Source organism: Puntigrus tetrazona, chromosome 19 (genome assembly GCF_018831695.1).
Source record: "Puntigrus tetrazona isolate hp1 chromosome 19, ASM1883169v1, whole genome shotgun sequence".
NCBI classification, from domain to species: domain Eukaryota; kingdom Metazoa; phylum Chordata; class Actinopteri; order Cypriniformes; family Cyprinidae; genus Puntigrus; species Puntigrus tetrazona.
In genome coordinates this window covers 834,965-895,912 of record NC_056717.1, presented here as the reverse complement: position 1 = coordinate 895,912, position 60,948 = coordinate 834,965, and the positions used below count along the sequence as shown (strand labels likewise).

At 36.8% G+C, this 60,948-nt stretch overlaps 1 long non-coding RNA gene across 1 annotated transcript; it reads left to right on the top strand.

Moving 5' to 3' along the window:
- The first annotated feature begins 1,014 nt into the window (after window positions 1-1,014).
- On the top strand, window positions 1,015-32,624 carry LOC122324168. The gene is made up of 3 exons (XR_006247109.1): window positions 1,015-1,056; window positions 6,005-6,226; window positions 32,435-32,624. It is a non-coding gene; the product is annotated as an uncharacterized LOC122324168 (long non-coding RNA).
- The last annotated feature ends 28,324 nt before the right edge of the window (window positions 32,625-60,948 follow it).

The window sequence follows — 60,948 nt, the reverse complement described above, 5'->3', positions numbered from 1 at the left end:
ACTTATAGATTGATTGATTTGTTAGCTAACGCCCTTAAAGTGTTAGTTCACCCAAAAATTTAATTTTTTCAGAGGAATCCAGTTGAAATTATTAAAAATTGTCCTGAGTATTCTAAGCATTATAATTGCAGTTGTTGGTTGTTTTTGTTCAACAAGTCCAAGTTCAATAAGTCAAACAAAGCGTGTGCATCAATAATAAAACATGCCTCACATGGCTCCAGGGTGTGAATAAAGGCCTCCTGTAGCGAATCAGTACATTTTTTTTTATAAGAAACATATCTAATATTTAAATTGTCAGATACACTTCTCTCCCAATTCATCTAAATGTGGATTAGTGATGAACAAAAGAAAATGCCGGCCATGAATTAGAAAAACAAACTGAGGATTTGTAAAGAAAAATGTAGGAGAATTTCGTGCGAGTGAAGAGGAGACTGGTTTTCCTTTGGTAAAGTAAGGAAACTTTGCTTCCTTTGCTCCTGTAAACAAACTTGTGGAACTAGGAACAGGAACGGTTTAGGACAGTCAGCAAAAATTACAGAAAAGTGTTTATTACATTTAAAATATAGACTTTTTTCTTACAAAAAGGCGTCGATTCACTACAGGATGCCTTTTTTCATGCCATGTGAGACACATTTTATTATGAATGTGCACGGTTTCACTTGACTTGTTTTGGACTGTTGAACAGAAACACGCACCCGCTGCAACGATTACGCTTGGAATAACCAGGATTTTTAATAAAACTCAGATCGAATTTGTCTGAAAGAAGGAAGTCTTATAAACCTAGGACACCTCCAGGGTAAACCGCAGGCTAATTTAAATTCGATTCAACTAACCCTTTACATTTATGTTCATAAATGTGGCTAAAGCTTTATGGCTGCGTTTATTTCTCGTGGTGCCATTTAACCAATCAGTGTTGTATTTTTCTTCCGCTCCACAGAAATGAATCGCATGGCATTCACGGTGGCCGTCTCAAACCAACCTGGCAGCAGAACTGAACGCCCATAAGCTTCAACCGGGGATCCTGCTCCAGCCAAGCAGCTGCCGTTGAGCTGAAAAGTAAATGCTAATTGCTGGCTTTCATCGGGTATCGTAGAACTCGTTGGTCTCTTCTAGCCCTATCTCTGTCTTTTTCACTGCCTCTCCGCCTGAATCACTACCTTCCCCACCCCCCGCCTTTCTCACTCTCTACAGCATCAGCGTGGTTTGACAAGGATGAAACGCTTGTCTGTCCTGTCAGGATTTGAGCTAAACTTAATGATCCAAGGCAAACATCTAATCCACTGTGCTGCGGAGTGGTACATGTGACAAATGCACCCGGTGGAGAAGACGAGCGGTGCCACAACTCACGCCACGCGTCTGATCCCTGCCCATGTCTCTCCAACACTAATGGCATTACACTGCCTGCTCCTTTAGCAGCGTTCATCCTTTGCCATTTATCTTTGCGTGATGCACGATGTACGTTAGTTGGCCTATTAATACTAAATGCCAGCTTGTCACGCACTTCAGGGAGAAAAGTTGACTCTCGAACTTTAAATAAGAAGTATTTTTTATTTATTTATTTATTTTTTATATCTCGAGGAAGACATTTTTTTGACTAGCTTTTTTAACTACTGGGAAATAAAGTTCTCCGACGGGAAAAAAAAAAAAGAATGTTATCAAATGTCAAGGAAGCTGGTGCATTAGAGCTTTTCAAAAGTATGCAGGTTGTTTTGATCCAATCGCCTCAGCTGTAAATGTGACTATTTATGCCCTCGTAGCAATGCTGATTGGCACTCGAAGAATGTGTTTCAAGAACTCAAAAAAGCAATAATTTGCAATTAACTGTTGTATTACGACGTTATTATATTTTATATAATTTGTATATTTAACACGCACACACATTACTTGCAGAATATGTATTATTACATTTATTTATTATATAAAAAGCCTCTGTTTATGTAATGAATAAGGTCATATATTGCTGATTTCCATACACATTTGAAAACGGAGCTACTGTTGCACCTGCTTTTATTTAGTTCCCTTTCCCTTTCTGTCTGCTTAACCCTACAATATGTGTTCAGATGTGATTTAATAAGTGGAGAGATCCCACGGGAGACCTCGCATTGAGTTTTCCTGTGGGTCCTTTCTGTGTGTATGACTCTGCAGTGGCAGGGGTGCTCCCTGGCCCAGATTAATTACCCCCCTCTAATTGGTTTAGTGTCTCACAGCTGGGCCATGCAGGCAGCACGCTGATACATCCAGTTAAATGACGCCCATCCGTCATCGCTGGCTATTAGAGCTGGGAACTGGGACCCAAGTGGTCCGTTTTCCTGCTGGAGTGAGTTTGTCTGTGTGTGTTTAAGAGAGAGAGAGAGAAAGGCAGTCATAAACACCTGTACGTTTGACTTTATCACACACCAGATAATTTGATCTCTTGATGTGCTGTGTGTCAGAGCAGAATGATTCATGGATTGATTGATGTTTGGAGGGAGTTTATTACAGAGCAAAAGTGATCTAGATGGTACTTGTAGATTCATTCGATTTTTTTTTTTTTTTCATTTTACTTATGTGTGTGTGTCTGTTTCTCAAATAAATGTAAAATAATTATATGAATTATTAGTTAAAATATTTTACAACCTGTCCTGAGCTAAGCTGAATGGATTTGATTTGGTGGGCAACCTTTCTTTTCTTTTCTTTTCTTTCAAATATATTAGTAAACAGTGCAGATCTTTTTAAAGTAGTAATAAGACTATGCCAAACTACTTAGTAAAGTTTTTTACCCTCTAATTATGATATCAGGAGAGTTATATCACTCTTTTTTTACTATCCTGGAAGAGATGTCATCAAATCTTTATTAATTGCATTTTCTGTGTACTTTTGGACAAGACTACTACATCTGTACAAAACCTGCATCATCCAATTTGTCCATCCATGCTTTACAGAAAAAAATGTAAACTCCCAAAATTGAGCAGCTATCATTAGAGGAATAGTACACCAAAAATATATAATTCTGTTAAAAGATGAAAAATTAAAATGTAAAAACTGTTGGTAACCAAGCAGCTACAGTTACCATTGACTTCCATTGTCTGCACAGCTAATGCAATGTGAAGCAGTTTGGTTTCTAGCATCGTTCAGAATGAACCCCTTTAGAAAATTAACCCCACATAGAAAAAGAAATGCATATGGGTTTGGAGTGACATTTTTGTGGACTGTCTCTTTAAGAATATGCAAAGGCACAAACTTCTTATATCCAAACTTCACCCGCAACTGTCCCCAAAACGAATCAGCAGAATGGGAAGACTTCCTGGCAGATTATGTAATAAATCCGAGATGTTGATTAAGCACGCAGATATTGTGCTGGTGTGAAGTTACGGAGCCAAATGCATAAATATAAGTGGGGGAATTGAATTGTGACAGACCTGATTCGAACGGATGTCATGTCAAATAAAACAAGTGAAGCGCATTATGAGGTGAGGAAATCTCCCTGTATCCCCCTGTTCTTGTGTCTGGAATAAAGGCCAAGAGATTGGACTGTGAAAAGACCGTAGAGCTGCTTATTAACTTGCAAATGCTCTATACGGTCCCACAGAGTAACAACTTATTAAAGTGCAAATATATGACGCACACTCATAGACTCATTTCCAGAGTGCGATGGAGTATTGTAGAGCTCACTGTGTCTCTTTTCTTCTCCTCTTTCCTCTTTTTTGTATCTCTTTGTCTTTCATTCCCTATATACCCCCTTCACTTTATCTAATCAATCTCGTTAAACACACATTGTCTTATGCCGGCTTCTAAATGACAAAGATCTTCTTGCTTAAATCTTCACTTTTTCAATGTCACTGACATTATGCATATTTATTCTAAGTGCACGTTTCCATGCCAATGTTCAGAAGATACTTCTGGTAGAATAAAATCATAAAAATGCAAATAAAAGGTTTTGTTGCTATCATTATCACTCCGGCGGCCCTCTGGTGGTCTAATCAATTATGCAGACAGAACGTAACCCCCGGGCACAGACCCCGACACCAGCAGCACAAACTTTCCAGTCACCAGGCGCTTTGTCTAATGACAGAAATTTCACAACATGAAGACGAGGCCCATCAGCGTCTCAACAACATTGTGGTTCCACATCATTAATTTCCAGGGTCCTCTGTAGTGGGAGAAAACAAAATCAAATTAATTAGGATGCTGAAAACGAACATGAGAAATTAATAAAATAAAATAAAATGAAATAAAGGAGAGAGGGGGGGAAAAAAGTGCATTTGTGCTAATGGACGTGAAACAAACGATGCCATCGTTTTTTTAGGGGAAGTAAGCCTAACTGTGTTGTTGGCAATTTCAGATTCAATTATAATGCAGGGACCTCAGCTCTACCTTTTCAAATGAGGTTTAGATGAAAAAATTTAATTAGAAATTATAACCCTTGAGGAACTTGCAGACTGCAAAAATTGTCCCTGCTTTTCTCTAGGTAGACGCAGTGTGATTTGTATGTTTGTGTAAGTGATGCTTGTGTGCTGTAATGTTGCCTTCAGGTGCACAGTGAACTCCTACTTGCCATTTGGGTAGTCGTTACTAACTCTTGTTTTTGTCAGAAATGGTGTGTGTGTGTATATATATATATATATATATATATATATATATATATATATATATATATATATATATACATATGTATATGTAAGTTTTTGTTTGTTTGGCAACCAAGGTTCTTTACTTTGTAAACAATGTAGAAATGCTACCAGAAGCATAGAAATAAAGCATATGACATCTAATAACTGTGCTCTGTCCCAATTTGCCTACTTATATTATGCCCTGGGGTGCATCATTATGAGTATGTAGCAAGTTTTTGGACATACTACCACAGTAATATCATAATTGCTGTTAAAAATATATGTGATTTGACATTATCGAGTAAATTATCGACATTATCGAGCAAAAACCAAACAAAAACAGGAAAACACTACATGATGGATTAGACTACAACACAAGCACATTTACAGATCACGCTTTGACTGCGTGGTTTGGTCTATTAGAATACATTTAGACCCTAGAATGGTCTATAGTAAATAAGCTGAAAAACCCAGGGACTACGTTTTTATAAACCATCAACCCAAAAAACAAGCGTTCAGGAAATAAAAAGTAGAGAGGAAAACGTAATCGGCAACATGAATTTATTACTTTTAAGCATTATTATTATTATTACATAAAGATTTTTTCAACAAGATGATTTTTTTGCGTTATTTAAGCCTCTATACTTAAGCATCAGTCTTGAACATCTGCTTTTGTCTTTTTTTCGCCTTTGCAGTTCTCAGCTCAATCCAAGTTACGATGGGTTGTGGGGAATATTAGCCGTTAGGGTCTGCATGATTCTGCACTGTCAGTTTCCACTGGGAAATTTCCATACTCATTTCAACAAATTTGGGATGCACTAACTCTAATTTTGAATACTTTTTAGGGTGTATAATATGCAAATTGGGATACAGCGCTGGAGTAAGATATCTTATAATTTCCATTTCTGCCGTTTTGTTGCTGCAGACATCCTTGGAAATATGTGATTTTACTCATAGCGCCAAACGTCCAGTAAATACAGTCTTAAATAAACAGTAGTCTTCAATGTGAATAATCTAAATAACATAACCTTTGAATATAGAAATTAGAATAGAAAATAATCTAAAAGGTTATCATTTCCTTTTGATATTTTGATATAACAGTAAGTAACTCAGATTCACTGAATATGTTAGATTAGCTTGCTAATTTATTAGCATGCCAAGAATGACAAAGTGTTAGCTTAGCAGGCCTATCAGTTAGCACCTTCCTGGAAGGGCTTTGAGCGCTAAGTTTTCAGCCTTTTCCTAACTCTCAGCCAAGACGTTGACTTTCAAAGACAGGCTCTTTCTTCTGTTTCTCTTCAACAAGTATGCCTTGTAAAATGTACTGTTGTTTTGAAAAAAACTTTGGTCAAACTGAATGTATATGATTGCCAACTTTACATTCAGTGCTGTTTCTTTCCTGACCTTTTTTACAGATATCATCTCAGAGTTTTATTTGGGGATCTGAGAAGCCCAGCTTGTCAAAACTGGTGTCTGGCCCGTGGGGAACGGATGGCTCATCTCCAGTATGTGCTCCCAGCTGAAAGCAGTCAACAAGCTCTGCTGTAACTGAGCCAATTTTTCAAAGCGTTCCGCTGATGTGATTGGTATCGTCCTCGGGCTGGATGGGTCCACTCTCAGCGACGGGGAAGGGGAAGGTTAGTCTGTCTTACCTGAGGATAGTGAGACCTTTCTGTAATCTACTCAGGGAGAAAATTATGGAGCTCAATTTAAGACTTACCCCATGAAATTAACACCCCCAGCTCTCTTTTCTGCTTCGAAGAGTGAATCTTTTTTTTTTTTTTTTTGATTGCCTCTTTGAAACTTCCAGAGTGAAAGAGGTTTTTGACTTTATTTTGGTTTTACCTTTAAAAGTCCATTCAAATGCCATTTGGAATTTTGCTGATGAGATGACCGGGATCTATAAATTGTTATGGAACACAATAACATTATTTAAAGCCATAAAATCAAAGCATTAACCTTTACCTATGTACACTGAAGCAAGTTACAGATTTATAGTTCACAGTAGTGATACATGTGGGTGCCACCATATTGTATTATGACTTTTTTTGGCTAGAGTCTTTTCACAACTCTTGGAGATGAGATATAGTTAGTAATATTTCAAATTACACAATCTGCACCAATTCGGACTTGGACCCACCTAGTTGTTTGTCAGTTGTAAGAAGTATTAGAAAAATATATTTTCATTTTTGACTGAGCAGAATTATTTTTATTAAATTTTTTGTTTATTCTACCTATGAATCATTTAATGATTCACCTGTAACATTTTGTAATATGTTGCCGGCGTGTGGTATGGTTAATCCTCTGCATGTATTAACATCTATGCCTGGCACAAATGATTTGTGCATTAATATAGTGATTTTAATATTAGATTTTAGGGAAGTTGGATTACAGTGAACTGAAATTCAGAAACGTATTGAAGGTTGGCTTGACAACGTTTTAAAGTGTCTCTATTATGGGTTATGAAAGGTTTGCATTTTGGTTTTGTGAGTCTCAAACAAGAAACACGTTCATTTTCAAATAATATTTATTTGTTTAAGGACTCCCAAACCATTCATGCAACTATTCTTGTTTCTAAACCCCTCCTGTGCTTGGTTGAGTTCATTTAAAGCAGCGTTTGTTAGATTTCAATGCTACAAAAGCGGCACCTGGTGGCAAAAAATTAATTTGCATTTTCAGTCAGACAAATGCGAAAAGAGCAACAAGTGGGCTGCGATATGCTAATATTTCATTTTGACATGAATAGGTTTGGGACTCATTTTTAAAAATTACTTGCTTCAGTGATTCAGAGTCGATTCTTTCTTCCTTATGTACAGTGCTCTTTCAGATTAAAAACTTAGCAGGATGTTTTCTTTCACCTAGAGCTGTGTTACACGCCGTATCAAGAGTTCATCATAGGGGCACTTGAAATAATAAAAAAGTTAAAACGCATAGAATGTTTGAAGATACATAATAGCACATAATATTACACGCCAGCCTCTCATCGTTAAAAACAAGATGAAGCTGGAATCTGCTGGAAACTAGAAGACACACAGCTCTTCATAAATTCAGTTTATATGGAGTAACAAGGAACACCCAATTAGCATGACAATGACATCATTAACAAACACTCAGTCCGTCTGATTATTTAATTAGGGCCAGAGGAAATGAGGATGGGAGTTAAATAAAGAAACCTGTTAGTCTCTCCCTCGCAACTGTTTTGTCAAAATAGTGCGCTTTGTGCTGTATCAATCAAGGGTTCATCACATCACGGGTTAAGATGGTGGCACGCGTACCACCAGCAGAGGCCAGATGACTGCTCATTATCCACACAGCTGTAAATTACGACCATTCTGGACAGAATATCAATTATGCACTTCTTAAAACAGTCGCTGGATTAAAGACTTCACAAAAGGGCACTTGCAGCAATCAGGCCAGCTGATTAGGTTTTCATATTGTGGATGAAAGACTCGCTGCCAAAAAAGGGCTGATCATTCAGTCATTCAGAGATGAGGCTCTTTTGTCAGTCTGGCCTCGGCTTATGCTGCCAAGTTCGTCCTCATTTGTCTTCCTGCATTAAAAAAAAAACAAAGTACAGGTTTTTTGTTGGTCTAAAAATAACCGAAGGCTCTGTTTGGCATCTTACGGTAAATCTGTATGCAGATCAAGTTGGTAAAGGCTTGTTTAAATTTGATATGCATGGCGGATCTCATGAGCAGACCCCCAAAGATGATGGCAAGTCATAAAATGTAATGTTCGGTTTATGACATGGCTAATTTAAAAAAAAAAAAAGAAAGAAAGTGGGCTTGGATTAACATGCCTGGCTAAGTTGGAGCACCTTGTTTTGCATAAAATAAGACTGGCGTTTATCTCTGCAGTAGATGCCGGTCACATGTATATTCAGAGTGTAAATATGCTATCGGTAATATTACATTTTCTTACTAAGGCTACATTTATTGATCAAAAATAATATTATTTTAGTATTCTGATTTAAAATATATATTTTTTTGATCCTATTGTAATTATGGAGAGCAGGGCAAAAGTAATATTTTTCCGAAAAACTTTCAGAAAATATTTAAAAAGATAATGTTTTGGACAGTGATCATTTATTTCTGGTAGTATTTTGTACAGATGTAGAACGAGGTCAGTATAATTTCACTTTGGATGTAAGTTATACATTGCTAATTTCAACCCCATCAATAGGGACGAAAGTAACAAATAGGTGGGTCAAAAGCAACAACAATACAAGCTCGATATTTTTAATTGCTCATAGTAAATTAAATACATTGGACTGCTGATATGTAACAGCAAACATATTTTGTTATTTATCTTTGCAAAACAAATCAATTACATTTTAAATGTCATTTTTAAAATGTCATTTCAAAATGTATCACATGTTTTAAAAAATGTTTTAAACTTAAATTGTATGGAATATATATTTTTATTTGCAACGTCAATCCATTTTATAAAACTTTATTTCAACAATAGGCTATAAACAATACACTGGCAGCGAACAAAAGTAACAAGTCTTACTTTCGTCCCCACAGGACCTCCTGATATAAAACTTTTATATACTGAAAAGCTGACAAGGCAAACTTCAGGATGCGTTACAGCACTAAATAACATGTTGATTAATCATTACACTATGACACATGAAATGAGAAACACTTAGCGCTTCAGTAATTTGCCTACAGTGCTGGAAAACATGTTTTCTGATGTAACTGTGGGAAACAAGAATGAAATCGTGTGAAATCCGGCAGCTCCGTTAAGGGTTGCGTGCTGAATGTGCTGTCATAGCTTGGAATGCAAATATAGTAAGGGCTCTGAGTAAATTGCTTTGTTACTTTCGTCCCACGTTACTTTTGCCCTGGTTCTCTGTTATATTTTAAAACCTAATTAATTCCTGTGATGGCAAAGCTGAATTTTCATTACTCCACTGTGCCAGTCTATAGTGTCACGTGATCCTTCAGAAATCACTATAATATGCTGCTCAAGAAGCATTTATTTCTTTTTTCTTGTTATTCAACCTTGTTATTGATTTTGAAACCTGAGATAATTTAATATCTTACTTATTTGCTTTTGTGCAATGCATACAGTTGTATTCAAATCTTCCTGTTCTAGGTTTTATTGGTTTGACTGAGAACTTGTAGAACGGGCACTGATTGTGTTTATTGCCATCTTATGATGAAGTGTTTGTTGCTTCCCTCTAAGGCGCTTTGGATGAAAGTGTCTGCCAAATAAAGAAAGTTTTATTTCTTTTAAACATCTCTTATTAGCATACACATGAGCAGTAGTGTAGCAAATCAGCTCATTAGGGGAATTGTATATAAATTAATTATGATTAATAGTAGTAATAGTAGTAACTGCAGCAGAAATACATTGCCATCAATGAATCTGTTCAGCGAGCATTCATCGTAAGTTCATATAAACTCTAAGAAAGGATGTTTTCATGGCCACAGAAAATACCTTCTTACAGTATCAATACATTAGAGCATGTAGCAAGGGTTGAAATCATAAAGGAGCACAAAGGTTTTATTAACTAAACGGCAACACACAAGCATTAATACACTCATACATAGGGAAAGTGTCAAGAAGGCTTGATTGTAAACCTTTAGGAAAATCAGAGAATGAAGCTTTTCTTCGGTTTGGTTTAGTTAAATGTAGGATACTTACATTGCCTCGTTGGTGATGCAGTCTCAAATGAAAGTCTTGACGGTTTTGCAATGGTTTTGCAATCACGTTCTTCTAGCATTGAAGAGTGATGAATTCCAAAGATGTCCTGACTCTGATGATTTTGAGTTTCTTCCCAGGTAGAAGGTGAACAGAGCTAAGAGAGAGAAATCTACTGATATCCAAGGACCTTTGGTTGAATGGAAAGTCAAGGCCGCAATGCCTGGCACAAAAACTTAAGGGTTGCAGAGGTGCTCAAATTCTCATGTTCTCAGTGTCCAACAGAACAGCAGCTGGGGCTGTCCTTTGGCCTACCAGGGGTGAGGGTGCCAGTTTCAGAAGATGAGAAGCAGTGAGACTTGGAAGAGATCAGAAAAAAAGAAGATTGATGCGGGTGCGAGGTTTTTTGAACTATGTGGAGGTCACCCCTAATGGGTGTTTAAAAGCCAGTGATGTCTTGAACTTTTGGAGGGACCGTTTTATGGCCCTTTGTCTCTAAGCATGGTGATTTGCATATGCACTGGATTTGAGGTTGATATACAAATTAGTAAATATTATTAGAACACTGATATGTTGCAGAGGTATCAACATATAATTTACACTTTCAAACTAATTGATCGACACCAAACACTGCACAATTGAGGTGATATTAACTAGCACATATCATAGACATCAGTTGGTTGCCATGGATCCAGAGGCCTGTTCTGCCTTTATGAGATGTTAGCTGCATTTCAGGGCAAGGGTTCCCAGATCCTCAGTTACACTTTTAGTGTAACTTTTAGTGTTTGGGTGAAAGGGGTCTTAAAGATTAATTGTTAAATGTAACAAATGGGTGAGTGTCTAATTGGTTCAACTGCTACAGTGGTATATAGTTGTGCCTGATTGCCTTGTGTCTATGTTATGACCTCAAAGTCCAAGGTGTTTTTTTTAGTCAGGTTACAGAGGACTGTTGGCAGATGCCCTTTGTCTTGCAGGCAGCCCATGCAGAGCAGCAAATAAATTCACTGGCATGAATAAGGGTTACAGCATGAATAAGGGTTACAGGAAATGGAGAGTCTGTCCACTCTGTTTGTATTTGCCCTGTTCCAGCTCCCTTTATCAGCGATATAGTAAAGGTCAGGTGGAGTTTAACAACACTTTGTGTGGCCCCTTCAGGGCGGTACCCTAATTATTTCCAAATATACAGGAATGTATCGGAGATGAGATTCAGACCAACTCCCATTACATTAGGGTGATCAGTTTTCTCTTATGGCATGATATAAAAGAAAACTTTTGTGTAGGAAACATATTAATCTTTCAACATTACAGAGTAGAAAGTTTAAAATGGCTTATACTGTAAATCTTGGAATGTGAATTTGACCTTCGAAAATGGAGATGCTCAGTAGGAATAGCTGACTAATGTGTTGATTTCACAGGTCAAAATGTAACATGCTTGGTGGAGCAGTGTCTGACCTGTGCTTTGGAAGAGCAGTCACTCTGTGCTGATCTCCTCGCATATATACTCACATTTTCATCCCATTGTTAGCAGGTGGGTTGGACCTGATAACAGGAGGTCTTTACCTGTCTTACAGCTTAGGAGAGAATAATACATCAAAACTCTCATTCTCTCTCTCTCTCTCTCTCTCTCTCTCTCTCTCTCTCTCTCTCAATGGCTTTTCATTTAAGATGGCGGATACTTGTAATATCCTTGATGTTATCAGAGGGTCTCTCAGGGCTATTTCCACTACTGGATAAAAACGTCAAAAAACAATGTTTTTAAACAATTGGGTTTTTACAGTGTAAGCATGGATTGTTTGGTATTGGTATTTGGTAAGACTTGAATTCTTTAGGAATATTTAATCTTTAGTAAGCTTTAATACACATTATTAAATTATTTGATATAGCTCTTAACAGATCAACTACTGTAAGTCTTATTTTTAATTATAATATATTGTCGAATTCATAATCATTTTTTTTTTACCTTGTATTCCTTGTTCATTAGGAATCCTGAAAAATATGCATCGGTTTTCACAAAAAATAAAATAAGTAAAAAATAGCACCACATACGCATATTGCAATAATTTATAAAGGTGACAGGTGTAATGATGCTGAAAATTCAGCTTTGCCATTACAGGATCAAATTACATTTAAAAATACATTTAAACAGTTATTTAAAACTGTATTAATATTTTACAATATTACCTTATTTTTACTATATTTGTTAGCAAATAAATGCATCCTTGGTAGCATAAAAGATATTCCAAAACATTTCATTTTCATAAAAAAATTGCACAGACCCAACAATTAAAAGGTTGTGTTTGTGCAGAGTAAGAAATTAACTTTTCTGTTAATGGGCCTTTTTACTTTTATGATATATAATATAAAATTCTGTAGGTTTTAAATTTGTCACTGACCTACTGCAGGATCTTAATAAACATGTGATATCTCATGTGATATCATTTGTGACTCATGTGTCATTTAGTATTGTGAACAAACCTTACTGTCTTGTTCTCTTCTACTTTTTCATTGATTCACTAATTATTTCTATTTTTCATCTGTATGTCACCTTGCTTTGTCTCTCTCTCCAGTTTTCCCCACTGATGAATATGTGTCGCTTCTCTATGACGGGCCAAAAGCTCAGCTGAGAGCATTATAATAGGGCTTTCCCTCCTTATTAATAAAAGGAAGGCCTTTTCAGGCCTGCTCATCTTGAAGAGGGCGTTCAAATAGCGTTTGGCAGTGGCCTGGTGTTTGTTCTCCTCTAGCGTCTGTCTCTTCCAGGACATCCAGAGAGATTTACTCCGGCTTATCTCCAAAGGACCAGGATGTGCCTCCACGGCTGAGCAAAACAATTACTCACAGTGGCTTTCTATCTGTCCTACAGTGAGCGTTTCCACTTTACACACACACATACACACAGAGGCACACTCGCATGGCTCAAACACACTTTGACTCACACAGAGAAAAACAACTCAAGTTATTCAATTTGGAATTTTCTTTGTCATGTCAGAACATCAGGAAAAAACAATTTGTCACTTTGTGTTCAAAGGCAGCATGCTATGAAGCTGCAATAAAGAGCAACGGAGGGCTAAGACACCCGCTCTGCCTCTTCATGTTCAGTTACATGCTATAACATTCCTGTTTTGTAGTAAGAAACAACCTACCTTGCTTGTATTGGATCATTTAGTGGTAACCATTGAAGATTTTTGGTTCTTGATAATGTATCAAATTTCTCCATTGCAATAATTTGTAGAGTGCTTGTGAATAGTGTAGCACTTGGACCAATCAGACACACAATTATTTATTATATTTAACAAATAAACCCAACCAAAGGGCCATTAAAATTGCAACACCTAGCCGAGTCTGATTGCCGAGGGTGTTGCAGGATACTTGATCATGGTTCGCCACACAGGAAACTTGAATGGGAGAGAAGAGGTGGAGGTTCCAGAGATCCGGACACAGGTGCCAAATGTTGCCTAACCTCTGAGAAAGGAGGTCCTTCCTCAGAGGTAGTCACCAAGGAGGGGCTGTCACAAGGAGGATGAGTTTAGGGAACCAGGTCCGGATTGGCCAGTATGACGCAACCAGCAGGATCTGTTACTTGTCCTCCCTGACCTTGCACTGTGTCTGTGTGAGAAGGATCACTAGGGGAAAAGCATATTGGTGTAGACCCCGAGGCCAGCTGTGTGCCATTGCATCCTTGCCGAGGGGCCCCTTTGTCATGGAATAGAACAACTGGCATGAGAAGCAAATAGATCTACCTGGGTTTCCCCAAATTCTGAGTCTGAGGATGGATTCACCATTCTTGTGGAACATGAGTTGTTGTGAGAGCACGTCGGCTGCATGATTGAGCTCTCCCAGAATATGGACAACACACAATGATTTGAACCCAGAGGAGGAGATTGCGGATTAACTGAGACATACAACGTGCTTGTAGATCTCCCTGGTAGTTGATGTTTGAAACAGTCACAGTGTTGTCTGTGCGGACCAACACGTGCTTGCCCTGCAGCAGTTCCACAAGGCTAGATGCGCTTCCAACAGCTCTAGGCAATTAATGTGCCAAAACAGTGGCGCCGCTGCTCCGAAGAGGAGGAATCTGCCATGACAACAATATGTCAGGACACTTGTTCCAAGGGCACACCAGCCATAGAAAAGTAAGCTCTGACCAAGGACTGAAGGTGTGGTGACAGACCAGCGTGATGGTATGCACATCTCGGGACTCGGGAGTGAAGCCTGTGCTGAAGCGGTCTCATATGAAGCAATCTGAGCAGCATGTCTGCAGCTGCGGTTGCCATATGGCCAAGGAGCCTCTGAAAATGTTTCAGTGGAACCACTGTTCTGCCTCTGGAAGAACTTGTACAGTTAAGCACCGACTGGATGTACTCATCCGAGAAACTGGTTGTCAAATTGAGAGAAGATTCTCTTCATGCCAAAGGTCTGAATGGTCTGAGCGGCCTGGCCCAGCAGAAATGCTCTCTCTGAAACCCTCAGATCAGCCACAGCACTAGCCGATGGTCTTCTGCTCATAGCAGAAAAGCCTGCACAGGTGAGGAGAGAGAGGCGCAATCACTGTTCTGCCATGGTTACATGCTCACAACAAGCGCATAAACCATCCCGAACTCAGCTTCAGTGTGCTGGATGAAAGTCATTAACTTCCCCTCCAAAAGTGAAAGTCACTATTGGCTCTCTGACCCTCAAGAGGTTTGACCTCCACAGAGTTCAAAAGGCCTCACTTCAGTGCCCTGCAAGCTTTTTAATCTGGACACTGCTCACTTATGACCTTCTTGTGTTCTGGTGATAAAGTCCTATAGCTGGCGCAACCGTGCCTGATGGAGCTCAACACCTAGCAGCCTGCAGTTATTTGAGACACTGAGAAGATGAGGATGGTAACTCTTTGGCAACCATGAAGTTTTTTGTGCCAGGCCTTGTGGCCTTGACTTTCCATTCAACCAAAGATCCTCAGATCTCAGCAGATATCTCTTTTAGCTCTTTTAACTTTCTACCTGGGAAGAAACTCCCAAATATCAGAATCAGGACATCATTCGAATTAATATCTCCTAAAATGTGGAATGTGATTGAGTACAAAACCTTGAAACCATCAAGACTTTCATCCAAGACTGTATACGCACACTTTTCAATGACTAAGGAAATGCAAGTATCAAATGCAGGTTTAGCGGTAGACCCCACTGGAAAACAGCGCTGATGGTTTACTCAGGTGGTTTGGATTGGCGGTATGGTTCTGGTCTGGGTAATGTCTCCCGGCACATTTATGCAGCTTAGCATGGATGAGAGCAGGGAGAGATGCATTAAAATGTAGAATTTTTGTACATGTTTGAATTAGTTTGATTCAAGAAGAACCAGAAGGCTGGATCCTGAATGACAGAGGAGGACGCATTGGGATTGGAGGAGGGTAATTAGCTATTGAGCGATGTGAAAACTATTGCTAATAATGACAGACCTTATATATGGATGCTTAGATAAGTGTCATATTCCTATAGGTAGATAATTACCTTAATAATGTAAGTAGTAAAAATTTATTCAACATGATGCATCATGCACAAAAAGACGAAACACCATCAGTTTAACACATACAGCACTAAAATAATGCAAAAATTACTAAATAAACTAAATTACTAAATAAAAGAGAATGTTACACATAATACTAATATACATTGCTTAGAACAAAATGAGAAGAAACTACGTAGAATATCACATGTGATCTGCCAAACTGAAATGTCTGTAAATGCCCTTACTATTCTTGTTGCTTTTGAAAAATTATTACATGACATGAATACGTTGCACAAGTCATATGTCTTTTTAAGGTACTTTTTGTCCTTTTGAGAGAACCCAAACCGGCATTCATTTTCAGGATGTGAACTTAGTTCAAGATGCCCTTAACTTGAGTTTCCATCTTTTAGTGCTGCATTTAGGTTCCTACTGAGAGCTAAGAGGTTCATAGCAAGAGATTTTTTTAGACCTTGACTTAAAAGTAAGCGAGTCTGTTTTTTCCTCCCTCTCTCTCTCTCTCTCTCTCTCTCTCTCTCTCTCTCTCTGCTTCTCTCTCTCTTTCTCTCTCTCTCTCTCTCTCTCTCTCTCTCTCTCTCTCTCTCTGCCTCTCTCTCTTTCTCTCTCTCTCTCTCTCTCTCTCTCTCTCTCTCTCTCTCTCTCTCTCTCTCTCTCTCTCTCTCTCTCTCTTTCTCTGTCTCTCTCTCTCGTTCTCTAAGAGTATGATCTGATTAGGTAGAACTCCCCAGGGCTCATGAGAAACTGTGCTGAGTCACAGAATGCCCTCTTCAGACAGGACAATGTCTTTTTCTGAAGCCCATAGCCTTCCTGTATTGCCTAGTTGTGATGTATGCTTGGGATTTTTGCTTTGCTTTGCATACCTTTAAAGATTCCAACAGTTGTATTCCAACAAGTCTGATAATTATTAATTTTCACCCTGCACAAGTAATATTTAATTTATGTTAGTGTTTCTTTATAAAGCATCGTATTGGTGTTGTCAGGTATTGGTGTTATGTATAAATTCCTATTTTGTTTTATTTGACATGTTTCTGACTCACATTTGGCCATGAGCTTTGGTTCCTTGGAGTGTGGCAAATGTTGGAAATCGATAAGAACAGTTAATGCTATTATAATCTGTTAAATCTCTCATATAATTGAACAGATGGAGGGAGGTGTTTACTGTCCCGCCCCAATGAGAAGTGAAAAATTCTCAATGGCCCAACAGAGAGATATTTTTAAAACTGCACAGGAGCTGGACGGGAGGAGGCTGGATCACAGTGGAGATGACATCACACTCACCAGACTGTCAAATATATTGCCTGTGCCATCCCCTTTTTCTCCCTTCTTTTTTCCCTTTTTTACTACTAAATTGCAGATCTACTTCACTATTTTGCACTGCAATATGAACAAAAAATAGTTTTTCCATTCCCCAATGGAAGTATTAGTGCTGGTGCTATCCCAGGAAAAAAACCAATTACATTTCCATAATGTACTTAAAGTGCTCTATTTTCACGCATTAATTTTGTGCTTAATATACTAAAAATTATTCTTAAGATAAACTTAAGACCATCCAAGTGTACTTAACTGTGCTATTTTGAGAAACCATGAAAACTAAAATGCACTTTTAACATATTACCTTTGTATTTAAAAAATGTATTTAGTTATCGCTTATATTACACTTGAGTGTACTATTGTATAAAAATGGTTTTAAGTGTGCCACAAGTGGTAGCTAGATAAAAAAAACCCAAGAAAAAATTGTATGTTAAAAGTGCATTTTGGTTTGTATTCATGGTGTCTCAAAATAGCACAGTTGAGTACACTTAATGACTTAATGACTTAATCACTTGATGATTTTAAGTATATCTTAAGAATTACTAAAGATTAATTTTTAGTACGGTATATTAACTACAAAATTGGTGCACGAAAATAGAGCACATTAAATATATTATGAAAGTGTACTTGTTTTTTACATGGGAAAATCTTACTACAATTTTAGATCACTTTGCAATCTGATCACAATTAATTGTGCTAATTCATGTGCAAATGCTAACAAGGAATTATTGCTGTCAGTGTATTTTATGTACATTTACAAAGCAAAGATGAAAGTTTTCAGTTTTACACAATCCTCTAGCTAGCTGCTCAAGAAACTTAAAATCAATATTAAAAATCACGATAAAGGCAGGGATACATACATCTGGAAGCCAATGTTGATATTTGAAATCACCAAAACAAACACGCCCCTACTTCAAAAGTCTTGCCCCTTTTTTGATAGCTCCGCCCCACACATACGTAGCCTACGCAACCCAGGCAACGATTAGTTCTGTGAAACAAAGCAGAGCCAATGTTACACTGTCTACACAAAACTTGTGCGGCACGACAAAATAGTCATTTTAATCAGTGATGCTATCTACACTCGAGCGGCATCACAAATCTCTGACAGAAAACTGCTGCCACGTTCTATTTATGACTTTCTGACACAAATTTCGAATGATTTTCAATGATCGCTTTATCTCTTCCAGTGTAGGCAGACTTTAGCTGGCGTGGCACAGTGTCTGGTGTAGACACACTGTTGCTCAATCACCTATCACGAAGAACTACAGCCATCATCTTTTTGAGGTTTTTGAAAAATCGTTTACTCTGCCTTTAACTGTATACACTACTATTAAAGGTTTGGTGCATGTATGATTAAAACAAATACTTTTATTAACAAAGGATGCATTAAATTGATCTAAAGTCACAGTAAAGATATACACACACACATTATTTATATATATATATATATATATATATATATATATATATATATATATATATATATATATATATACACATAGTATAAACCCTTATATTGTGTAAAGAAAAGCTTTGGATGCGATTAATTGTGATATTAATCTTTATATTTAAATTTTTTATATTATATATTAATCTTTATATCTCTATATATATATATATATATATATATATATATATATATATATATATAGTGACACTAAAGATTAAAGCTGAAAAATCAGGTTTGTATTCACAGAAATAAATGCCATTTTAACATATAATGGAAAGCAGATTTTAAATTGTAATATTTCATACTATTACTGAATTGTGAATTTTTAATTAAATACACTACATGAATGAATCTAAATGATTCCAAACTGCAGGTTATTGGAGTTACCGAAGAAAGTCATTGTTTAATTCTTTTGGTTTTGGATTTGGGGTGAACCTTGACAACAACATTTGAATAATTTCTCAGAATATTTTAACAGGGGATTTGCATTACCAATACAATTTCAGCTTTTAAATGTATTTTTAGGTATCAAGCACATGACATAGTAGAATCACCCAGGCTTTGGCATTACAGGCTCAATCACACTAGTTTTCCAACAGAATCTCATAAATCTGATGGCGGAGCCCTGAAAGACAGGAATGGAGTTGTGTCTGAAAACACATTTTGATGAGCGCTCAGAGTGCTGGCACGTAAATGAAGCCTTTGAACCTCTCCAGAGAGAGCAGGCTGAATGCCTAATCAACGGCGGGCCTCTAAAACACGCAACAGGCCCGGGATTAGAGATAAACACTTGCAAGCCCGTGGCCATCGTCAACACCAGCTTTCACACGAAGACAATGGCCCTCTGATCAGAACAATGATTGCGCCTGCCCGGTTCTCTCTCTCCACTGGCAGCTGAAGCTTCCCACTCCTATCATTTTAATTAATCCAGTAATATTTCCAAAGCCTGCACTGTATAGGCCTCTAATGAGAAATCTCATCAGAAGTCGGCAGAAGCAGGCAATTTGAGCTGGAACCGGCGTGATGTTCTACCTTTCTCCATCTCTTTTCAGCAGGCATCCTTTCAGAGCATATCTTCATTTCCAGCGTCACGTGATCTGGCCCTCCGTTAGTGTACCGTGTCGCTCATTTAAGCATCGGGAATGTTTTTTGCATATGTGTTTTCAGACACCTCTTTCGACTTGTTGGCCGTTGTGTACTGATAGCTATCTCATTGACTATAATCAGCCATCCGTCAATGTGACAGTGCTGTAAGAATAAAGGTTTTGAGGCGCAAGTTAATTAATCTGCCTGCTCCTGTCGGCTGGCACTGCTCATTCATGGAGCAAATAAAGGCAGTCATGAATGTAATTGTTTGTTTTCTGTGCAGTTTTGGGAAAATACGAGTCATTTTTGTGGCTCTGATATCTGCAGAGGTTGCCCTTTGCTTGCACTCACCCAGGATACTTTTTGGCGATAAATGATGCGTGATCCAACAAATTATTTTTTAATCATAATTTTTCATGAGCTCATCTGATACATGAAATTACGGCCCACTGATTTGGTGGGATTCATATAAGCGTACACAGAAGTGTCAGGATTATTGTTGATGTGAACAAGTACAGTATGTATTAGTGTCTTGTGAACTTTTGTTTTAGTTTAAAATTAGTAAGCATTTTGTCTAACATTTAATAATAACGGCAGGTATTATTATTTGTATTAGTAGTAATTGTAGTAGCATAGTAATATTATACATATAATTTGTGTATGTATTTATTTTTCAAGGGTTTTGTTAACTCTAGAATTATCATTGAACTCCCAAATTGACTCATTGTTAAAAAAATATAGATACATTTATATATGTATTTATATATAAATATATATATATATATATATATATATATATATATATATGTGTGTATGTATGTATGTATGTATATATATGTATGTATTTGTGTGTGTTTAAGAAATGCACAGAAAAAATGATATGATTTGCAAATGTATTGCGTTTCTCCAAGAAATGTTGTGTTTTCTTGCAAAAGCAAATCCTACATTTGCTCACAAAATTGTGTTAAATATAAAATTATAATCACAATTCCCCTGATAAACACACAAAGTACTAAAATAATCTCCCATACAAATAACTCCCACCTCATAAGTTTTGTGAGCAAAAATGTCTCGAAGGGGAGCACAGCATTTTTGGTTTGTTTGTTTGTTTTTAATTTTCACCACATTTTGTTTTGGGGCTCCATAAATGAGAAATATCATGTCCACTTGGATTTTAAAGATATTCTTTCCTATTAACTTCCAGGACGTTGACAAAAAACAAAACAAAAAACAAGCTTTCCTTATTTGAATCTATATCTTCATATTTTTCAGATCGCTTAATCTCTTTGTTCATTTCTTTTCAAAGTCGGTCCCTCTGGTTTTTATTTCATTAATTAATTTTTTTTTGTCTTTTTTTGATTCCAGCTTGTCTCTCAGAAAGTAGTTCCATATGAATCCTTTATCAATAAACTTTGTACCTGACTTTCTTGCGGTTGTAGGTTGGACACTAATTTATTTTGCAGTCAGGGTAATGTAATGGTTGGCATAGTAATCTTGTTCTTGGCGGCTGAGGACAGCGCTCCAGGGCATTGTCTGCACACTGAGGCACATGGCAGCTCTGGCTTTAAGGTGATAAGGGGCTGACTCAAGCCAAGTTCAAAGCTCAACATAACTGGAAAAGAGGAAAGTCATTTCAGGCAATCAAACAAAATTCAACATACTGGACCCCCGCACAAATGTTTTATATTGAAATTTGGAAGCACATCCAACAAAAAGGAAGCTGATTTCTTGACTTTTATTTTGGCGTGACTAAAATACACATATCCTTATGGCTCATTCAAGTCAAGAAGTTGCGTTGGAATATTTGCGAGTTACAGCTTTTTCAGCCTGTCTTTCCAAGTTGGAGGGGTGTCAAAGTTAGTCAAAGAATCAAAGGCGCGAGCAGTTTTGTTTGTGTTTTATGTAATGATTATAGAAATGACGATTTAGCTGGTTTCTGAATAAACAGACCAAACATGGCGTCGTAATTAAGATGGTCATAGGATAGTCATAGGAACACTCCAAGGAGGACTTAAAGTTGAGGCTGAATTTATTTGATTAAAAATACTGTGAAAATTGTATTACTGTAATTTTTCAACATAAAATAACAGTTTTTAGTTTTATTCCAGGTAATCAGCCATTACCTCTATCTTCAGTGTAACACGATCCTTCAGGAATCATTCTAATATGCTGAATTGCAGTTTAAGAAATTTGTGACCATTTTAAAAAGTTTTATTGTTTCTGTAATTTACATTTCTGTAAAAACTGTACATTTCTGGATTCTTTGCAACATTATAAATGTCTTTACTGTCGCTCTTGATCAGTTCTTAGCTGATAAATGTGTTTAACCACCAAGGCCCCTCCCAAAAAAGAAAATGTAAAAAATACAACATAATTATAAGATTCATGAAAGGAATGTGTAACGTTAAAAATAAAGCCTAAAACCAATGCATTCTGCCGCTCATATAATCCTCAAATACGTTTACTCACAATCTTGCATATGACGTTAGGATAAGTATAGCGGTTGTGATTACATCCTCAATTTAACTCTTGTATATGTAGACTTTGTGTTATTGTAATTTCAAAATGGACCCTCAGAAGAGCTTATTGCACCCCTGCATTTAACATGCTCACAAGTTCGCTCGTTGTTTCTTAACATTGTCACACATTTGGTAATGATCGGATGATCTGTGCTATGCAATTTGATTTAAGATACCCTATTTGATTCATGCTCAGCACAAACACTAATGTGAAGTAATCGTGTGCTATGTGTGGGTGCAAAGAAATTGCCTCTGCGGATTTATGAACATGTAATCATGACATTTCATCATAATTAGTTCTTATTTCCATGCCATGGGTATTACTCAGATCCATTTAAGACTCCTTCAATGCATTTTGTGTAACAACATGTGTTTCCTAAAGACAAATGTGCTATTTATGTGCTGAATTAAATGCGTCATGGATTACTCTGAATTGAAACGTGTAAACAAATAGGACGTTTCTCATTGCCCGCGGTACGAGGAAATGTTCATTGTGCGAGCGCAACGCAATGAACCAGAAATACTGAAGTTGAGGGTAGAAGCTAAATAAATATCACATGGTGTGTGCATTTTTGGCTGGTGAATGTGGTGAAATGTTGTAAATCATTCAGTTGGCTGAAACAAACTGATTCGATTATCAGATTATTTTTGTGTAGACTATTCAATGGTAGGAGATCAAAAGAATCACTTTTCACCAACCACTTTACAGCAACCGCGTCCCGTGGTCCTCCATCATCCTCTGCAAATTTGGTTCCGTCTCTCTGTTGAATGATTTAGTGAACGGCTGAATTGTGTAATATTCAATTAATTATTAATCAGCAAATTTCAGTAATTTAAACAGATTAACCAATTTGCCTATTTGCTTTTACTTTAAGCTGTGGACCATTACTGCTTTAATTAAAGTTCATTCAGAGATTACCGCTTTTAATATGCACGCTCACCAGCACGGAGTTCAAAATTAACTTAACACACTGAATTATTATATTCAGAATATTTCCTAAACCCTTTCTTACATTCGTAATGGAGTTTTTGCCACTGCTCACATCTTCTATGGGTTCCTTCAGACGTTATTGTCAGTGATGGACAGGGAACCGTTAGGTTAAACGCTGGTTTGTTCCTGTAAAGTTTGATTTCACAGCTTGAATTGACTTTTTATGAATTTAGGAATTGTTTTCTGCGATCGTTGTTTTATTACTGCATAATAACTTGAAAATAAAAGAAACAGAAAAGTCACCTGTTAAAATCGCAGTACCATCGAATTCAACGTTATTTTGATTCAAATGTATAATAATTGTAATATGTAATAATTATATTTTAAGTGTTTATCTGAAGTCAATTTTATTTCCTTCATGCATTTAGATTTTTCTAACACCATTATAAAAACCCACCAGGGCATCAGCTTTTTGTACGTAAGGTTTTGTTCTTTTTAATCACTGCAGTATTAGACTTTATAGGTGCAAATATAATGATGCATTCAATCTAGAGAACATCAGCGTCTGTTTTATTAAGCCCTGCAGTACAAGCCATTAGAGATGGTCAGCATAATCACTGGGCTACCAGCGTTATGGGTGCACTGTAAAATAAAATGTTTATTGCTACTAAAAATGCTATTATACTAAAAAGGCGCTTTTATATGAAGAGCCTTACACATGAAAAGAGCTTGCATGGGGAGAATGCATAATTCATTGTCTGTTTAAAAAACAAAAAGGTTTTCTGCGAAGAACTTCTTGACCCTTCATAGCTCAGTCACCTCCGTGCATCTCGCAGATTCTGCCACATACGTAATGTAGCTTAGAAAATGAGCTAATGTGCTCAGGCCCGCTTTGTGTGATCGCTTTTGATTATGAAGCGGCATTGTCCAGCCGTGGTGTGCTATATCTCAGGCTATCTCTCGCAGCATCTGCAGCCAGGCAGGAAATTGAAGCTAGGTAAGAGGTAAAGGCCACCACAATGACGGTGGATGAGCTGCCTGCAGTAATTATTTGAAGTGCTGTTCAAATAGAAGCACACGGGATTATAGACACTTAAGAATACTCACGCTCGCTGATTCACTTTTGATGTCCATCAGAATTGTTCCTTACCGATAGCTGATGTCTGATCTTTTCAGATATGCAGCATGGGGTACTTCACGGTGCTTGCATTTCCGATGAGAGCTTGCTGCCCACGCTTGCTCTTTAAGGTTAGGGCTGTCTGGAAGGTTTTTTTTTTTTTTAGGAGTTGTTCTGAAAGTGCTATTACATGGGTCACTTTTTTTGGTTTGCGTTGCTGGGTAACATTTCAAAAAACAACAAAAAAGAAAACATCAGAGGAGAGTCAAGTGTAAAAATGTTGTCAGCTTGTATAGCAGTTATTACCCAAAATCATGAATGCGTATACAATTAAATTGTGGATTCAAATAAAATGAAACGCCAAATTAAAACGAAAACGTGCGGGACAGATACTCAAAAATGGACTTTGCCGTGTTTATGCTACGTGTTGTGGGGTAGATGGAAACTGCGTATTAAATGCGCATTAAACATATGCGTGTCATATATGCAACAAAATCCATTTTTTTGCATTTCAATATCACAAGTTATAGTTTTTGGTGTACTATTTTTATGCATTTTCATGAAACCAGGATGGTAGTTAATAACTGTAGTTTGGCTATTGTTAAGTTGAACGTTTTAATTAGACAGTTGCGTAAGATAATATTTGTAATAATCTTGTGCAGTTTAGCTGTTTATAAAAGAATACACTTTGACAGAGTTTCAAGGTTAGGTGATGAAAGTATGAAAGTAAAGGATTATATAATATGGTCTGGAATAATGGTTGTTAAAAAAATTCAGCTTTGCTGTTAGAGGAATGAATTACATTTTAAAATAAATTCAAATAGAAAACAGTTTATTTAAATTGTAAAAATGTTTCACTATAAGTCTTCTTTTCTCTGTGTTTTTGGATCAGACAAATGCAGCCTGTCAGTGAGCATAAGAGACTTCATTCAATACATAAAAAAATCACACTGACCTGAAAATTTATTTAAAAAAAAAAGAAAAAAAAAAGAATAAATAATTAAATAAATATAAATTATGGGGAAAATATAAAATTACAAATTCAATTTAAACATAATACATAATTTATGTATTTGCTTATGGAAGGGTTTTTTTAATTTAAATAATGCTCTTGTGGGTCATAGCCTACTAATATTAATTTCTGTTTTAAAACTGAAGTATGTAATTTTTGGACCATTAGTGTTACCAAACTTAATATTGCTGTGTGGTTTGTGGTCACTGAATGCCTCAAAACACGAATCAAAATCATGAAACACATGGTTTCTCACTCTCTCAGTCTTTTTGATTCTATCCACTGCTTGTTTTCTGCAGGATGTAAAAATGAGAAATACCTGTGACATCCCCTGTCACTCCAGGGGAAGATGTATCTACAGAGTGTTCCTCAAGGTCAGTGTAGCCACTCAAAAAAGTCACATAGATCTCTCACAAACTGTGATAAATCGTACCTCCATGATTCGAGTCTGTGTGTATTTCAGATGCGTTCTGACGATAAACGCAGTCACCTAGCTGCGGTGGGTGATTAAAGCACTTTGTCTTGAGTCATATCCTGCTCTCCTGATTCCCTTCGCTGATTTCTGCCCCCTTCCTTTCTCTCACCTCTCCTCATAACACACCTCCTTCTTACTCGTTCGCAAACAAAAAGGGAATCCAATTCGGACTGCTTTGTCAGAGCAATGCGGCAAACAAATAGAAGCCGATAAAACGCCAGTCTTTATTTTTTTAACTGTCTGTCTGTATATTGATTGCCACCTGAAATCTAAAGCCGTCCCAAATTTTGGTTGTGATTTTTTTCCTGAGAAGCAGACCTGAAATCTGTGATGACATTTCCATTTAATTACCGATGCATCACTTGGGCTGAATATCAACATGTCCTGTGTGAAAGTTGTAAACAAGTGAATGAAATCAATTCTGTATGAGTGCATAAGGGTGTTTATTTTTTGGTTCAGTGTGTGGAGTCAATATAGCAAGCTTTTGGTTTAAAATATAAATAGCCGGATATTAGCATTCCGTTATCATTTACTCACCCTTGTGTTGTTTTGAAACCTGTATGATTGCCATTCTTCTGTTAAACATTTCTGGAGGAATTCTGAAGAATGTCCTGGTCTCTTTTATCTGTGCAATTGCAAAGAACGGATACTGAAAACTTCAACCCCCAAAAAGGATGCAAAATCACCATAAATGTATGATGAAAGTGGCTCATATGCTGCTATATTTCAAATGTTGCATCTCACCTTAAAGGGTCACTCCACCCCAAAATGAAAATATTGTCATTAATAACTTACCACCATGTCATTGCAAACACATAAAAGCTTTGTTCGTCCTTGGAACACAATATTTTGGATGAAAACTGGGAGGCTTGTGAATGTTCCATTGAGTAATAAACACCGTAAAGGCCCAGAAAAGTATGAAAGACATCATCAAAATAGTCTAGCTGCCATCAGGGGTTCATTCTGTATTTTATGAAGCAAACTGATTACTTTTTGTGCATAATGAAAATAACAATAACGACTTTATTGAAAAATGTGTCTCCTCTGTGTCTCTGGAGACAGCGGAGTAGCCATTTAACTCAACAACTAGAATAAGGATGAACATTATGAGCGTGAGCACATGATGTTGAACTATTCCTTTAGGATAATAAGGGAAGTCAGTTTTTTTTGTTGTTCATTGCTCTTCGTAACGCTCATAACTTCATAACCGTGTTCATATTTTGACTATGAAAGATAAATCATAGCATATCTGACTTCGCATTTGAAAAATGGATCTCCAGGAACCTTCCAGAAAGCATAGAATATGAAATACCTCAAAGAGAGAAACAAAACATTGTAGGATTTTGATCTGGCCCCAGGAGAGTTGCTCCGTCTCCGAGTTCAAAGTTTCGTGTACTTGTGCTAGAGTTTGAGGTGTGAGCATCACAGCAGCCCCCCAGAGTCTAGACTGAGCAAGCCCTCAAAGACCAGAGACAAGAAGAACATCGATACAAACACTGCTTCAAAAAGACACCCATTCATAAAAAAAAGAAAATCTGATACAAGCAGAATAGGATCAAGAATATCTTCCCTAACCTGTTTTCTTTGATCACAAAATAAATTACAAATTTATGTCATGTATATCAAGACCACATGCATTTAGAACTTGAAAATAATGATGACTTCAGACTCGAAATTGGCGTGAGTAAATGATTCCAAAAAAGACGTTTTGACAAGTTTTAAGGTGCATGAGTTTTTCAGTATATTTTTTATTAAATCCTTGATTGCAATTCAGTAAATTAGAATGATTTCAGAAGGGTCATGTGAGGTGGTTATGCACCAGCAAAGAGTGATGGAAATGCATTTTGTACATAAATTCCTCTGTGTTCGTCCAAAAAGTCAAGGGACTTTGTCCAGTCTCGCTGCACAGCATCTGAAATTTTATTTTTAAATGTTGGAGCAACTGAAATATTATTTAGCAAATTCATCCAATAGGAAATCATTAACTTACCATGTCATGTCACTAGAAATCCTTTGCTACAATTGATACCTTTTAGTGTTTTTGAGTTGTTCATTACGAGCAATTCAGTGAAACTAAATTGCCAGAACATGCATTAAGTGTGTGTCTCTCAATATGCCCAGCTGTCTCTGTTGTTATGGCGAACACTGAAACGAGCAATAAAATGGGTCGCCTGAAGGCAAAGCGGCCAGGTTTGGGCTGGGCGGCACTCCAAATGGACTGTGTTTGTAAATGCAGGTCTTTTTTGTCTCAGCATGTTCTAGCTCAGTGGAAGTTCATGTGGGGATCACTTCATTGAGGAGCAGTGTGAAGTCCTCGCTCCTGTGTGTTCTGCAGCAGTGGGGCGTGCAGGAGTGACTGATCTGGCACTCTCCCACACCATCTGGACGTAGTATAGTGTTCAAACACGCTCAAGCTCATGCCTGCCTCTAAACACTCGACTGTTCACTTTGAATGACTGGTACACCTGTGCAGGGCTGCTCTTGTGGATTGTCAGTAACGATGACCATCAGGACCGGCTCTAAAGACTGTTTCATAAAGTACCGTATAGATAACTTACAGAAACATGGTGTATATAGACCACAAGTGAGCTTTAATTAAGTTATCCTCTATAAGTCTGATTCATGAAAGATGACATGCTGATTTTATCCATAAATGATGTTTAGTCTCACAGAGCCAGACTTTGATTATAGTTACATAATGTCTGGATCGTACAATCCACTTAGACAAGAGGGCGCCGAATGACACAGGTAATTTCCACAGGTAATTTTGTTATTTTTTTGTTTATTTGGCATGTAGGGATAAATCTGAAGTCACCAAAGAAAGTAAGATGTGCATGACCATTGGGTCGTTCATGTAATTATAGCAATCTCGAGTACAGACGGCATATAGACAAAATTTTATCATATTAGGCAGTATGAATAAATGTAATGTCACTGAATAAACATCTCGAGTCAAAACTTACTCGTTCATTGAAGCTAGCAAGTGCAAACTTAGAAAGGTTTTAAAAAGTTAAAAATTTGTGTGTTTTTGATTCACTAAAAGAAACCTGTTTATTCGTTACTACAGTGTCTCTGCTGTGTGTTTTTGAATCATCAGAAAGAACTCATTCATAAGAGTCATTCATGCATAGAATTATCTCACACTGTTTTTGATTTATTTAATTTATCGGACTATTGTGGCCATTCTATATGTTTTTGAAACATTGAAGATGTGCTTGATTAGTGTGATCTAAACTAAAAAGAACAAGCTAATGAGTCATTCATTTATGAATCGGAATATAGTGGTCATGCTTTACAGTACATTTTTGATTCACTAAAAAGAATATGTTCAAGAGTCATTTATTAAGTTGTGAATCAGACTATAGTGGCCGCTCTATCTTTTTGATTTACTAAAACGACTGAGTTCCTAAGAGTCATTCATTCATGAATCACACTACAGTATAATCGTCATGCTGTATGCTCATAAGAGTCATTCATACTTTTGTAAATCAGACTACTGGTCACACTATGTTTTTGATTTATTAAAAATAATGTCTAACTGTTTGAATCTGTGTTTTTCAGAGTATGTAGTAATTGGCATCAATATTTAAGATCAGTGTGTGTTGCTTCTTAGACTAACTGAATTGACTGTCAGTAAAGCGCATACTAACTAGATCAACCAATTCAAGATTGAACCCACTGTCTGGTTTTGAGTCCATTTTAGTCATATCCACCAAAGGCCATGGTGTCTTTCCCAGTCTCAGTTGTCTTGTCTGCTGCACAGGTGCCTGTGGAGTTGAATTAAACAGCGCAGGTAAAGTGGGCTCTGTTTGCCGGATGAGACAGACTGTCTCCTTGAATCTTCTGCACCTGGTCTCCCTCTGTCTTCACTGAAGGGCTTTGGCCCCACTGCAATGAGCCTTAATCTGGGAGATCACTCTTTATCCTGCAGGTTCCAGGGGCAATGTGGAGGAACATATCAAGCCATCTCTATGGATTAGGCCATGTGCTCTCTTGTGAGGACAAGTGAAGGGAGGGAAGTCAATCTCCAGGGGATTGTGGCTTTACTCTTTCACCTTCTCACTTTCTCTGTGTCTTTTTTTCTTGATCTCACTGTCGGCTAGAGTGTTTTGTTATTGTTACTTCAGAGTATTGCTTCAGCGGTTGTGTTACAGTCTGGTGGCAGTCTGGTTTCATCTGAATGCTTGATACCTTGATCATATAATAATTATTGAAGAAACCAAATCCACTTATGTTGGTTTTACTCCCAGTTTCATAGAGAGGGCTCAAGCCTATTTGTAAGTCTTGAGTTCTTTCAACTGTAAGAAACTTGTATTGACTGATCTTATTAATATATTATTTTGTCTCAAGATGCACATCGGTGATGGTTTTTTTTCTCTCTCTTTCTTCTCTAAGGCACGTTTAGAAAATTACTTAAAATCCTGATTTAGTCTAAACCCTGTCTGTGAAACCTGGGGCCAATACCATGATGGTGGAACAAACTCAGAGTTACAGGATTAGTTTTGAGTTGACAAAACCAAACCAGTCCAATCCAGGTTTGATGGTACCATGAAGCTGATAATCAGCTTTCTTTGTCTTTTTTTTGCTTGATCCTAAGTTAATGGAGTATGGAGTGAAGAATGTGTGACATCAGTAATGAGCAGTCAATCACATTAAAGGTTAAAACACTGAAGATTAAAAGAATGAACAATATGAAGGTTTTAAACACATTTACACAGCAAGATGAAATCAGATATGTGTTACTTTTCACAACTTCAGTTTGAGATCTCTAAACCAGAACATAACCTGTCTCGGAGCCTGTTAGCTGTGGAGCGTAAGTTACTATGGTGATAAACACTGCTGAAAGCCAAACCAGTTTCATGGTACCTAAAACTAAACTGAAACTTACCTGGCTAGCCAGCTAAACTGGCTTCATTGTACAGCAATGTTTGTGGAGATATGAATGGATTACACAGTTTGAAATGTATAATTTAATTAATTTAGAATGTACTTTTGTGAACTTGAATGGATGATAGATTTAGTTTTAGAGATTATTGGTTGTAACAAAGTCACTTTGGATTCAAAACAACCTCTACTAATAGTCTGATTCTGTCTGTTGTACAGCTGGCCATCAGTGCTTCATTCTTTGCAATAAATAACATTAGCATCCCATGGTCACACTGAGAAAAGGTAAGGTCTGGATAGTCCTGTGCTATCCTCAGCATAAAACAACCTGCCAGACGTCATCTGATACACACATTTACAGAGATATCCATATAGCATTTCTGCGCTTATGGTTGTGTACGAAAAAAAGGGAGCATGTTAAAGAAAATAGTGTCTGTCTGTGTATACGTCTTTGACAGTGTCCTATGCTAGATTCACTCTAGTGGAGCGCTACTGCAGGCATCGATGGAGGCGAGGTAAAGAAGAGCCGGCGCGCTGATTTCTCCTCCACCAGTGACAGCACAGAGTAATGACTAGTAATGCTTCAGTGTGATTACTGCACGTCATTTTTCTTTTTTCTCTCGTGTTCACTCTCCAAGAGAATGTTTTATCTGTGAAAGCGTGTGTACTCATGTGTGCGTGATTTGGGGTGTGTGTGTGTGTGTGTGTGTGTGTACACGAGAGAGAGAGAGAGAGAGAGAGAGAGAGAGACAATGTTGCAGTGCACAACGCAGAGTAACGATAAATGGCAAAAAAGCAAACGAAGAAAACAAACAGCATTTGAGAGACGGCAAAACAAAGATTTCATGAAAAGAAACATTTGATGTGATGCTCTCCCCAAGAAATCCAATGTCTTGCTTTACTGTGGCCAAAAATAATGACACACAACGAATAAATGTATCATTTGTAATGTGTCGGTTTGACCAGAGCTGCAGTCCGAAATCATCAATGGCTGAAATCAAACACATTTCCCTGCAGAGATGCCAACATTCATAGTGCATTTATGGTGAAATGGCTCTTTCAAAAGCATGCTGGTTTCTAGGAGGTAGTCTTGTGATATACAGCAATGCACATTAATTTTTTCTGTCTCTATACAGTCTATCAACGACGGGGGAGAGAATTGCCGTTTTATTCCTTGCCCGAAGTTATTACATCACTTCATGAATATCATCAAAATGTTTTTTGCATGAATTTGTCATTACCAGGGCTGCACAGAATCTGTACCCGACTGTCATTTATAATCTTCTAGCACCATGTGTGTTCACCTATTAATTATTCATTAATAACTTGTTTTTTTGTTTTTGGGGTTGTGTTTTATTTAAAACATTTACCATGTTTATTCAGAATGCCCAAAAATTAGGGCAAAAATGGTTTAGATACATACCTTCATTCCATCTTACTGTGAATATAATGAATTACATAAAAATCTGATTAAATTAAGCCAACAAAAAGACCATTGGGAATTTCAGAGATTGCTGGATCATTCCTTCATAAAAGGAGTGGTGGAACCTCTCTCACATTTGATTCCAGCTCTCATATTAGTTTGGCACTTGTGTTGTTTTCATGATAGATAGATAGAAGCCCTTGTTAAATCTCATTGTAAATATAATAAATCAAATTGAAGTTAACTTAAGCCAATAAAAAAAAAGAGAGCAATGGGAGTTTATACAGTAGATTGCAAGATCTTTCCTCCACACAATGACCAGAATTTCTCTCACGTTTAATTCCAGCTCTCGTATTAGTCTGGCGCTTTGTTTTGCATCATTTATGAAAAGTCAACTTTGCTTGACATCTCTGATTTGTAATAACTTCTGTGCTGTCAGGAACAGGCCTGTAAACTCCCTTCTGTCACTATTCCAACTTGCAGGAAAGACCTCCAGCCCTGAGATCCATCTTGCAGGCTGCTCTGGGCTGACTGCCTGGCCGTCCTGCCCGCCTGCCCAGGCCAGATGCAGCGAGGCCAGATGGAGGAGCTAATCACTGGAGCAGCAGGCAGTGCGGCCGCTCCTGATCGGAACGTGTTTAGGTAGCCCACGGGATGGGGTTCAGTATGTTCATTCGCCCACCAGCTCCCACATCATCTTGTGGCTGTCTCAGTCTGTCTGTCTCTTTCTGAATAGTTGTTCATGTTAAGCATTTTGGTGTAACTTGGTTCATTTCATTGCACTTACAAAAGTATGATAGTAATTCACTCTTGAATATATATATATATATATATATATATATATATATATATATATATATATATATATATATATATATAAGTAACAGGGTATTAACATCACATGCTACTGCCATTATTGGTATATATAATAAACAATATATTATTATACATAACGTAATTAAAATTTATATAAAAGCTTTTGTTTACATAATGTGTGTGTTCCATATATTTCTCATATACATACATATGCGTTTATACTGTTTTTTTAAGAATGTTCTATGATTATATATAACATATTTTTATATATAATATCAATTATGTGAATATTAATATATACGTGTAAGTGCATGCAATTATTTTCAAATATATACTGTGTGTATTCATATTTACATAATAAATATACACAGTACAAACCAAAAATATGATTATTTTGGATGGGATTAATTGTGATTCATCGTTTAACAGCACTAATTTATTTTTCTATAAATGCAATATTAGGCTTATGAAATAATCAAATCTTACAGAAAATCTATAAAGCTATAGTACATTTGGCTTTTCGTTCTGTTTTGTGCCACTGTTTCTGTTGGAGTAATAATAATTTTATTATTACTTATTTTTATAATAAGACAGTGTTTGTTTTTGAGACACAAAGGCAAAAGCTTCAATAAAATGAACCTAAATTCATTATAACCTTTTTAATATTAAGCCTATATTTTCTTTGCACTTTGTGTTGCAGAAATTACATTATGAACGTTTTTAATTAGGGAAATAGCTTAAAACAAAATCAAATGGTAATTATAATGCTTTACAGGAGCAATAATGAAGGGATAGTTCAGTTTCATTATTTTCTCAAAACCTGTGATTTATTCCAGTTTTCTTTCTATGGAACACCAAAGAAAATTGATGAGGGAAGAGGGATTAGAGGTCTTCAAAAAAGGAAAACACCGTAACATTATATTGTATTTTCAGAGTCTTTCAAAGCCGCACAATAGCTCTATGTGAGACAGAGGCCGAAATGTAAGCTGTTACATTCACTAAAAAAAATAAAACCTCGCATATGGTGTGAAAACATGTTTATCTCAGAACAGATGCTTTCCATATGTTTCAGGAGAAGAACACTAAGTGTTCTCACAAACCTTTTTAATGATGTCTAGACATCATAAGTAGCCGTGCAGAGAGCAGGAGCCCTGTAGCTGCTGTTGGAGTGAGATGACATGGCTCACTGCTGTTCCTTACGGCCCCCTGCTGAATGAAGGCTGCATTGCTGAATTGAGCAGCGCTCCTCCAATGCGGTCTACTTTACGCCCTCTTTATAAAGACTGACACGCCAGTTCTTTAGGGGGAAGACAATTATACAGTCTGCATGGCACTATGATGAACTGTGGGGCTCCAGGAACAGACTCCGGGGTCTTGCTTGTCAGTCATGTCATTATGAATTACCCCCTTCCGACCCACCCTTACCCTCGACCCTGTCTGAAGACATGAGGTCACCAGAAGCCGACAAGGTAAAAAGGAAGTGCCGCCTAATTCAGCATTTGCATTTGGGCTGCTGTTGCATCTTTTCCTCAGCGATTCCTTTCTAGCCTTCTGCGGTGCTTTATCAGAGGAGGCAGCACTGAGCCTGTGATTGGCTGACCGATGCCCCTCTATCATATTGACACGACTTGAGTAGGTTACTTGACACATTCAATTATCTGTAGTATGTTCATTTGTACAGTAGTAAGCGAGCTATTGGTTTTTGCTTAAGTATAATGTACACAATACAATGTAAAAACAATTATGACCACATAATTACATGCCTTTTTCTATAATTGAAATGTTTTAGTAGTATACAGAAATAACTGTACAGAAAATATAAATATTATTAAAGAGAATTCAGGTTAATTTGGTTTAATTTCAGTCATTTATTTCAGATGTGCCTGATGGCTCATTTAAGGCTGAAAAAATGATATTGTAGTTAAAATATGGAACATTGTGAAATATTATTACACAAACATGTACATTTTTCTAAAATGCATACATGTATGAGAATGTATAAATATACACAACACACAAACATATTTTGTTATCACAAACATTTATTTTGGATGCAGTTTATCGTCATTAATCGAGTTCACAGCAGTATAGAATAACTTCTATATGAATATGTAATTCATTGCTGTAATTAATTCCTTTATGACGGATAATGTGACACTCCTGACACTCAGTTGTGCCATCACAGTAATAAATGATTCTTTTGAAAATAATTATTTTATAATTTAATTCCCCAGTATAGTCTAATGTAATAACTGCGGTCTCGGTAAGCATGAGACTTCTTTCAGTCACAATAAAAAGTTAACTTTTGACCAGCAGTTTATTTATAAACTCAGACCCAGAGAGGGAACCTGGCCTAATATTAGAAGTTCACAATAATGCTAGACTTGGCAAAAAATGTTCTCTCTCAGACTTTTTAACCTCCTGGGGCATAATTTTAGACGTTGTTGGCCCATGTTTAGTGCACAGCTTCAATGTCCAAAGTGGACAGATAGTAGACAGGGGGTTTAACATCATGGGTTTGTGTGTTCTGAGTTGCCCACTCTCTCCACGGGAAACATGGGAGTTATTTTAATAGTTCTGTGAGACCTGACGACAGGTTAATTTGCCTTTTAGAATGCAGTCTTTGCCCCCGCTGGCTTCCTCTGTGGCTTCCTCTGTGTGGTGACAGCTTACTCATTGATCCAGAATGATCATGACAACGGCACATATCATATTTCATTGTGAGAAATGACAGCAAAAAGTGACTTCTAAGTGCAAGTCCCGCTGGGACAACTGATATTTCAGTACGACTGTGGAAACCGCAACGTATGCACGAAGTATTATACCGTAGGAGTTTGTTCTCTTTCATAAGCGGGTTTAACCTTGAATAAACCAAATCCCTGTGTATACCTCATTCTGAGCTGCAATTTTCATTGTACCCTCAATGTTGAATTGGGTTCCTTGGCGCTGGAGAGCAGGATGGGTTTTGACAGGGCGACCCCTTCTGCACTCCTTTGGAGCGGTGCACTTGACAGAAACTCATTAATTATCTTGGGCGGGGTAGGATCTCGCGAAGCCTTCACGAAAGGATGCCAGTCACCTGCCCACTTGTGCTGAAAAATCGTTAGAGACTCTTAACATTCTTGCCTACGTGTTCATCTCGTCAGTGGGAGAATACTGCCTGCTGTCCGACACTGTCAGACTCTATTGTACTGGAGCCCAACACAGAGGCCCGGTTTGAAACTGAAATGGAGAAGACAGGTAAGGGAATGAACGAGGATGGTGTGAATGAGGGAGCATAGCTCTATGGGGCTTTTTGGTAGGTGTGGGGTTCCTACTGTACGTGTTCTGGGACTACAACTAGAATTTAAAGACACTAAAATAAAATTTAGACACTATAAACCAGTAGGAATCTGACAAATGACAAATTTTGGATTGTTGATAGTCCCGTTGTTATGCTCGTGTGATGTTAGTGTTTTGTGTCATCATAAAATGTTGCATTGTTGAGCCTTGACAGTTTTTAAACCTAATTCCCATTTTAGCGAGTATTTTCACAGTTGGTTATGTCATGTATGTAAACAGCTGGGGGAAAATCGCATTTCTGTATCGGCATATTAGGTCTATGCATTAGGTCTTAAAGTGACAGCAGCCGTAATATCAAAATCACTTATTTTTGTAGCTTAAGTCCATGAATATGTCGTTTGTACAGTGCACGTTATGCAGTCTTTGTTTTAGTTTGTTTATTTGTTTCACATTTAAGTATTTTGTAGTTTTATGTTCTATGAAATAATCCTACTTGAAAAGCTTGAAGTGATGTTTATTTCATTTGTATCTGTTTTCTGTTGTTGTTGTTTTTTTTTAGTAATCCAGTAAATTCTATTTGATTACTGACTATTTACTAGGAGGTTTATAAGTTCGTTAAAACCTCACATTAGTTAGGTTAGTAGTATTTTATGTTCAGCAACAATAACCATATCATGATCACTTTGTTGATTTTTTTTTTTTTAATTTAGTAATATTTAAAGTCGTATCACCTACCGTTTCATGCAACACTAAACAAAGAAAGTGAATGATAAATCTTCCTTCTCATTGTGTCAAACAAATCAATATCAGTCTGATTTGAGAATGAATCATTCTGAATGTTTTTGGGAATGAGATCAACAGATTTATTGAGACTATTTGATGCAAAAGAATGAGTCATTTATAAATCAATTGTTGCCTTTCTTGTAAATGCAGTAGATTGATAAATGGTGGGAGTCAAGATTTACAGTAAACAGCGGTTTAAATTTGGTGCTTTTGTGAAGTTATAGAACATGTCCTAAGAAAGAGACCATTTTTTACATGACCATATTCTACATCCCTAAACCTACCCAATTTTACAACTACCTTACTAACTATAGTAAGCAGCAAACTATATAGATGTTAATTTAGGCAAACGTCATGTTAATAGCAAGAAAAGTGATCAAATAATTGTACCTTTTTTTGTTTTTTTTCCCAGGAAGAAGGTCACATATGTTTGTTACGACATGCAAGTGATTTTTACATCTTACTTTGGCATTAATACTGACACGGTGTGTCAAATTTAATTCAGTGGTGTACCGCAGGTTCAGCTGAGAGAAATATCCACCAAGTCAAGCAGAAAGGTCAAATAAAGGACATTTAGGTCTTTGAGCTTGCTTGTGTTTTCGGGACAGTGAGGTGGGTTTAGACTGAAAAGGGTAGAATGGTATTTTCAACTATGCCTTGACCTGGTTTTCCCAGTGTAATGGCATTGTATTACAGCCAGTTCCAGCTTAGTGAGTCTTAAGATTGAGCCCTTTTGCAGTTCAAACTGCTGTGACATTCTGCTGGGCCGCTTTGCTTTGTCCTTGGGTGCAAATCGCATCAGATCTCTCATCAGAAGTCTTTGCGTGCTGGGCTGACATTGGCAGCGAGAGACGTATCTGATTGGTCTATCAAGGTTAAATCAAATTAATCATTCACTTACAAATCATTCACAGAGTTGACTTTTATGGTGCCACGAGGGGATGCTTTGAAAAATGACACATTTTGAATTGGTTGTATTTGTTTTATTATTCAAGTTTGAAAAATAGCCCTTTCCGATAAATTGTTTTTATTTATTTATTTATTTATTTTTTTTACTGATGTTCACCAGAGGGCCCGATTTCATCAGCAAAATGCTTTGCTGTGTAACTCCTGGAGGTATTTCCGACGAGCTGCCCGTAAAACCATATGAATGCTTTGACCTTAAAACAATACAGTATATTTACTTAACATGATGGATGTGGAGGACAGGTCTTTAAGTGGCAGTGCGTCTGAGGGGATACGAAACCCTTGAGTCTTAGCAATACAAATTTAATTTCAAAGCGCCGGTTTCCCGTTGAATATCAGTTTGCCGACACCCCAGCGAGCGCGGCAAACAGAGAGAGATGTTGTTTTTTGACACTCTCATTGTTCATCTCTACATACGTACGCCCCGCTAGGTTCTGTGTGATGAAGCAATTGAAATTGATCTTGTGTCTAATCGAAACAAAATTGGTTGGAGTGGACCATTTCTCACATGACACATCAATCTCTTTTGCTCTGCTGTCTCCCCAGGGGTACATTTTACAGTTCCCAAAAGCTATCCCGTGCAGCGGGGTTCATTAAGAGACTCGCTGTGATAAAGGTGATTTACATATATTTCATGCAGAGGCCGGAAATCCCTGTAGCTGATGGGTAGCTTAAAATAAAACCTAGTATTACTCTCTCAAAAGCATTTAGCTTTGATAATTTGAGCAGACAAGAAAGTTTGTTTTGTTGTACAGCATGAAGACATGTTTTCTCATTATCCACAAATCCACAAAGGTTCTGACTTCCTTAAAGTGCACTAAACTTTTACAGCATCTTATTTACTTACCACCCACAAATCAGTTTAGCAAGATGTTTTGTTCATTTTGAATTCATCATGGTAGCAGTTGTCTACCGAATGGAGAAGAACATTTTAACCTGCCATACTTTATTTTCCACCAAATTATAATTCAAATTCGGTCAGTAACAAAAATGAGCAACTATGCATACATCTGATTTTAATAATTCTTGGGTTTGGATGAACTGGTGAACTGGAGTCATTAGTTTTACATTTATGTAAAATTCTTTTATCATTTTATATTTCTTTCTTAAAAGTAATCTTGGGAACAATTAAGGGCATAAATTTTAAATTCTGTTATTTACTTGCCCTAATGAATTATTTCTTCTGTGAAACCTAAAGGAAGACATTATGAGTATTACTGTGAACTTGCAGCCAGCAAGAGGCCATTGAAGAACCATTAATATATATATATATATATATATATATATATATATATATATATATATATATATATATATATATATATATATATATATATACACACACACACACACACACACATATATATATATATACATACACATATATATGCATACACACAGGGGTTGGACAATGAAACTGAAAGACATGGTTTTAGACCACAATAATTCATTAGTATGGTGTAGGGCCTCCTTCTGCGGCCAGTACAGCATCAATTCATCTTGGGAATGACAGATACAAGTCCTGCACAGTGACCAAAGGGGTTTCGAGACATTCTTCTCGCAGAATAGCGGCCAGGACACCACGTGATGCTGGTGGAGGAAAACGTTTCCTGACTCGCTACTCCAAAACACCCCAAAGTGACTCAATAATATTTAGATCTGGTGACTGTGCAGGCCATGGAAGATGTTCAACTTCACTTTCATGTTCATCAAACCACTCTGTCACCAGTCTTTCTGTGTGTATTGGTGCATTATCATCCTGATACATGGCACCGCCTTCAGGATACAATGTTTGAACCATTGGTCCTCCAGAATGGTTTGGTAGTTCTTGGCAGTGACGCAGCCCTCTAGTACAAGTACTGGACCTAGGGAATGCCATGATATTGCAGCCTAAACCATCATTGATCCACCCCCATGCTTTACTCTGGGCATCCACACTGCAACTATCCCGAATGTGGGAAAGACAGTGAAGGTAGACTCATCAGAGAGCAATACATGTTTTACATTGTCCACAGCCCAAGATTTTCGCTGCTGGCACCATTGAAACTGACGTTTGGCATTGGCACGAGTGACCAAAGGTTTGGCTATAGCAGCCCGGCCATGTATACTGACTCTGTGGAGCTACCGACGGACAGTTGAGGTGCACATTTAATTCTGCAGTGAGTCGGGCAGCTGTGATTTTATGTTTTTTTGGATATAATTCGGGTTAGCACCCGGGCATCTCTTTCAGACAGCTTCCTTTCTGCGTCCACAGTTACTCCTCTTGGTGGTATGCTGTCATTACCCTGGATACCGTGGCTCTTAATACATACAGATTTGCTGTCTGGGTCACAGATGGACCAGCAAGACGCGCACCAACAATTTATCCTCTTTTGAACTCTGATATGTCACCCATAAAAAGTAAAGTGAAAAGTCCAATAATCTTGAAAAGAAATACTACAAAAATCATTATTGGAGATAAAAAAATAAAAATCATACAAGAATTCAAAGAGAAATAAGAATAATTCTTTACTATTCACATTTCATATTGCAGACATTTCATGCATTACATCACTAGCCATAATTCATCCTCCAATTCCTTTTGTATATGTTTTATCTTTTTGTTGTCAGGATGTGTTTTTCATGTCTAGGATTTTCATAAGAATCTTTTCTCTCAGTATAACAGGGTTGTGAAAACGGATTGGTCTTAGATTGCTTATGTTTCTCGTGGCTTAAGCACACGGTCTGATTGTTATTGTCTGTCATCATGGCTGGCACGCTCAGCAGTGGTCACTGATCAGTTGGGCATTGTAGATGTGCGGTCATTTTCCTTTTCTCTCTCGCTGAAGTGATAATACCACAGCCTCTGTGCAGCTCTGATTGTTTTCGTGCCACAGCTTATGCTGGTAATCTGAAAGCCCATCTTCTTCTGCCTCAAATGAGACGGACTGATCATTTCAAATCTGTGATTGCGTTCAAAGCAGATTTCTTTATTCTGGACGCTTACTGTGGAAACACGGTTATGAGAAAGTTTTAATGCTGTGGCCCAATAGGCTGAAAACGAGACATTAATAAACAACCCAGAATATTTGCTGCAATTAAACTAAGGGGGCATTAAAAAGTCAATTTTGGAGCGTGTGGAAAATGATGCCGACCACCACTGATCTCTTTCAATTAAATAGCGAATTACTCATCACCTGGTTCAGGATCACCTCATCAATCAGGAGTCCATAAACTGCATTTTCCAGGCATCCTAGGGCTTGTCACCTGCTGCTTCTGCCTTCACTCTGCCAGCTCTCCTCGTCTCCCGCCTCTAATGTCTTTCCTCACTAATGACATTAGAATGTTCTGGGGGAAGAAGCGGCTGCTATCAGTGCAATTAAAGCACGGAGACTATTTTCATTTGGGACTTTAGCCAAATGACTGGTAGCACTGCTTCCAGAACGACTTTTTCTCTCTCTGGAAGAACTTTTAGGGTCGTGCCTTCCTCACACGTCTTAAAAGAAAACATGCCAACAAATATGTTGTGTATAGAAGACAAAAGTTTCTCACACAAAATCATATGTTGCGTAAAGTGTGCAGACTGTACAAATTACGACTTTTGATCACTTTCATAAAATCCATTTTCTGTGTTTATGGGCATTATTTGGAAAAATTGCAGTCTGAATCGTAATACTATTTATATACTACACTTTATAGCAAATTAGTACATTTAAATATTAATACAGTGTGTAGCAATGTTGTTATTATGGATGAGGGCTTTTTTTAAGATCTGTTCACACCAAGATTGATAACTGTAAAGATAACATCCACACCAACACATGTCGACATTCTTCAACATGTTATGCCATCTAAAATGCTCAAGCTCTGTAAACCAGAGCTGTCAATGTTTTTATCGTTCACAAGCTTGGAAAATTGTTCTGAAAGTGATTTCAGTGATATCGCTCTACTGTGCCTTTATCGTTATAGTAATCTAAGGCACATGGAAGATATGTGCACTTAAAATATTCTCAGATGACGTAAATGATTGCTTATAAATAATAAATATTAAGGTTTCACTTTATTTTGATGGTCACGTTCTGTTGACAATAAGTAACTTTGCGCTTACGTCAACTAACTTTAGTAGAGTATTAGTAAACTGGTAGGGTTAGGGTTAAAATAAGTTGACAAGTTCTTGAAAAGTTACCTATAGTCAGTAAACATTAAGTGCAAATAGCTTTTATATTTAGGCATACACCATATTAAAATAGCAGGTTTGTTTCTATTTATACTACTTATTGCAAACAGCGGAAATTATTGTATCTGTACCTCAGTATTGTAGTACATTATTAAACAATATGCAATAATAATGTATTGAGTGTAAATTATTAATTTAGTTTAAATTATTAAATGGATGCTACCTTATTGGGACAATAAAGCCCTCCATACACCTACCCTAACCCTACCTGATATGTTATTTTCAACTTTTTGGTTATTTTTATGGAAAATAAATGTCTTTCCATTGTGATATTAGATTAAAAAGAGAATAAAACTCAGGTTGGTCAAAAAACTGTGACAAGCACTTTACAACCTTCGTCAATTATAGAGCTGTTGGTTCATCTTTTGTTGGATCATCATTGCAGATGATCCAAACAATTCTATACATTACTGTGCATGAAATATGAAGTAAAAAAAAAAGAAGGTAAACTAACTTTTAGTCCACAAGTCAAAACAAATGTCTGTGGTGTTTATTTTTTGAGTATAGTGCAAAATGATGCATTCAGAGGTGAATGTAGTTCAAATTCTTGATTTAGTCAGTATTCAGAACAACAACAAAGTACGTAAAGCCATTTGCTGAGGGCATTGAGTCAGTATCTGTATGGTGAATGGTATGGGCAGAATCCATTGAGGTGAGGTGATGTGCGTGTCCTTCTGTGGTGTTTTATTCATGGCAGTATCTATGGGTGCATTCTCACTTCAGAGGCCAGTGCAATGCTCTGTCTGTTTATCAGGAGCTGATAGGGGAGGTGTAACTCATCATGGGATAAGGGCACTCATTGCAACCAGTGAACATGAAAATTGGATTCAGATAGATAAGTCAATCTGTGGGCCGGATCATTTTATGAGGCAGACTTAGAGCGAAGAAACACTGATACATTCTTCCATACATATATTAATAGCAAAAGGAAAGCTTTTACGGCGAACTGCCTGCATTATTAAATCTGTTTGCTTTTCTCATTTCACACGTAGGCCTGTGTCGCGGCTCTGCTAAAATTTGATTTGCCGTGTAGGGCAAATAGAGCAAGGAGTATTGATTTGAACTGAATTATGTCATTTTACTAAAAAGTGTGTATATGCATTCAACCAGTATTTAAATTCCATTTGTGTAGATAAAGAATAAGGTTACAACCTTTTAAATGCATGTTTAGATTTTAGTTTACAATGCTGTGGGACAATTCACCATTCTGTGAACCGCACAGAACAAAATGAACATCTTCCAGGGAGTCTATAAGTTCTTTTTCCATTTTCCTTTTTTCACTTTCTTTCTTTTTAAAAAACTCCTATAAGGTAATTGCAATGGCAAACTCAATGGAGTGTGTTTATCTTGCCTCTCCACCCTGGGATTTGTGGGAAAATTCACCTAGTGCTTAATCTCGTGTGCAATGGTGCATAGACGAATGGGGGGAAAAGTATTAGAAGGCAATATTTGAATACATTTCTAATCAAAAGGGAAGCAGATATGGATGCTATGGAGGAGAAAGCCCCCTCTTTCTCTTCTACTGTAAATAAAGAGTAGGAACGATGCAGGGGAGTGAAGAGTACAAAAATGACACTTATATACCCATTTGTTATCCATCAAAAGCTAACCAACTACAAAAGCTTGAATATTACTTTATAAAAATACAATATATCTTCAGGCCTATCGATGTGCATGTATTAGAGAGCAAAACAATCAATTTCTTTCTTTAGTAGCTCTATAGTATCCAAAAAGATCTATATAGAAAGTTATAGCTATTAACATGCATCTATATTAAAAAAAGGCTTTTGAAGTCTGCTGTAACATTCATTTTTATTTTGCTATAATTTAATTAAATCATTTATTTAATTTAATCATATATATGCCAACATTTTACAGTAAAGTTCAGATTAATAGATTAAATGTCATAAATAAATATGATCTAGCATTAGGTTACATCAACTATGAACAACAATTTTTACTGCATTTTTTTTACTATAGGTTAGTGTTAGTAAAAATGCTATTGTTAATAGTTTAATCATGATTTCTTTAGATTAACTAATCTTAATTTCTAGAATTTCTTTTATTTTTTAAAATAATGAATTATTTTTACTGCCAGTAAGTGCTAACTGGTCATGTTAACCATTGCCCCTTTGGTAATATCTGACATACAGGATCATTCAGTTAAACAAGTAGTTCATATTTGCTTCACTGACAGATTATGTTAACATTCCAATAAACAATTATAAATACGACCACATTTACTGTAGTTTTGTGTGCATTGATTCAGGTTCAAGTTCTCCAGCTGTTTGCTTTGTATTGCATGAAAAGGCATCGATTAAAAGATTATTTCATTTTACAGAAAACCAGATGTGACATTTAGCGCATGCACAGCAATTACATATCCAATAGATTCAACATGTCCAGGATGAATAAGCTAATAGCTTCACTGCGAATAATTCACTATTGATCGGGAGGCTTGCATAATTCACGCTCTCGCTCGATAACCGTAGTCGTGGTCATTCAAGGATATATTTTGAACAAGGCTGGAAAGAATTAAATCACTGTTTGAGCTATCAGCACTAAAATAGGCCGTTCTCTTTGTTGTAGAGGACATGGTATCCTCTGCGCGTTTTGTTTGTGTGTTTGTTTTTCAGGATAATCCTATGTTAATCAATGTTGCTCGCTGATAAAGTTTTTTTTCTTCTTTTTTTTTTTCCATGCATGCTCAAAATGGATTTTTTTTCCCATAGAGGTAATTGTAATTTCATGTAGCTACCCAAAGGTCTTAACGGTCGGTGTTGCATCATGGAAACATGGTTTATCGGGCCGTGTTTGGCGGGGGTTTGGGGGTGGCATTGCTGTAGCATGCGCAGGCTGGATTAAGGACTGGGAGAGATGGGTAGTCTCTCAGGGAAAGGCTCCTGCTTTTGTTTATTGCAGGCATGAGTCTGCACATTCCTTATCAGCTGTATGCACCGAGGCCTAAACAAACACACTTTCTCTCTCCTGTTCGCTCTCCCCAGCTCTCTCTCTCCTGCTTACCTTACCGCATCAGAACGCCACTACCAAAATATATATTACATGTTTATATAGTGTTTCAATGATAATTAAAATTTGACAGAGGTTTGAGTTTTTAGCATACAGCGTGCAGGTAAAGAACGACAGGAATGGAGGTGAATGATGGGTTAGTCCGCTTTTGGTTTGCTTTCTACTAACTATAAGTAACTAATTCTCATTCATTTGCAACTATATATCTACTAACTCTCAGGGTAGACTGTTAGGGTAGGTTTGGAGTTAGTATAATAAGTTGACATATGCTGCGGACCTATCAAAATAAAGTGTTAGAAAATATTAAGCAGTCTACTATGGCTGCTAGTTGACATGCAGTTGTGTTACTTACCGTTAGTAGAATGTCTGGATTATTGAATTAACTATTGAGTGGACTATTGAAATAAAGTGTTCTTTAATGATTTAAAATTTTACACAGCCAACCATTTAATATGCGTTCCTCTCAAGACATTTCTGCAACTGCATTCTGTTATTACATACCTTACTGCACGTTTCACGGCAGTTTCAAAAACCGGGTTCAATACATTACCCTGGCACATTTTGTTAAGTTGGTTACAGGCATGTGTTGTGTAGGGAATAATTGACGATGGGCTGTTGAATTATTAGAAAAATAATACACTCCCATTCGCTTCATGACTTATGTAATGGTCGCCACGCTTCAGGACATCGATCAGATGATACATTTCAAGGCACTTGTGAATAGAGTTATTCCGCATCCAATTTCTCCGTTGTTAATTCCAAAATGCCATTTTAGACCGTTGATAGCAGACTAACGCAGTTAGGGTGTGTGTGTGTGAGAGTGAGAGAGATGTGAATACCTCAGAGTCTGTGCATCTCTCAAAAGTGTTCGGCTAATCGTAAAACTTTAAATTAAATTTCTTTACTAACAGTACTGTTGTTACGTCGCTTGTGAGAAGTCAATTAGTTTTTAAGTTTAAGAGTAACTTAAGCGCAAACGACATCAGAGTGTATGTTAATGTGTGTTCCCTGAAAATAATTGCGCACCTTAGAACGTTCGTCAGCCAATCAGATTCAAGCATTCAATGGCCCCCCATTATATTACGTTTTATTACGTTGCTTCAGGTATGTATTGCATTGACTTGTGATTCAAATATCGTAGGAGTGTCACTAAACATTAATACTCTATCATGTTAAACCAGTCTGATAGTGTTAAATGCAAGTGATATTAAAACACATTTTTAACGCAGCTGTACTGTTTTAACTTCTTTATGAGGATTTAAAAAAAATTCGTCGAGACATAGTTTTATGAGGTTCGTACTGGGGTTTGTAATTTTGTTTCATAACATTCACAACATGTTTCAAGTAATAAAAAAAATGGCTTTATTAATCTATGCTATGGACCTGCAAATCATACTTTGTGTGAAAAGGAACAAAAATAGTTTTACTGTATACATTTTGTTACATTACACATGTTTATTCTGTGCATTTTAAGCACTTTTTGTGTGAACTCATGTTTATGTTGTCTCAGTGAAAGCGTGCTTTAATTGAGCGTGAGCACCACAGCAAAAATAGACTTGGTGCCAAAATCACTGCTTCACTGCTGTTCACACCTTGCTCCTGCTCCCAGTGTAAATGCACTTGTTTGTTGTTGATGCATGCAGAAAAAATGTGTGCAGTTCACGCTTGCTGCGTGAAACCGACCTAACGCTGATATATGTAAATGCATGCTGCTTTATTGTTTACATTGATGCAAAAATGTGATTGAACAATCTATGCTATCACCCAGCTCTGATCTGCTCCTAAATTTCTGTAAAGCTACTTGGAAATATACACATGTATATTTCTCTAACAATTTTCCAAAGTCCAGGGACAGATTATGATGCAGCAGTGCCCTGGGTGCTGACTGATAAAAGCCCCACCCCCAGGCTGAAATTGCGACCAATAAAAAAAAAAACTATTTTACTTGGGCAGTAGGGTTAATCTACGTGTGACAACTACCGTGCTGAGAATTGCGGGCCAAAAACTGCCCGATAGTGGAAAAGCGGCTATAGTTTTAGAAATAGTTTTACATTTATATAGCATTAGCATTTATTCGATTTTTTGTCTTTGTAGATGTAGGGTTTCTTTTGTGCTTCGTGAGGACCCTTATAATAACTGAAGTCATTTGGGGAAGTGAAATGGACATTAAGCAGACCGGCCTGGAACTATACTTCAGCCTTCATCAGCCCCGTAGTGTAAATATATTATATAAAACAATACTTTTGTTGCCGGGGTTAATGCAGGTTACAGAGCATGTTTACTGTGTTTTTTTTCTTCTTCTTTATTTCATCGGTATAGGGAGTGTTTGGAATTTGTAATTAGTTCTGTTTCATTTTGATAAGGGGAATTCGTCCTTACAAGTGTTTATAGTCTTTTAAAATGCAACGAAGAAAAATAATGAAAAAAATAAGTTGGGTCACGGTTTAGGTTAATCAAAGGTCTGACTCGTCAGCAGGGAACAAAGTAGCAACCAGTGACCACAGGCTCACACAACACGTAATTACCATTAAGACTGGTAAAAAAAAAAAAATGCTGACCCGGGTCTTGTGCAATCAGCAACAATGTAAATGGCAAAAACTTTGAAATTACCAGCACACGGCTTTGGGATAAATGAGTCATTCATGAGTTAAACACATTAATTAATCTGTCTCTTTGTCTTTGTATAAGATAAATGATTAGGAAAGTAATCAATTCTCTTTTACTGGAACTATGTATTTATTCAGCCGGACCTCCTCCTCCTCCTGATCATTGTATCCTGAACATGGAACATTTAAATCAGATTAACGTGTAATTTGTGTGTGCTTTATGACAGACCTAAAGCGATAGTTCAACCCAAAATAAAAAATATGTAATTATTTAAACACACTTCAGTCTATCATTTCAAACTCATATAATGCTATGCTGAGAGTTTTAGGATGTTATTCCCAGGAAGTATCGGCATTTTTATTAGCTATCTAACAAAGATACTAGAAAACCTGGATCGGTAATTTATTTTGTTTTATTTGATCATTTTTCCTTCCCTAATCTATTCCTTTAAAATGCATTATAAATATTTACCATTTCTGCATCTGTCTGCTGTGTTCTACAGTCACGCAAACATTATGCAGCTTAGTTAACACAATGAAATGTTGAATCATGGTTCAGCATATTATAAGTGGTTGGTCTTTTGAAATGGATTTTGATTGTTTTGTCTGAACACCCAAGCGGAGGGAAAATCTAGAGATGGGCTTATCGCTCCTCGCAAGACATAAAGGTGCACATTTAGCATATTGACCGATTTCTTTCAAATTATGACCTTCCAGGATGCATAGATAGGAAATGTCAGCAATGGTTGAGTAAAACTGGTCGCATTTGCAATTCCCAGTCCCTCTTTGCACAAACAAAAACCAGGGGCTGAAAATGACAGGCAGACTGGAGCGAGGCAGCCTTTTTACCAGTCTTGTACACACCTTAAGTAGTGAGTGTGAGAGCGAAAGTGTGTGTAAGCATATGTATGTGTGTATGTACATACGTCCATAATAACAGGCATTGAGCTCTGCACAGAAGTACAAGCTGTGGATGAAAATAGCTGCCAGACCTCTAATTGGGAATGTTTGCTTCCTTTCCCAGAGAGCGTGTGCAGCTGAGGCAGTTTGAAATTCGCATGAGCTCTGACCCATTCTTACTACATCACGCACATTTTATTATTATATATATATATATATATATATATATATATATATATATATATATATATATATATATATATTACATGATTACATGATTTTTTTCTGCAAAAAAGCTACATTTTAAGTGATGCTGCAAATAAATAAATACATAAAACTTGAACTAAAATTAAAAAATGTAACGTTTTATTATTATATTACTTTTTATTTTATTTATTTTTATTTTTTATTTTAAAGATGCATTTTTGGTGAATAAATACATGACATTTTCGGATTATTTCCAGAGTACGAATGAATGGTTGAATAAAAGAATCTTACATTCACAATAAATAATTTAAAAGTTCAGGGTAGTTCAAGTTTCACGCTCAGCAAGGCTGCATTTATTTGAGCAAATACAGCGAAACAGCAATATTGTGAATGTCTCTATTCAAATATATAGTGGAAAGCTGAATTTTCAGCATCATTACTTCCATCTACTATATTCACTTTCACATGACACTTCAGAAATCAACCTTATATGCTGATTGGAAGAGCAGTGTTAAACAGTGACTTTTAAACGGTAGTGCATATTTACATCACTGAGAGAAAATAAAATGTTATTGTCATTTATTACAAAACGGTACAGAATAATACATTAGTTTTAATAACATTGCTTTACCTTCTTAGACGTATTTTGTTGTTTGTTACTGGGGCCTGTGTCAGACTGTAGTAGCTGTCAGGTGCTTTTAAAAACCTGCACATGGAAAGCAGCTGGCAGTCCGTGTTCTGTGCTGGAACGCTCGGCTGCTCCCATGATGCTTTTTCTGGCTTTTCCTTTCTGTAAAATGCTTCGTTTTCTGTAAAACACCACGTTTAGCATAATGAAACGTAGGAACCAATCACTGAGAGCTCAAATGGAATGCAGACTGACATGTAGTATATTTCCTGGCTGGGAAACAGTCTAATGTGGTTTACATTCACATCTACTCTCATAAGCTCAGGAATGGAGGAACGCGAAGCATGCAGATGCTACCCGGTCAAGTCACTTTCTGTTAGTAATTTACACACAGAGACATGCATATACGCACACATGCACACCAATCAGGTACAGTCTGCGGAGCAAATTGTATTATTCTGCAGGGTATAGTTAATGATAATACAAGACATTTGCGTTCTTGGGGGAAAGTTCAATTCATCACCCTTTGTAATTATTTGCAGCACTAAACATAAAACATTGCATTCAGCAAATTACTGCCCAGTCCTTATTTGACCTGAAGAAAAGTACAGCTGCTTTGTTTGCTTTGTTTATGGAGAAGAACTAAAACTAACATCTGACTAAAACTCAAAACTTATAACTCTTAACATTTTAAATCGAAAAAAAACCTAATAATAATAATAATAATATTTTAAATCTTAAGAAACATTTTCCTAATATTTTTATTTAGTCATTAAAAAAATGGCTGCATTTATTTGATGAAAAATAGAGTTAAAACAGTAATATTATGAAATATTATTTCTATTCTAAATAACTGTTTTCTGTTTTTTATATTTTAGAATAATATTCCTGTGACGGAAAGATGAATTTTCAGCATCCGTTACTCCAGTTTGAATGTATTTTAATTAAGCAGTTTATATAAAATATATGTGTGTGTCAAAATATTGTACCAGATTTACATCTGTCTTAAACCCGTTCAAAAAAAGTGTAGAAAAATTTCATCTGAGAAATAGCTTTCAGATTTTACAAGCAATTACAAAGAAGTACATTTTCAATAAAAAAAACAAAAAAACTAGAATTACTTTTTTTAAAATTGGAAAACATACTCTAATAGCCTTTTGTTTTATTTAAAACTTAAAAAAAAAATTAAAATGAGTTTTATTTATTTTACATTTGTAATTGTATTGTACATTTACATGCAATAGCAGACCTCTAGTTCAGTTTTGACCCTATGCTGATGTTTGTACACCAGCTGTCTGCTTCACTCAAGATGGATGGCCGCGTTTAAAGGATTGACTCAAAATGGGAGTATCTTCCCAAATGGCTTACAAACTGGGTTGGTGAAAAGGACACCTGTAGCAGTTGTTGCCAGCACGGAGCCACAAAGGCCGGTTTTGTCCCTCCGTCTTTCCTCTGGCTTCTCTCCCTCGGCTGCAAGGCACACGGATGGCACACTCGCCCCAGCGGAGCTGTCACTCAAACCCCCCAGGGCTGGGGGCCATCTGGGGGCGGGCAGTGGCGGGGGGTAGAGCGAGAGGAAGTATTTGGAGTGTAATTATTTTTAGAGGATATTGATGCCCCCTCTGTAATTTTCCCTCCAACACTTGTGTTATTTCTAACTACAAAATGGACTTTATTAACCCCTGCCATTTCAGGCTTCTTCCTCCCAGGGCTCTCACGCAGCGCAGCCTCTTCATGGAAGCGCCTCAAAAGAAGCATCTGCTGGCCTTTTCACGGCACCTAGTCTCCCTTTTAACAGCAAAACGATAGAGCGCAATTTTTCATCCTGTCATGTAATGAGTGAGAAATGCTCGCAAACTGATTACCGGGGGAAGGACTCTGTGACATTTTCATCGCTAGGATATTTTTTCTACGCTTGATGCGTTTCGTGGTTGAATGTCACTCCGGTGCATCACAGTTTCCACTGCCTTGAAAAAGAAAGGAGGGAAAAAAAAACAAAAAAAAAAAAAAAAACGTCAAAATCCCCTCACTCCGCAGGTTATTTCTATATGGCACATGCCACGTAAACACGAAATAGCTGGTTTAGTGTGTGTTTTGTTCTTACCTCCTCTCTCTAAGTGTGCATTGATCAATTTCCAGCTTCAGTGGGGATGAGGAAAGATAGGGGACACAAATTGGAAGTTGTTTTAAGATGCAGACAGCCTCTGACTTTTCCCTCCACGGCCTGTCACATCTCCAAGTCCCACTTTGCATGGCAGAATAGGTTTTTGTAATAGAATTCTCCCCGCAAAGAAGGTTAATTACGTTTCTTCTTCTTTATCTCCTGCACTTTTTTCTGCCTCCCTCTCCTTTTCTCTATCTCTCGTTCTCCCTCCGTCCATCTTTAACGTTCTCATTCGTGAAAAGAAGAAAAACGCAGTTAAAAGCGCAAGAGGAGAAATGCATTGAGGGGGGTGTTGCAATATTGTGCTCGTTTTTATTTATAACACTTTACTTTTTTGCTGATCAAGTAAAAGGAACCAATTTTTAAAGTTAACGTATGTATATATGTTTGCCTGTTCGTAATATACAGTACTATTTAAAGGTTTGGGGTCAATAATAGTTTTTTTGTTTTTTAATAAAAAATAAGATAGATGATCTCGATCAAAAGTATGTATGCACTGTACATATAAGGGGATAAAAATCATTTGGTGAATGCTTTTTAGTACCATTTTAACCTTCTCTTGGGTTAGATTTAGTATTGCATTCATCCCACTTAAAAAGTGCAAGTCATTAACTTTAATTTCGCGTTTAAAAACCTAGTGTGTTTTTTTTTTAGAAAAACTAGGATGCATGTGCATTTATTAAAGAGCCATACAGGTAAACCATGGCATTACAAATGAATAAGTGATAGTAATGATAGAAAAAAATAATTTAAGTGTACACATGGAAAGATTATTTATTAAGCTTTTAATTTAAAAAAGATGTACAATTATGACTTGTTTTGTGGACCAGGGCCACATACATTACAAATATAGCCCGTTATTTTCAGTTATAATAATATTTCATAATATTGGTGTTCTTACTGTATTTTTGATCAAATAAATAAGCAAGCATAAGAAACGTCTTTCAGAAATCTTACAGCCCCCGATTTTTTCTGTTGTGAAATGAATATCAACATAACAAATGCTGTAAAGGTGTTGTACCTAATGCATTAAATAACGACAAATTAATGTAAACTTTACTGTACCGAAAGTGTTAAGGTGCAAAGATGCTTCCAAAAATGGAAAATTTAGCTGCAGCTCCATAGGATCTGGAATACGTTTGAGAAAACATCACCTACGATACTAGTAGACAAGCGTGTTGGTATATTCCTGTTTGATCCCGGTACTGATGTGTGTTTGTTAACCAAACAAAGTAGTTTACCCACAGGCTTACCATTCCCAGCATGTGTATGGCTTGGCTCTGGGATTTGCACAGCTTAACAGCATTATTTCAGTTTTTGACTGCAAATCCGGGCCTTTGAAAACAAACCTGGGCCAGCGAAAAGAAAATTTGACATTTTTATGACCAATTCGGGTGGTAAAAAAGGTCACGTGCTGTGAGTTTGCGAATATGTTATATTTGTGAATTGATAATGAACGTTTTTCCACATAGTCTCAGATGCTTTGAGAAAATGGCCTCTCTGCAGCTTTATGACATTGCCACACATAACCAGAGCCCTAAAGTCTGCCTGCCTTTGATCCACCGCCTCTCTCTTTCTAGCAGTGTAAATCACATAACAGCAGAACCGGGCCTTCGCCGTGTCTCTGCCGGGTCCTGCTTAGGGCGAGCAGGTTCCGTTAAGACGAGGGTGAGTGGGAGGACTGCCCACTGAAACATACAGGGGGCGTCAACTCTCAGAAAGCCCAGCAGCCCACCAGTGGCCATGGAGAAGGGGATTTCCTGTATGCGAAGACATATGACTGTCACCCTGGAATCCAAAGCTCCGCAAAGCCTGTAAAGTGCAGTGGGAAAACTTTTAACGTGGATAGAATTTTCTGCAGTTCGTAGGCCCGTTTATTTGCCTGTTGAGGGTTAATTTAATGATGGATAGACCTAATGCTCAATTAAATATATAAATACATTTCCTGCATCTTTACAATTGAAAGATATATGGCGTTTATTTCATTTTTTGATTTACTGATCGATTGTAACGTGCCCCTATTATGGATTTTTTTCATGCAGTGAAAATCACGGCTCTAAGTGAATGAAAACATCCTGCAAAGTTGAAATCTGAAAGTGCACTGTGTTTGAAGCTATTGTCTTTCAAAAGAAAGAATCGACTCTGAAACACTGAAACGAGTCGTTTGTAAAAGAAGCCCCAAGGGGTTTCATGCCGACGTCAAAATCAAGCATGCCTCAAACGTCATAGACTTTTAGCGTTGGTCTAAATGAAAATGCAAGTTCATTCTTTGCCACTAGGTGTTGCTTTTGTAGGGTTAAAAGCTCACAAACACTGCTTTAAATGAAGTCAACCATCACTGGAGGAGTTTGGGAGTTGCCCTTGCATGTATGTCAACCTGATGTTTGGGACTCCCAGCACCAGAATATCAACCTTTCAAAACACATAATGGGTTTGATAACCAAATTAATAATGTTTGTTTAATTAACATCAATTGAAAATGAAAACTGTGTCTAAAGAATATTACTTTCAGAATTTACTAATACATTATCTGTTGCTGAAATTTTAATATGATTTAATACATTAAATGAACTAGCAATAAACAGCCATACAGTACTGCTCACATAAAAAAAAATAAGGTCATATTTAAAAATTTTTATATTTATTAATGCATATAGTTTTTTTAACTATATATGGTAGCACTCTAATATAGAGATCATTAGCATGCCAGTTATTAACATATTGTTATTAACATATCGTTTATTAGTCCGTATAAAGCACATATTCTGCATTATCATATTCTACAATCCTACCAAATACTTAACAACTACTTAATAAGCAGCTATTGACTAATGATTAATAAGCAGCAATACTAGGAGTTCCTGCGCATAATAAGAAGTGCAGTCTTTATATGCTGATGTATGTTTATATGCTTGCACACCGAGTTTTCCAGATGCAGTTACAGTGTTCACAGACCTAAAGGACGCGCTTTGCAATGGAACCAGTCAATCATGCTCATTTCAGCCCATGTACAGATCCTGCTTCAGACAAAGGTCACTATAAATGAACACACTGCTCCACCACTCCTGCACAAACAAACACACTCATTCTCAAAGCCGTATTATATTGCAGGATTATCGGCGGCAGAAAATGTCTTCCTCAAAGACGTATTTCCCTAAAGCTTTTTGGAGTGCCTACCAGAGATGTGCGATCTTATCAAGCTTCCAATCCCAAGGTACAAATCTTTGTGGCATTAAACCACACTGACTATCAGCGAGACTAAAGCCACATATTACCATATAACTGCACCGCTGCTGTAGGTAGAATGTTTGTTGAAGCCCTGGGATACGAAAATGTGCATTAGTACCTGCAAGCAGTATTTAACCAGGGTTATTGTAATTAATTTATATTAAAGCTAAAACTAAAACCTGTGTGTATGTATATGAATATATATGTGTGTGTGTGGAAACACATGAATGTGCTGTATATATTTAAGCTAGTTGGCAAGGCAATATTTCTAATTTTAGTGTAATTTTAACTTAACATGCTAAAACTAAAATAAAAAAAAATATTAAATGCTGCATAGAAACAAATAACAATTCTGAAAAATGCACAACAAATTCCTAAAACATTAACTTTTAAAATATAAAAATGAAGACTCGCACATTTAAAATAATAACACAATTGCATTAAAATATAAATATTATTATTAACTAAAATTAATTCAGTGAAAATAAAAAAAAAACTTTAGGTTGGCAATAGAAATGCACAATTTATGATGCCTGCACGCTTTATCTTTGCAATTAAAGCACGGCAAAAAATCTGAAGTTACTAGTTCTGATTTTATATTTCTGGTGTAAATTAATTATTTTGATTTCTCTGGTCGTCGTTCCCATATTATTAGTGTAATAATACTGTTTGGGACATATTCTAAAATAAATATATAAATGAACAAAGTAGAGGATCTAATCCAGTACTCTAAGAGCAGACCAGTGCACAAGGGGATTACATCCTAAGTATTATGATATTGAACGGATGAGCCCAGAGATTATCCCAAGTTTAATCAACCCATTCCATGAGCTTACATAGATATTTATAAAGCTCAATTGATCAAATCATTGAGGGGGTGAAATATATGACGTAAATTGGAGTAGTTTTAAATGAGTTTTAGTATTTGTGATTACTTATAAAAAATAATAAATAAATAAAACGCCGGTTTATTTTTTCCGTATACTTAATTATACTTCTGAATGCTTCAATGAGGTTTTCCAGAGCAGGTAGTGGTGATATGTAATATTTTAAATTTATGAAGCATCTGCATAATATAGATAAGACATTTAATTAACCAGGCTGTAAAAGCGCTCTTCTATTAAATATGAATTGATGATTTCGCTTTTCGCTTTGATTTTTAAATGTTTCAGTTTTGCAAACACGCTGATGCGTCTTCAAAGTGCTTCCGTCTCGTTTTCAAGTGTATACAAACACTTCATGAAAGACAGCGGGAGAGCAAACATGTCACATAAACACAGAGTGCAGATGTGGTCCCAGCATGTCTGATTTATGTCTATGGCATATTGAAATGCTCACGGGAAATGCTGTATAATTGACAGACAAGAACATTGTCTAATTCCACTCGGTCTTCTGTCATACAGGTATGAAAAATATCCTTCATTGCTGCTGTAAGTGTGTAACAAGGAATGAGTTTGACACTTTTAGCAGCAGGGTCATCCATAAAGTATTTTCATGAGGAGGTGAAGGAGACATTGAAGGTCCAAACCCCTCATGGCTGCTCAGCATGGTGCTGCAGTCAAACATATAATACACTCAAATAGCTCTAAAGAGCAGTGCTTATGGCCTATTCACATCAAGCGTGAATTTTGTAGTGGGAAGGACTTTATAAAAGGGATACTGGGGCTAGTTGCTTCAAGGGTTATACTTCAGTAACACAAAAATGTGTTTTCTGTAACAGCTATTTTTATGTTGGTTTCAGACACCTGGTTAAAAGCTTCAAGTCATATATGAATTCTGAATTCTGTGAATTCTGTCCATCCACATAACTTAAATTTCTTTTATCTTTTTTTTTTTTTTAGAGCCAAATAATTACAATAAAAAGCAGACAAATTTAAACAAGGGTTGTATTAATAAATATATATATATATATATATATATATATATATATATATATATATATATATATATATATATATATATATATATCAAAAGCAATTAATCTTTGATCTTTTGTGCTGTTTCAGGGTTTTTTCTGTATTGTTAAACTGTTTAAATTGTAATATCCTTGACTTACAATTATTTATATAACTTTTCTAAAAGAAATTATCCATTTTATTCAGCATACATACATTAAATTGATCAAAACATCTATTTCAAATCAATCTTTCTTTTGAACTATCAATAAAAAAAAACAATAATAATAATATATATACATAAAGTTTTACACAACACGACTTATAATTTAAATACATTGAATATGTTATTTAAAAAATATATTCAGATAGAAAATGTGTAGAAACTGTATTTTGAGCCTTGTGAGCATAAAGACTTACGTAAAAATAAATAAGTACATAAAACAACAACATTATTTTAAGGACTGAGTAGAATGCATATTACTAGCATATTGTCTGCTATTAGTACTTATAAAGCACGTATTAATGCCTTATTCTGCATTACCATATTTTAGATCCCTTAATCCTACATAATACACCAATATTCACAAAGGTCAATATGTTTTTAAAACTTTTCTCAGTATCTCATTTCCGCATTGTTCCATTTTGCCGCTGTAACATATAAATCATCTCCAACAAAGGTCCTGAGCACTAATAGCTGTGTGAACATACTTACTGCGGTACAAACAGAGTGTAGCATTTCTATCATCGCACAGTATATTCTCTTTAAAAAGCTTCTTTCTGTTGATTTGTGTGAACTGTGTATATTTTAGCTGCCTCTTATCTGTACGTTACTCGCTCTCTGTGACTGGTTCAGGCTTTTACCCTGATTTTGTGTGGAGACTGGAGACCAAGCGAAGCGTGCTGTGTGCATCTGAATCCTGTCTTAGGCCCGAGTATGTGCTGCCGAGGCAGGACCGAGGCCGACGTCCCGCTTGGCCGGCCATCGACCAGCACCCATCCTAAAGCAGAACCCCCTCCCGACTGACTCTTCACAATGAGCGCCGCGCTAACCTGGCTACGCATAAGCAATATCTGAGCACAGTCCTCTGAAAACCTCCCCAGAGATTTATTTGGCTGTTGAAGTAGAAAATGAATATTTTACAGTTGGCTTGTCTGATCAATTACCTACAAGCTGTTGCTGTATTTTGTGGCACATGGGAGAGAAGCGCTGGTGGGGGGAGGTGATGGATAAGACCAAAGGGAATCTGAATGAAGACAACAAAAAGGCCAGCAGTCGATGAGATAATCTTAAATGAAGCACGCTCTGTGTTTTTTCCTTCTTGCATTTGGTATTTAAAGAGCACTGGAATTGTTGCAAAACAAATTAACGCTTTCAGATGCTAATTAGCCCTGGTTAATTTCTTGAGGTTGCAGACATACTGGGCTGATTAGGCCTCGCTAAGTGCTCCTTGATTCAAGGCCAATTTGAATGTTGGAAAAACAAGGTCCTGTTTCCCTGTGGTGTGAGTTTTACATGCCCTATCATGCCTAGAAGCTTGTGAAATAATATATTGACACGTGATTACATTGAGACAGTAATCTTTGTCAGACTGTTAGCAAACACTTTCAATTGGTGGTGCAAACAGGCTGTCTAATTAGCAGTATTTTGTACTTACTTTGAAATGTTAGCATGTAAAAGCGCAAAGTCTGCGCAATATTGAGCCATGGCGCTCGGATGTGGAAGATATGAATCTTGATTTGAAGGTGTGATCTGTGTTTATTCGCAATCATTAAAAATAAGAGAATTATGAAAAGGTCAACAACAATCAGCATATATTATATAGTTTTGTATGTGTGTGTGTAAACAAACAATATGTACTTATGAAGAGTTCATTTGCAAAACTCAGTTTTAAATTTTTAGAAAATTTTGTTTTATTGTGCATTCCAATCAAACTGCTATTGGGTTATCTTGACTAAGTAAAAAGCTCTAATACTATAAAATACATATACAATACTATAACTAATACTATAAAATACAATTAAAAAATTACAAAAATTATATATATATGCATACATATGTAGACAATTTTTTTACTATATATAAAATAAAACTAATAATAAATATTATTATAAATATATATAATGTTTTATTAATATTTATAATATATATATATATATATATATATATATATATTATTATTATTATTAATATTATTATTCATGCTTGTATATTATGGGTTAATTACTATATACAAGAAATAAAATCGTTCACTTAGAGTTCAAACCAACCTACAGAAGCCAGTATACCTCATGTAGCGCACTATATTGGTAATGTGGGCCAAAGAGGTCTTTCATTTACAGTAGAAAGCACATTAACATACCAGACTATGTAGACTTTCATAGTTTTAATCAATGCACTATCACCATGAATTGTTGCATTCGATTGAGAGTGTCATTAATCACTCTAGTGTACTCTAAGGCATAATGTCTGATGACAAAGAGTGACACAGTACTCCAGTGCTGCGCTTCATCACAGCTGTTTCCCGGGTTATACGGAAGAAGAATTTGTTTTCCGTTGTACACAAACAACAAGCCCCCCTTTTCCCACTCGAAATATTGTTCTGCGTTTTATTCTTCAGCAAACGCAGACAGAGCATTGTGAGTCCTCTGTCTCCTGTTGATTGTCCATTGAAGTGAAATTAATAAATTGTCTTAATCGCACAGCCAAATCAAACACATTGGTTGTCTTTGCAATCAGCACAGCGTTTTTAGACCGAGCCACCAGAGATTGGGAGAGAGAGGGACATAAAGAGACAATCCAGTGCATTGTTCGCTCACTCAAATGCTCCAGCAGAAACCCAGCGCTGTCTCATTTAAAGCAGCTTAGGATTGTCCTGACTGTTATATTGTGAGCAGAACTCAGACAGAAGCTTACAGTACTTTTCCGGCATGATGTTAGTGGCGAAATAATGGAGAACAGTGGTACTGTAATTTCTGACATTGGGAAAGGTCAAAGGTAGCATCTCATGAGTTTCAGGCTCAGCAGAAGGTCTTTTGAGAACATTTCATACAAACTGACCTAGACATCGCGAATTAAATCAGCAGTTGTTTTGGCTGAACCCAGACCAGAAGAATATAATCCAAACGAATAAAAGAAATCACAGTTATCTGGATCATAAATAATGTTAGATTACAAAAGTAATCATAGCTGCGGGACAAGATCTACATGAGCGTCATAGCTTTGCGCTTGATTGCTTTTGCTTTTTTTTTAAGCATTTGCTGTAGTCTAAATCCGTAGATATCGCAGTTTTGCCTGTTTTTGGACAAACATTGTTGAGACCATGTGGTATTTTGTACAAATGTTGGCTCAGATGCACTTGTACGTGAGGATTAAACTGTTGAACTGCCATCAAACAGACAGAAACTGGCTTGTTTCGAGGGAAAAGTAGGTTGCTTGGTTTGAGCCGAAGCGGAGAACTAGTGCTCCGCTAGTACGACATTTTCTTGATCGCGGGTCAATTTATTTCTTCTGTTCAATACAGATGGTGGAAAAAAAAAGAGACCTCTGATTGATTTTGCTAGGGTTCAAAGATCTCGGCGGGAAAAAAAAGTGATGAACGAGTTTCCGTGGGGTTTTCGTGACTTCCCAGAGTCAGGCAGATGAGGTTTAGCCGAATTCATCTGCATTTTCTATCTCATCAAAATGAGATTTTTAAGCCAAAGACATGTTAGACGATAGAAATTAATTCCTCCTCCGCTGTAAAACAATCCCATCCCTGAAAGAAGAACGTTCAGTCGCTCCGTGTCTCCACAGAGGGTCTTTCTACTCTTAGAGCACAGCGTGGAATTCCCATAATTCATGAGAATAACTCACATCACCTCTCCACGTGAAGGATGTGTCCTCCGTAGCATCTTCTGCGCTGGCTGGAGGTTTAAGGTGTACCAAGATTTCAAACAACTGTGACTTCCTCCTGCGTTCGGTGGCAAAAATGTTAAATAGGGACGAGAGAGCAGTGTGATATCAAGAATAATTTATGATGTTAAATGTGTTCTACTTAACACTGAGCTTTCCCGCTGATATACCTAAGGCACAAATAATGGCGAGGAACTGAAGATGCGTTCGAAGAGCTGGCCTACCCCAGAGCATTAGCTTCATCCCACACGTTTCAAATATAAAGATACGGGATGCCGTTTGTTTTTATTAAAGAAGCTGAGAGGATTGTTTTCCTAGCCTTCTGTATATTCAAGACGTTTTAAAGTAGATTAGGCAAATAATGAAAGGAATACTGTGAAT